The sequence below is a fragment of the Impatiens glandulifera genome, chromosome 1 (assembly GCF_907164915.1).
Source record: "Impatiens glandulifera chromosome 1, dImpGla2.1, whole genome shotgun sequence".
Classification (NCBI taxonomy): Eukaryota; Viridiplantae; Streptophyta; class Magnoliopsida; order Ericales; family Balsaminaceae; genus Impatiens; species Impatiens glandulifera.
In genome coordinates this window covers 19807479-19879567 of record NC_061862.1, presented here as the reverse complement: position 1 = coordinate 19879567, position 72089 = coordinate 19807479, and the positions used below count along the sequence as shown (strand labels likewise).

Below are 72089 nucleotides of genomic sequence, written 5' to 3'. Positions count from 1 at the left end.
TTGATTGGGATTAGATTAATTGGGACATCTCTTTCACCATCACTTTATCATTCACAAATTTGAGAGTGAGATGATTATCTGATTATGCGCCAAAATCATGTTTAAAGATGATATATTTTTAAACTAATTATTTATCCTTTCTCTTTCTCCAGGACTGTGTCTCGTTTTCCTTGCCCATGCCCGCTTTTTATTTTTTTTTCATTCATCGTGTTTGAAGTAAGTTTAGCTTCATAGAACTCTAAAAGTTTGTCATTTGCAACTTATGCCAATTTTTAAGGAATTAATGCAGAAATGGCGCCTATGGAAACTTTCCAGATTACTTTTCAAGATGCAGCAATAGGTGGTAATTAGTATGATTTTGAAGGAGGAAAGACTGGTGAACTAGAGGAGAAGAAACAGTATCAACATCAACAACAATATCATGGAGGTAATTCTTTCTTTTTTTTCATTTAGGAAGAAGAGATAACACATTTAAAAACTACTATACTTTCAAATTAAAAAACACAACTACTTTACTTTTATTAAATTTTAAATATAAAAATAAGAGATTTAAATAATTTATTTAACAAAATTTCAAATAATTTATATTTTTTTTATTCTAACAATTGTTTTCAAAAAAACATATAAATTCTTAAAAACACTAGTTTGGTTTGTGGTGTTTTAAAATTTGTATGGGATTTTGTGCAAAAAGAATGTTGTTTGATATAAAAATTAGGTTATTTGTGTTAAGATAAATTACTAAGCTCAAAATGCTTTCTATGCTAGCTATTAGTTTCTATTTTATTTGGAATATGGGGATTTATTCACATGACAAAGTTAGTTGATGCTGAACTGTTATTGACTTGTCATTCCAATGATAATAATAAATAATGCTCAAGTCTTTACTTATATCTACTCTTCTGAAACTATTAACTACCAAGTACTATATAAACAAATGATATAGAAGCAATGCTTAAGTCTTTAAGTATATTCAAACTTATGAAAAAAGAACTTTAATTCTCCTTAAGTTGTGAAATGATAAAATATTAGAATATTCAGTATATATGTGGTTCATAATTTAAATCCTTACAAAAATTTATGCATTATTCTATACATGAACTAGCAGTCTATTTTTTTTTTTTAAGATAAATCATATTTTTGGACACAAACAAATTAATGCTTAAATAACTAATATTTAATTTATGCATTACTATGTCAATTCCGCTTCAAATCGTCATTTTAGACCAAAAAAAAGTGGAGAATTATTTTGAGATAGGCATACTAAAACGATGTTAAATCAAATATAATATTCTCTATTTTTCTTTCTTTATTTTTTCTTAATTTATTGTTTATACAAACTAGAGTCCTATAAACAGTAATAAAAGTTAAAAAAGTAATAAATTGACATCAAATACAAAAAGATCAGATGAATTGAGTTTTGATCAGTTACAGATGGTGTGCATTTATTGGTTGTGAATGGTACAAGAATCAACAATCCATGTTTGGAAGGCTTATAAATTTGCCAAACAAGGGTTATTTATTTTGGTATAGTTTCATTGTCACTAAATGCACACCATTTGTCACTAGATATATCAGTTAGTGACCATCTAACCTAATCGGACACATTCATTTGATCAAAGCTTCATTCATCGGATCTTTTTATTCGATGTTGATTTCTTCCCCTTTTGGCTTTTATTGCTGCTCATAGTGGTCTGCTCAATGTAAACTATAAATTAAGAAAAATTATAACAAGAAATTGAGATATATATATTTTCTTTAGCTTACATTTTCTGTAGTGTCCGAAGCTGGTCGTTTTAGCATTCCTGTCTCAAGTCGATGTAGTAATGCAGAAAACCACATATTAGTTATTTATGCAACAAATTGTTTGTTTCCAAAAATCTGTTTTAGCTTTCAAAATTATAGGCTGATGTTCATGGATAAGATAATGAGACAACTTTGTTAAGGATTTGAATCGTGAACCTATTTGGCTTAGATTAAATTCAAATCTATTTTGTTCGTAGCAAATTAATAATAAGCAATTCAAACTTAGGTTCTTAATTCTAATACACTTCATTTAAATATGCAATTAGTGTGTATCATTTAGTCACAACCAGTTTTTGAATAATGTTAAAAATTTAACAGTATTTTTTTCATACAAAATTATTTTATAATTTATGAAAATTTTAAAATATTGTTATCAATGACTAAATAAGTTCACGGTGTTTGACAAATGAGTTCAACTATTATGAACTGATTCTAAATCTCAATTATTTAAATAAATAATAATATTATTATTTTAAATATAAATATAAATATAATAAAATATACATATAAACATTATTTTTAAAATAAAAGATAAAGTACAATTTACAGAAAAACAACAAATTCTAAATGATTATTAAGGATCAAAGTTACACTAATACTCGTTTTGGTTAAATTTAATCGTTACACTAATATTTTTATATATAATTAATAAAACCCTGTAAGAGAACCCTCCAAGAAGAGAGATATCTAGGTTAAGGTGAAAAAAAAAGAGAGGTTAAATTATTTTTAATTTCTTAATTTTTTCAAATCTAATTCACTGTTTGATGAAAGTTTTATTTACTTTCTTTTTCTTTCTATTTTTCATCTCACTTCAAATTTTGTTTAAACAAGCTTAACTCCAAATTATGATTCTTTCTATATTTCGTCCTCATCTCAACACATTCTCCCCATGTCCACATTACAATTAAACTCTCATTGAAACATAATTCTCTAATAACCTAATATTCAATCATATCAACCATAATAATTAAGATAAATCATGATCAAATAAAAAATAAAATCAATTATTTCTTTTTAAATATTTATTTTGATAATATATTTTTAACTATAAACTCCAATAATCCATAAACAAACAAGAGGAAATGTTTTCAAAGTTTTGTTTATCACTAATTATTTTGAGTCTTAGTGTGAGTTCGTTACTTTTGTAAAAAAAATTATGTTTAATGTTATTGACATTTTTTATTTATTAATATGTACGTCAAATATATTTCTGAATAGAGACCGTCTTAGAACAAACTATTAGGATGCACGGGTAAACAAACTAAGTAGTTGAACTTCTTCCCTCATTCTAATTAGATACTTATTTAAAAAAAAAAATTGTACGATTAAAAGTCGCTCATTTCTTAAAATGTAAACATAATAAATTAGGAACCTCATTTCGAATGGTAGAAGTTTCATTTCTTATCATCCTCTCGAATCTCATAATACAAAATTAGGAACCAAAATAATAAGCTTGACTCGAGTTAGTTTGTAAACATATTTGTCGAAAGATATACTTGGCTCTTTAAAAGTCGCCAACTAATTTAAATTTTAAAAATTAGGAAAATAAATAGTTTTCAAAAATTCATTTATGGGTTCGTTGCTTGGTTATGTGTGGAAAATGCATCAGCACTACCAACACGGCCCTCCATAATGACGTATTCATTTCGAAACATAACATATTCATTAAGGAATTAACATGTAAATCAAAATTAATTAACATTAACATGATTCCACAGATCATCCTTAATTTATAATTTATGTATGGATGATAAAGTAGTCCCCTACTTCAAACTGCTCGTGAGATGTAATCAAACCTTCTTCATTCGATTAATAACACACGGTTGATGGAGGGAAGTGAATTGTCCATAATCCCACAATTCGCGGAAGACTTGACCATAAACTCTTAAGAGGATGACGCTTCGGTCACAAGCGCTAAGAAATCATTACTTTAGCTTTGGTTAAGAAATGCAAATGACCTCTACGAACAACGCATGATTCAACATTCAACTATTGATCAAACTAATCTTACTTGTCACTTACTAGAGTCCTCGTGACATATCAAAGAATAATTTACAGCCAAAAAAGACATCCAGACAATTAGAGAATTTTCGATTTCATTACATACAACTGTCATCTCAATTTAACTATCCCTAATTCTTTAACAATACCATAAGAATTACGATAACGCAGAAAAAGAGTGATCAAAGTAGCACAACGCCTAGAACAAATCAAAGTCTGATCGATTAACATTTTTATCGGAATTTTCATAACTCCGCGTAAATGATGAATCATTGATCTTAATCATTTCTAATCGATTGAGAAATTGTGTTATGCTATAATTAAGTCATAATTCTTGAGCCGAAGTTCAAGAAACGACGAATAAACATTGATAAAATTCTAGGCCAAAATTAAAAGTTTGATTGAAGGAGCAATCAATCAAACATGATCACACACTCAAACAACCACGAGAGAACAATAATACAAACAACAATCAATCAATTGAAGAGTAATAGAGAAATAATCAATTCGAATTACAAATGATTTGAACACTTACTAGGATTTAGAGGATCTCCTAATTGACATTGGACGAACTTCTAAGAATCATTGTTAATCATAGACCTAGGAATTAAGCCTAGGTTATATAGTAAAGCATGTCTGCTATTATTTTCCCACCCTTTATAGTTAAGCAGAAACTGCTCTCGGCCTGGCTCAATGGCGTTGAATGATAAAAAAAATTTACTAACAATTAACAAATGAAAGTCTCGGTTCGTAGCTTCAATTTGATAGGTCATTCATCCCTTTGGTGCAGCATAATATTTGCTCTTAGAATTTGAAGTTTTAGTTGTTTCAACAATGACAACTAGCATTCGGGTTGGCTCTTAGATGAATCCTTAAAAAAATTCTTTTTAGAAATTCTAAAACAATACTCAAAAAAATATGAGAACCATGAATAATATTAGAGCAATATAAGTTATAAATATTTGCATGATTTTTTACTAACTAAGGTAACTAAGGTAACAAAGAAAACATGAGCTTATATTATAGAAGAAAAAAAATAATGATAATCTCGTGAAATATGTCAATTCAAGTCCCATAATGAAATTTAATCAAACATATGAAATTGACAATCTATTAATATTTTGCAATCTTCATACTTGACAATAATGAAAAATCAATAGAAATGAATGATCATAAATTTTATCTATAGTGAAGATTCACATATGTGAATCGAAAAGGAATTCATTGCAAAAAAATCTCTTCATCGTTGCGATTTAGTGGAACACCTTAGATGGTAGGAACAACAATATCTTTATATTATGTAATTTTAGACGCATAGACCAAATAAAGATTTGAACCCATGGTCTCATATATGAAATTGTGAACGCATTTACCGTTAGACCACTTGTGATTATTGATTTCAGTTTATAATTTTGTGTATGGATATATATTTTAGGTAAGTTTTTTACCATTTATTTTAAATAGGTTGTTATATAAATAATATAATTATATAAATTATAAAATAATTAATATAAATATAATTATTATGTATATATATAATTATTTATTAATGTATTATTATACAGATTATAAAATAATTAATATATATATAATTATTTAGTAATATATAATTATATAGATAATAAAATAATTAATAAAAATATAAAATAAATAATAATAATAATAAACAATTTAATTAATTTAAAAAAATAAAACTAAATGGAGTTAAACAATTTAATTATTTAGGAGTTAATATATATATATATATATATATATATATATAAATAAATAAATAAATAAATAGAGAGTCAAAATTTTGTATTCAAATATATAATATCCGCCACCTTTATAGCAATTCATGAATTAATTATTATTATTATTATATATATATATATATATATATATATATATATTAATTAAATTTTTATCACTATAATTTACTCTTTAAAGATTTTATAATTTATAATTTATTTAATTTTATAAATACAAATTGAATTTGTATTAAAATTTTAAAAATAAATAAATAATTATTAAAAAAGAATAGAGATAAGGTGAAAGGTTAGAGTTGAAACCAACTTTTCTATTTTATTTTATTTTATTTTATATTTTTTACACAAAACTTTATTATTTATTAATTTTATGACAAAATTATATATACTTTGGTGTCATCAATTATTAAAAAGGAAAATTTTAAAAACGAAGAAGCCTATAATAACAGAGAAATTTGACGAAATGGCCTTAAAGATTGAGGTAAATGAGTTTTTGACCAGAGCGCATAATTTAAAATGCGTTGTTAACCACTTTATATTTTTTTTGAAATTTCTTCTGTCGCGAGACGCAACCGGATGCTATGTAAAAAGTTCACAATGCCCTGTGAAAAGTCTATAATCGCGAGACGCAACGGGCAATCGCGAGACATAACCGACAATCGCGAGACACAATTTTTTTTTTAAAAAATTGCAAAAAAAAATTGCGTCTAGCCATTACCGGTTGCGGGGTTGCGTCTCGCTATTATAGACTTTTCGCAACGGAGCATTTTGGTCAAAAAAAAAAAGTGTCACAGCTAATTTAATTTTATGCGTGTGTGAACGGTTTCCCAAAGTCACCTTGTTTGACGTTCACTTTCCCAAACTAACATAGTTTGTTCATTCATTTCTAAACTAACCTAGTTTACTATTCAAACTTAAGTTATTTTTATTATTTCTTTTTTTTTATATTTAAATTTATTATATATAAATTAAATTATTTATATTTTGATATATATTTTAAATTATTATCTATAAAATCTAAATTATTTATATTTTTATATATATATTAAATTATTATTTTATAAATTTAATTATTTATATTTTGATATATAATTTAAATTTAATTTTTTTTATAAATTTAATTATTTATATTTTAATATATATATATATATATATTTAACTTTCAACTATTATTTATAAAGTATAATAAATATTACTTTAACATTCTAATAAAAAATTAATAAATATTAATAAATTTAAAATATATATATCTAGTCAAATCTATATATATATAATGATGCTTAATTTTTAAAGTGTCCGGATTGCCGGGTCGAGAGCTGTGGTTAATTTTGATACTTGGGTCGGATTGTGGGTTGACCCGTTTTTAAATTTAAAACGGTTAAAAATAAAATAAAAAATGCTAGAGGTATGTTTCGAACTTGCAACCTAACAAAACAAGTACAACTCTTTAACCAAATAGGCTACAAAGACTTTATATTTTAAATTCAACACCAAATTTGATAAACGCGGGACGTTTTAATATTAATATAAGTTCAACTTTTTAACTAACTAATCTATATATATATAATGATGCTTAATTTTTAAAGTGTCCGGATTGCCGGGTCGAGAGTTGTGGTTAATTTGGATACTTGGGTCGGATTGTGGGTTGACCCGTTTTTAAATTTAAAACGGTTAAAAATAAAATAAAAAATGCTAGAGGTATGTTTCGAACTTGCAACCTAACAAAACAAGTACAACTCTTTAACCAACTAGGCTACAAAGACTTTATATTTTAAATTCAACACCAAATTTGATAAACGCGGGACGTTTTAATATTAATATAAATTCAACTTTTTAACTAACTAATCTATATATATATATAATGATGCTTAATTTTTAAAGTGTCCGGATTGCCGGGTCGAGAGCTGTGGTTAATTTGGATACTTGGGTCGGATTGTGGGTTGACCCGTTTTTAAATTTAAAACGGTTCAAAATAAAATTAAAAATGCTAACGGTATGTTTCGAACTTGCAACCTAACAAAAACAAGTACAACTCTTTAACCAACTAGGCTACAAAGACTTTATATTTTAAATTCAACACAAAATTTGATAAACGCGGGACGTTTTAATATTAATATAAGTTCAACTTTTTAACTAACTAATCTATATATATATAATGATGCTTAATTTTTAAAGTGTCCGGATTGCCGGGTCGAGAGCTGTGGTTAATTTGGATACTTGCGTCGGATTGTGGGTTGACCCATTTTTAAATTTAAAACGGTTAAAAATAAAATTAAAAATGCTAGAGATATGTTTCGAACTTGCAACCTAACAAAACAAGTACAACTCTTTAACCAACTAGGCTACAAAGACTTTATATTTTAAATTCAACACCAAATTTGATAAACGCGGGACGTTTTAATATTAATATAAGTTCAACTTTTTAACTAACTAATCTATATATATATAATGATGCTTAATTTTTAAAGTGTCCGGATTGCCGGGTCGAGAGCTGTGGTTAATTTGGATATTTGGGTCGGATTGTGGGTTGACCCGTTTTTAAATTTAAAACGGTTAAAAATAAAATTAAAAATGCTAGAGGTATGTTTCGAACATTCAACCTAACAAAACAAGTACAACTATTTAACCAACAAGGCTACAAAGACTTTATATTTTAAATTCAACACCAAATTTGATAAACGTGGGACGTTTTAATATTAATATAAGTTCAACTTTTTAACTAACTAATCTATATATATATAATGATGCTTAATTTTTAAAGTGTCCGGATTGCCGGGTCGAGAGCTGTGGTTAATTTGGATACTTGGGTCGGATTGTGGGTTGACCCGTTTTTAAATTTAAAAGGGTTAAAAATAAAATAAAAAATGCTAGAGGTATGTTTCGAACTTGCAACCTAACAAAACAAGTATAACTAGGCTACAAAGACTTTATATTTTAAATTCAACACCAAATTTGATAAACGCGGGACGTGTTAATATTAATATAAGTTCAACTTTTTAACTAACTAATCTATATATATATAATGATGCTTAATTTTTAAAGTGTCCGGATTGCCGGGTCGAGAGCTGTGGTTAATTTGGATACTTGGGTCGGATTGTGGGTTGATCCGTTTTTAAATTTAAAACGGTTAAAAATAAAATTAAAAATGCTAGAGGTATGTTTCTAACTTGCAACCTAACAAAACAAGTACAACTCTTTAACCAACTAGGCTACAAAGACTTTATATTTTAAATTTAACACCAAATTTGATAAACGCGGGACGTTTTAATATTAATATAAGTTCAACTTTTTAACTAACTAATCTATATATATATATAATGATGCTTAATTTTTAAAATGTCCGGATTGCCGGGTCGAAAGCTGTGGTTAATTTGGATACTTGGGTCGGATTGTGGGTTGACCCGTTTTTAAATTTAAAACGGTTAAAAATAAAATAAAAAATGCTAGAGGTATGTTTCGAACTTGCAACCTAACAAAACAAGTACAACTCTTTAACCAAATAGGCTACAAAGACTTTATATTTTAAATTCAACACCAAATTTGATAAACGCGGGACGTTTTAATATTAATATAAGTTCAACTTTTTAACTAACTAATCTATATATATATAATGATGCTTAATTTTTAAAGTGTCCGGATTGCCGGGTCGAGAGTTGTGGTTAATTTGGATACTTGGGTCGGATTGTGGGTTGACCCGTTTTTAAATTTAAAACGGTTAAAAATAAAATAAAAAATGCTAGAGGTATGTTTCGAACTTGCAACCTAACAAAACAAGTACAACTCTTTAACCAACTAGGCTACAAAGACTTTATATTTTAAATTCAACACCAAATTTGATAAACGCGGGACGTTTTAATATTAATATAAATTCAACTTTTTAACTAACTAATTTATATATATATAATGATGCTTAATTTTTAAAGTGTCCGGATTGCCGGGTCGAGAGCTGTGGTTAATTTGGATACTTGGGTCGGATTGTGGGTTGACCCGTTTTTAAATTTAAAACGGTTAAAAATAAAATTAAAAATGCTAGAGGTATGTTTCGAACTTGCAACCTAACAAAACAAGTACAACTCTTTAACCAACTAAGCTATAAAGTCTTTATATTTTAAATTCAACACCAAATTTGATAAACGCGGGACGTTTTAATATTAATATAAGTTAAACTTTTTAACTAACTAATATATAATGATGTTGAGTAAATGAATAATTGGGTCGGATTATGGGTTGACTCACCCATAAACTTAAAACGGTTAAAAAATGTCAATAAATGTTATTTTAATTTTTTTTCGATTTTTATATTATTAGGCTAAATGCTAGTTTCCCTAATAAGGATTAAGGACCAGACTTGCTCTGAGCTCTCTACTTTATTTCACATATCCCCAATTCTCAATTAGAATCGCCATGTCGGATCCAATCCTTCCTTCGAACTCTCCGAACCAGCCTATGTCCGACAATCCAGCTTCCGACGGCGGCGACCCTATTCAGGAGGACCCTCTTCTAAAATCTGGCAGTTTCATTGAGCCAACTTTCAAAGATGACCACCCAGCGCGAAACGGCGATGTGCAAAGCCCTAATCCCCTGCATGAAGCTGAACCATCCTCCGCACAATCGAAGCGCCCTTTCAAACCTGTCTCTGCGCCGGAGAGGCCGGATTGGCTGCCGGAAGGTTGGGGATTTGATTTCAGGATCCGAAACTCCGGTGTCTCTGCAGGGACGTATGATAGGGTAACTCACTTTCTTGCTCGCTTCAGATTTTGATTTCATTTGCTCCGTCAATTTTATCAAACATTCTTGCATGTTGTCTGTTTTGGAGTTTTTGCTAGTGTTAGGTTTTGAGATTGAAAAGTATTTAGATTTTAGAGTTATTAGATTTTGATTAACAATAACTGAGTTGAGAATCACACTACACTGTTCTTGGTTTCACAGTGTATTAAGTTTTCATTCATTAATGCTTGAAACGTAGCTGGAGATGTTTGATAGACCAAAAGGCATGACCTTAGATTCGTGGAGTCTTGAATGTGTGCAAAATGCGGTTTTATAAACATCTTCTTCCTTAGCTCTGATTTGGTGATAACCAGATCTTAAATCCAGTTTAGAAAATACTGAGGCTCCATATAATTCATCTAACATTTCATCTACAGCTCTAATATGATATTCATCCTTTATTGTTAATTCATTAAACTTACGGTAATCCAAACAGAAACACCAAGAACCATCCTTCTTTTTTACTAAAATTACTGGTGACGCAAACGAGCTAGTGCTTTCTTGTATGAACCCTGACTTTTGCATTTCCGCCACCAGATTTTCAATTTTGCTCTTCTGAATGAATGGATACCTATATGGTCGTTGATTTGGAGGTTGAGCTCCCGGTATCAATTCGATGGCACGGTCCATCTTCCGTTTTGGTGGTAAGTCAACAGGAGGATCAAAGACTTTGCTGAATTGAGTTATTAGTTTCTGTATAGCTGGTTCTGGACTATATATTTTCTCCTTGTCGCATACATCTTTCTGTCTCTTTAGTCTCAGTTGTTATTATGTAATAAAATTGACCCACTAAACAACCAAAACCCTTTTATGGTCATCCAATCGACTCTCAGCACCATGTCACATCCTCCCAACTTAATCTTTCGGACGTCCATATTGAAATCATAGTCTTACATTTTCCATGCTAAACCAGAACATATAAACCTACTGCAAATTCTCAATCTGTATGCAATGGTAACCTGTAGGGGAATCGTTTCTTTCAACACACAGCCCAATTGAGTACTTGTTCCTTCATCAATGAAAGAATAAGTGCTACCGCTGTCGATGAGTATTGAGACACTCTTCTTCTTGATTTGACCCATAATTTTGAGTGTAGAATTATTCGTCCTTCCATTTAATAGCATGTATAGAAATTTCTCCATCGTTGTTTATTACTTCTACGTTGGTCTCCTCCTCTAATGTTAGCTTGTCTTCCAATTGTCATCTGGTCTTTTGATATTGAACAACTGTCGATTCAGACAAACATGGTCGCCTGTACATTTACCCTCGCACTTGAATCAAATCCCTTTAACTATACATTGTGCTCTTCTTTCCCTCTTCTGTGCATAGATCAAATCCTCAGGAGGAAGTTCAAAAACATTTTTATGTGCGATCAGTTTGACTATACTGCTTAAATTTCCCTTCCATGGTAGTTTCAGTTTGACTATACTGCTTAAATTTCCCTTCCATGGTAGTTTTGGCTGAGTCAAATTTGGAGTGCCCTACACTAACTTTGTTATCTTCTTCGTTTTACCAATCAGGTAGGAATTCGTGTTTGGATTTTGCTAGTTTAATATTTTGTGTAACGAGTTAGGTTCCATAATTTTTAGTCATTTCTTTAGCTCATCACTCAATCCTCCCATAAAACATTGAATATTTGAATGTAATAATCTTCATTCGGTGGTAAGCGTTTAGCTGCAACGAGCGCTCACAATCCACGCCATTCATATATGTAATCTTTCAATGTATCTGTTTGTTTCTATTGATGAAATTCAGCGATAACGTTTTGGTGTCCTGCTTCTTGGATGCCATTAAAATTTTGTCAGTAAATTTCTCCCAACTAGGTGTATCAAGGTCAATCAGATAATCAACAAACCACGAATCAGCTTCTCCCGCCAAGAAATACGTAGCATAATTCATTATATCGCTATCGTGTATAGTAAAGTTCGAAAAAACTTGTTAGCCCTACGAATCCAACCTCTCGGATTAGACCCATCAAAACAATCCAAATCTATCGTTGGTTGCTTAGTTGCCAATCCTTCAACATAATTTAACGAAATTGTTTCTGTATTATGAACCCGAGGCATTGGCGAATTAAACATCGGACTAGCGTTATGTATTTCTGGTTGCTTATCTGGTCTCCTAAACATACCATCTCTTTCTACCTTAATCACAGGTGATACTCTTATCGGTATAGATTGTGAATTCAAAAACTCACCTTTGTCATTTGCATTGTGGTTCGTATTCAAATTTTTTGACTCAAACATCGTAGCTAAATTTGTCTCCATCTTTTCAATCCTATCTCCTATAACCTTCAAAGAATCGTTGATCTGTTTCGCTGTTTCTCGTTGTATTTCTTCCGACTTGGAATTGAATCTAGCTTCTACCTCGTTTAAACGATCGGACATACTTTTCACTGTTTTTTCCGTACTTTTGGAACGAGTGGTAATTGTCATGGCAGCGGTTTCATTCCGAGAATCATGAGCTCTGATATCACTTGTCGTGTTCCTGATCAATCAGGATGCTATCAATGAATCAGAAATTGAACAAGAGTAGAAAGAGATTAAAAATGCAGAAGAAAGAATTGGTAGAGAGGAACTTAAAAGAGAGAAAAGATTCCAAGAGCTAACCCTTATGAATCTTTTTAGACAAGAGAGAAAGTGGTTTACGTCTATTTCAACTGCCCTCATTTTCAATGTTTACTAAGTTTTTATTTTATTACAAACTAATTAAAAGTGAAGCAGTTAAAACCTCCAATCATCTGTCGCCATTAGTATACTGTACTCGTGCACATTAGGTTCACGACAGTTAACTATCAAATACTAAATCAACAAATTAGTAGCCTCTAGTCTATTGATATAAATTGTTGAAGAAGCTCTCACAATCTTAAGAAGAAGAACGGAAAAGAAGATTTTTGTTGGGTGAGTAATTATGCGATATTGTTTGAAGGAGGTACAACCATTTTATGTACTTTAGATGACATATAATGAGGTCTCCATAAGTTATTGTGATAGAATTTTGTAAGTAGGGTATATTTTTTTTATAATTATCAAAGAATTAACGACTTTGTATTAATCGACTGGTTGGGTTGAATCTTTATCAAGAAGATGCTTCCATTAATATAGGGATTAAGAACTATGTGTGGTGGTAGGATTGTTGACTCAAAAAAGTTATGTTAGAGAAGTTAGTCAATGATTTGGAAACAATGATCAAATTGTTATAATTTGTATTGTTCATCTATATGCTAGGTCATTCTTCTTTTTAATGTACAAATTTTCTTTTTTAAATATACCATACCACTTATATAGAGATGGATATACCAAGAATCATCTTGTCATTGTTAGAGTGGTCTTGTAATTTTCTACAGGTGTTAGTATCCTATTTGCATCTAAATGGTCAAACTATATTCGATAAAATCATAAAGAAGACTATTTTAGTATCAACTCTATTTTCAAAATTGTATTTCACCTTACTCTTTATTAAAAGGAAAGTTCAAACTTCTAAAGAAGGATTTAGAAGGAACATTAATTCTCCTCAAATTGTGAAATAATAAAATATTGAAATGAAAATACAATTTGGTATATAGGGTTCATGATTCAAATCCTTAGCAAAGTTGTTGCATTATCCTATTCATGATTCATCTTGTCATAACCATTTGTCTATTAATTTTGTAAGCCAAACCAGATTTTTTGAAACAAACTAATTTGTTACTTAAATAACTAATATGTGATTTTTGCAGTACTACATCGATCCTGTTTCAAATCGACGATTTAGGTCAAAAAAGGAAGTGGAGCATTACCTCGAGACAGGAATGCTCAAACGACCAACTTTAGACACAGCAGGAAATGTAAGCCTAAAACAAATATAAATTTCTCAACTTTTGTTTCGGTTTTTCTTAATTTATAATTTACACACTGTAGACCCCTACGAGCAACCGTAAAAGCCAAAAAGGGAAGAATATAAAAAGATCTGATGAAGGGAGCTTTGATAAAATGAATGTGCCTGATCAAATTAGATGGTCACTAACTGATGCATCCAATGACAAGTGGTGTGCATTTAGTGAGAATGAAACTATAGTACCGGAATCCACAACCAATGTTTGGCAAGCTTATTATTTATTTGCTGCTAACAAATAGTTGTGAGTGAGTTTAAACTCTTCAAAAATCTTGTATCAATGTTTTATGGATTGACTTAGTTGAACAACACTATTATATTAGACTTTATTCACAAACTAATAATGAATCTGTAGATTTTCTAAGAAAAGTAAGTTGATTTTCTTATGATTGATAAAGTGGGTGTTTATTTATTATTTGTTTAATTTGGATAGTAATATATTGTTGCACCTATAATATCTTTTAACATGATTATTTCTTCTTATTATTAATATGAAATTTGATTGTATTAGTTAAGGATACAATTTGAAACTTTCTCGCGATAACCAAACCGAATTACTTTGTTAATGGTCAATTTTCCCAAATTTAATCGGGATGGGCCTCTGTTGGTATTTGTGTTTATCTCTCGATCTCACTCTGATTTTATCTCGAACATTATAAAACACAATTAAATATATAAAATCATTAATATATTTATTTATTAATTATATTTAATAAGAGTTTAGATTTATATATTTTTTTTGTCTTTACTCCATTGGACCACCATCATATTAGACTTTCTTCCTATAATCTTTCTTAGTTCAATAATGAATCTTTACAAGACTTAATGTCTCAATTTCTCTTGTAATTTGATTTTCTTAAGATTGACAAAGTTGGGTGTTTATTTATTATTTGTTTGATTTGGATAGTAATATATTGCATCTGAATTGTTTTTAACATGGTTTTTTCTTATTATTATTAAAATGAATTTGATTGTTTAAGCCTCTTGTCAAACCCTCTATACTTACATATATGTCTATTGTATATATAGTCAAACCAGATCTCTCATTTTGTTTGTGCTCATACATAAGTCACAAAAATGAAAGCCAATTTTGGGATTATCCTTATTTAGAAATAATTTATAAGCTTTTGAATTTTTATTTTTTATTTTTTACAAGATTAGCACTAAATGATATTTTGAATGAGAATTGAATAAGTTAAAAGACATATTTTTTAAGATATTTTATGTAAGACTCTTGCCCTTGAATAATTAATAAATGTTTGGACATAATCTAATAAGTCAGGTTGTGATTTTAAAACTTTTCTATGTATGTTTTTCTAAATTAGACAGTACGTAGCATGCAAATGAAGGAGCAATTTTATCATTGTGGAATAGGAAATTAGGATTTGAGTTGAAAAAATGACTATTTAGGTTAATAATGAAAAAAATACTTATATAGTATATGTTATATTTTCTAATCTTGTTGTGTGGATGATTTGAATTATATGATTGATGAGAATAAATTAAAAAAAAAATTGTATATTAATAAGTCTTGTGCTGATTGGATTATTTAAATAATCTTTCAATGAATTGCCGTTTTATGCTTATTTTAATATATGAATTAAGTTGTATGAATGTCCTATTTTTTAAAGAAAATAACATTTGTTTATTATATACTAATATTTTTTTAATGTATTTTCACCTAAAATAATTTTATTTTCAAAACTTTAACTGGAATATGATTATTAAATAATTCTAATAGTAAGAAGGCTTTAAAGAAACGTAACAACAAATAATAATATTGACAACAATTATATCCACTATAACTAATTCAATATGTCAATAATATTAATATCAACTTATAACTAAAAATTAGGTTTAATCTTTAATTTTTCAAGTTTAAAATATTATAAATGTGTTTTTAAGTGAATATATATATATAACAGATTTATGGTTTAGATCAAAGTTGTTCTTCAAAATATGCTAGGTTATATAGAGAAGCTATTGTAAGGTTATATATTCTTTAAAAATGATGTAAAAAATCAAATATTTTTTTATACAAAATTATTATATAATTAAAATATAAATTTATGAAAATTTTAAATTATAGTTATGCCAGATAAGAACCGTTAAAGATTCAATGTGCTTTGACAAATTGGTTTATTAGCTTTATTTGTTATGAACTTATTCTAAATCTCAACTATTTAAACAAATTATATTAAATATTAATTTAAATTTAAATAAACTATTCATATGACCATTAAAATAAAATAAGACAATCATTTTATTTATTAAACAAAATTCAAAGTACAATATACTGAAAACACTACTCATTTGGTTAAGTGCTATCAATTTATTTTATACAAAGTCTTGGACTATTTAACTCAAACTAATATTTTCATATAAAACTATATAATTTAATAAAACCCCTTCAAGCATTCCCTAAAAACTTGGAATAAAAATTGAAAACAAAGAATTTTATAATATTTCTTCTTCTTTCTCATTACTGTTATAATTTTTATTTTTATTTTTTTGATTATTTAATAAAAAAAACTTAACTCATAATATTTTCTGTTTTTTTTTTATATTCTATATATTACAATAAATTAAATTACTTAAAGTTAAAAACAATAAAAACATAAATATGAAATAACATTTATTCATTATAATTATTAATAAATTAGTCAAATAATAAAAGAAGATTCAGCCAGTTTTTATTTTATTTTTATTTGTTCGCAATTATTGGTTACCTACCTTTAAAAAAATCTATTAAATAATTTATCAAAAAAAAGTTAAATCAATCAAATAATAAATATCATTGGAGAAATGTGTCAAAGTATTTTATTTATCATTATTTTATCAAAATATCGTGTTATGTAGTTTTAATTTGGAATTAAGTGTAAAAAATATTGAAAATAAAGATGAAACAAAGTGTAGGGTCAAAATTGAACAAAAATAAGTTTCTGGACTGTTTAGTTAGAACATTGGTTAATTTGTCCCGTGGTAGAAGAGAATGGCTAAACATAATTTTATTATATTAGTGTTTACCTACACCTCTTAGGGCCTCGTCGGTCTAAGAACCCGGGCGCTGCTATCTCGAACCGGGTTCCAATCGAATAGAGCGCAGAGACAACAAGTTTAGCCGACAACTTCCGTCGAGGAAAGAACGTTCTGTTTTGTAAGATGGTCGCCTTTGTATTCAATATTACAAAATACTAGGAAAAATTGAATGAAAATAAGGTTTATTTGTTTGGAGCAGAGACCAATAGGAAAGGCAAGGGCTTAAATATGCTTCAGCTGCACTATAATTAAAAGAATAAAAGAACTAAAGTTGTTCTAATTTTTTTTGGGTAGTTTTTTCCTTGTCCAAATCAAGCGTTTTAGAGTTTGATAATTTGTCTAGATCTTGTTGGGTTTTGGGCTCATATTTTATTAGGGTTTATATATTGTAATGGACTTTAAACTTTATTGGGCTTAGGAGTAGTAGTTTAGTTTTTTTGGCTTTTGATGTATTCTTATTTCATATAGAGACATTGTAACATAGGGTTACTTAAACCATTATTTCATATAAAATCAATAGAATGGATGACTCCCCGAGGATGTAGACATTGTTGGTCGAACCTCGTTATATCTTGTGTTCTTTACTATTTTTACCACTTTATTTATATATCTTCTTTTATCGTGTGTTTAGATTAGATTTTTTCTCAACAAGTGGTATCAGAGCATGTTTTGAGAATATTTATCATAATCTATTTATGAAGATATGATAGAAACTCTAACCTCCATTGAAGAAGTTGTTGGATATTTGTGATTTTGTTGAAAATTGTTGGTTATTCGAGAAAACGACATTAGGTGCAGAAGAATTAATTGTTGTGAAGATTTGAGTCGAAATATTCAGTTTCTAAGGAGATGTAAACGGTCGTTAAAATATTTCTTAGTTTTGGGTGACACTATCTTGAGAAGAAGAGAGAAGAAGACAGTGGATCTTTTGTTATTCTCGAAGGCGCTAATGAGTGCAGATGATGAAAACTCGTCATGCAGATAGTAACACCGGAATGAAGAAGATGAGTTATATGTTTTTGACTTATTTTAATTTGGGACATGTGGTCTATTAAAATATAATATATATATATATATTATAGTTTGATATAATATATATAGGGAGAGAAAAAATCCAACAAGAATCTTTGAAGCGGTCAACAACTAAGACTTTTTCTTTTAGTCTCGTTTAATTTCACAAACTAGGTTTTAAAAGTCTATTTGATTTCAATTTTCACAAGTAAAGTCTTGTTAGATTTTAATCAAGTTCTTAAAGCATTGTTTTCTTTGATCTTGGATTTGTATTGAGACTTATTTAACTTAAATTTATCAAAGATGGAGATTTGTGATTTATCTCATAAGAGATTTGATATTCGTCAATATGGAGATTGAAAATTGAAGTTGAAAAAAAAGGTGGAGTACTTATTCGATATTACAGATTGTGGAAGACAGTTGATGTAACATGTAAAAGATTTTCTAATTAAAGCAGGTGACTTTAATGTTTGTTTGTAAGAGTGTGGTTTTGATATGTGTGTATAAGGGCCGGATTTGGATTTGCATCAAACATTGTGAGTAGGTTTTGATTGGCAATCCCTGGTAAGTGTTGGTGCGAATTTGTCAAGTGGGTGTTAATGCCTCAAGGGTTCTACAAAGAATGATAATTTCTAAGGTATGAGTTGATGGTGCACTAATTATATACATGGTTTGTTATATTCTTTATATGTAGGATTTGGCTAGAAGAATGTGGAAAACAATCGATACATCTTCATGCTTGTAGAAAATTAGTTGGAGGTTTTATAACCGATTGTTGTCTTGACACATGACTTGAAGAAATTTTCGGGTAAAATGAGTTTGGAGAAATTTTTCTTTGGAAAAGGTTATTAAAAGAGTCAAAAAAAGATGTAGAGAGAAAATCTAGCAGCAGATTTTCGCCTATATTCGTACATGGTTTATCAAACTGATGATCGGAGATTCAAACGGAGTCCGATTGAGATTAGATTTTTGTCGAGAGGTTGGTAACTCGTTCCTCTACATTTTCAACGGTCGGTTCAAGGTTTGAACGTCTCGAAGTTTGATTTTATGGGGCTTAAAATTTTTGTCTAGTTTAAGTTTTATTGGACTTGTTTGAGACCAAAAAGTTTGTATCTTTGTAGTTATGACCTTTTATCTTATTGGAAGAGCTAATCAAGATGAAAACGGTGGTGAAATTATGTGTTTTATACTTGACAAAAACATGATCGAGTGTTGAAAGTTGTTATCAAAATGGTGTTTACCGATGACAACATTGTCGACATGTTGATAGAGCAATCATTTAGGCCAAATTGCAAGATTACATTGAGTTGCCAGGTGATTAATGATTGACACAATTCAAGTTAACACAAAATATAAATGAAAGACTATGAAGAGGAGAAGACTAGTGAAAAACACTTATAAGTTGAGGTGGAGACATCTTGAGAGTAACTCTCAAACGAACCAAGAAGAAATCATTACATTATCTTTTAATGTGAGAAGATAAATAAAACCTTGAGTGAGATTCCTAGTCATGAAAAAGGAGCTAAATGGGAGACTCAGTTAATTCGAAGGTGATGATTTTGTTACTTCTTTTGTTCTATCTTAATAGTCTATACATTGTGGATAATAATTTAGATGAATGAGATGATTGATTTGTCATCTTATTGAGGAGATGATTGAGACCTTGAATGAGATTCCTAGTCATGAAAAAGGGGATAGATGAGAGGTTCGATCAATTCAAATGAAAGAATATTCAATTTCTTTTAGAGAAACTATAGATGATCATTTGAAACATTGGTGAAGACAATTGAAGAGAGATAGTGAATCTTGAAAGGCTATTCTTAAATTTCTCGTCGTTTTTGGATTAAAAAAAACTAGTAGATTGCAAATTAATTTGTTCAAGGAGAAGTGTGAGGCTCAAGTTTGTTGAGTATGCAACGTTCAATGCAAGATGAGTGACACATGTTTTGTCAAATCTTGAGATTGAGAAAAGAGATGTCAAGATAACCTAATTTATTTTTTATGAAGTAGATGATAAAAGTTCATCTTGGGTCTTTTCTCTTTCGATCAATATCTTATTTTGAGGAAGTAGACGATGGAAGTTTGTTTTGAGTGTCTTTAGTTTTCGATAGATATCTGATTTTTGAAAAAGTAGACGATGAAAGTTCTTCTTTGGTTTAATCGGTATTTTGGTTTTAGTCATTTGATGGACTTGAAAAATAAGTCACTCCGTTTGTGGCAAGCAAATGTAAAGATTATTTTGACATAATAAAGAATTGTTAATTCTAGTTTCCGCATATGTCAATGGGTATGAACAAAGATTCGAAAGAGTTGTTGAATGTCTTTCGTCGTTGAAATAATGTGGTTACCCAAATTTACTTTGTGTTATAAACTCTATGATTCTATCTTATAAAGACTTTTGAGCAGAAGTGAAGGTATAATGATTTATCTCGTGAATGGCTCGAGCAATGAAGATTGATGTGTGACTCATAACCTTTTGATGGCGCGATATACTTGATGGTGGAGATTGTCATTCTTCTAAGGGCTCTTAAATGGAAGTAAATGTACGAAAAGTTATCTCATGAATGGCTCGAGATAATGTGAAGATTAAAATGTTGAACCCACTTATTTCTTGATGGCTTGACTTTTGTCAATGTGGAAATTGATGGGTACGACTCATGTATTTTTTAAGGGACGTGAAATTCGTCAATGTGGAGATTGTTGAATTTGTTATTTATTCATCACATCTCAATAAGTGCGGTATTCGCCAAAGGTGGAGATTTTTGGCTCATATTTTATTAGAGTTTATATATTGTAATGGGCTTTAAGTCTTTATTGAGTTTAGGAGTAGTAGTTTAATCTTTTTAGTTTTTGATGTACTACTATAAATAGAGACATTGTAACATAGGGTTACTTGAACCATTATTTCATGGAAAATCAATAGAATTGACGACTTTCCAAGGATGTAAGCATTGTTGGTCGAACCTCGTTATATCTTGTATTTTTTATTATTTTTTACCACTTTATTTCTATATTTTTTTTATCGTATGTTTAGATTAGATCTTTTTTAATAGATCTGGAATAAAAGTTGCACCCTGGATTTGAAGGATCCTAATTATTCAATAAATGAATTGATTGGTTGAGTAATGAGCGAGTTATCTCTTTATGATATTTTTGGATCTTAGGATTTCTGACAATGAATCCTAAGATTCAAACTTTATTTTTCAAATAATTGTCGAATTTTTAAAAACTTTACTTTTTAAAAATTCGACAATTATTTAAAAAGTAAAGTTTTGACATGAATGGTAGATATTTCGTGCCTTATTTTCCTCTTGAATCGAGAAAAGAAGACGAGGAGCCAAAATAAAAGGCTTGACTCGAGTTCGCTTGAAAACAGTTTTGTCGAAAGACATACTTAGATTTTTTAAATTTCCCACCTAATTTACTTTTTTAAAAATTAGGAAACAAGACAATTTTCAAAAATTCGTTTCAATACTCCTATGATGATGGATAAGGAAGATTTATTAGGTTTAAACTTCACTTTAAGTTTCACATGATTCTCTAATTTCCTTCAATCTCATACCTCCTATGCCTTTCGCTGTCACTTCTTCTACTTCGGCCAACTACAATCCTCAAATATCCTCATGGATGGAGACATTCTCTTCGTCAATCGATATTCTCTATTCTAGATCTTTAAGCTCTACATGTTCTTATCCAAATCATAGATCAGTTGTGGGCGGCGACGATGATCAGGACGGCGAAGATGAAGAAGGCGACGTCGACGGTTCTAGTCGATGAACCAGATCCAACAGATACAAATGAAAACTCTACCACTTCCAGCTCCCGGGATCCGTAATAGCCTCCCCTCCTTTCGCCTTATCCTCCTACTTCTATAGCCTTTGCAAGAAATCAAGTATTCTTCTTCATCATCTTTACCATCGCACACTTCATATCTGTGCATATAGTAATACAAATTAGAGATCTATATACAAATTAGAAAATAAATACAATACATAAATTAAGAAGAGAAAAGATTTGAGAGAATAACAGAGAAGACAGAATGAAGAGGAAGAAAGAGATCAAGTTGGGCGGCTGTAATTTGGGCAAAATTTACGTTTTTATCGAGAGCAAACCTCTGCTCTTGGTTATACTCATAATTTTTACCGAGAATAACTCTTTGCTCTCTCTGATATTAATATCGCCGAGAGCATTCTTTCGCACTCGGCGATCATTCTCGATAATTGTGCATTTTTTTATTAGTGTTCATATAATGCATTTAAAATTTTAAGAATTTTTCAAATACTTTAAAAATATATTCGACTTTTTTAGTGTCATAAGAAGGCTCCAATGCTTTGAAATTCTCAACGAGAATTTTCTTACACTCGTGGATTCCTTTTCTACTTTGATCTATAGTCTCGTTTTCAATAAATAAACATGTACATATTTTACTTCACGTTTGTGTTCTTTTCGTGCTTAGAACGCATTTGTATCTCTTTTATCTCAAGTTTGTCTAAACCTAATGAACATGTAAAGTCGTCTCTAAACAATGAATATGGTTAACCCATTATTTAGATGTAGATTAATTAGGATAATCATAGGAGCGAAAGAGTCTTGAACTCAGAACACACGTGTTAAAATCCTTTCAAACATCAAACGACCAACTATTTTTTAGTAGAGACGGATTAGATTTAGACTTGTTTAGACTTAATAAATTTTTTTGTCTTATTTAAAATTAAAATAAGAGAAAAAACATAGAGATAATTATATTGTCGTTGGGTGCGAAAAAAATGTTACAAGCTCGATGATTTAAGTCGATGGGAAAAAGTTGTTTTGTGAGAAACGTGTTATGAATTTTGAAGAGATAATTTCATTGCATAATTTTTATCATATAGAGTTTAGAGACATTATGAATGACGATTTTATTTGGGTATATTTCTATGTCGGGAGAAATTTGTTGCCGAATAAAAAAACCGATATTGAAAACCTTGAGAAGTTGTTCTCAATTTAATATATCTCAAATATCTATTTTATGGGTATGTTGAATATTTTTTATAATTGAAAATAAATTAGTTAAAAAATAATTATCTAAACCAACTTTGAAAAATGTTATTATATTTTCAATTTTACACTTTATTTTTTGATTGGTAGATTAATGTGCATCTTCTCATCTACCTCCTCTACAAATCATTTGTTTATGGAATTTTCTTTGTAATTATTTTTAAAATGATCAATTAGTTAGCCTAGTTATGATCAATATATATTTAATGATATAAATACATTTTTTTTGAATCAAAGTGTTATCAAGGGATCATATTTAAAGATATTGAATATCAAATTCTCAAAATACAGTTAACATCTTATTAGATTTAAGTTATTTAAAATTAATATCAAAATTTTATAATCCTTTCATCAATCACAACATTTAATTAAATAATATAATAAAACAGTAAAATATATATTCTTTTAACTATATAATTACCTCAAATAACCCACAAACAAACAAGTCCTGAAGTGGTTTCAATATTATTTTGTTTTTTTTTTTGCTTAATTTGTATATATACATAATAAAATAAAATGGGTATATATAATAGTAGTAGTCGGAAAGCAACAAATCGAACCGACTGGATGCATGGGGGTTTGGGGTTTGGAAGTAAGCGGAAACCCTTAAAGAAGAGGGAGGGAGGGAGGGAGGTTTTAGTTTAACGTTTGATAACTGCTAATATGAGATTTAGATTAAGGAAATCCGGTCAGTTTACGCCGAGATTAGTCTGCCGCCCTCTGCATGACAACTGTTATGCCTCGACTGCATATTCCTCTAATGCATAGACACGTAATCACTCCACTATCAGGGCGGCGATACCACAAGATGCTTGTCATCGTAGGTATGTGTCCTTTTTTACCCTTATAACATTATATATATACACACATATTCTAGGGTTTATCATCTATTCTCAGTTTCTTTCATTTCTCTCTCTGTTGTTAGTTGTTACCATGGCTGCGCAAACGCCTATACAGAAGCTTAAATGGTTGGTACCCTTACCATCTATTTTCCCAGGTTTTAGATTCTCGCCGACTGACGGGGAACTGGTTCATTACTATCTCAACAAGAAGATCCAGGGCTTGGAGAGGAGCGTTTATGTCATTCCTGAGATTGACTTTAACAAATTCGAACCCTGGGATTTGCCAGGTGAAGTTCAAGATCTAAACTTTTTCTTTCTCTCTCTCTTTCATATAGATATGAATAAATAAATCATATATATATACATGGAAGAAGAACAGTACCTTCTCATATGGCTATATTTCCTTTTCAATTTTATTCAACTCATCCATAAGTCCGTACTGCTTTTTGAACAAGATATTCATATTTATTCAACTTATTCTTCTTTCCCTCTCTCTAAAAATTTGACCTTATTGTGTGCCTAGGGCTTACATATGTACCGGGTACATATATGTGTGTAATTTCTCCTTCCAATCCATGTAACCCTTCTCTTTTCCCTTCTATAACCTATTAAAACTTGTAGTTTTCTTTAATTAGCAAATTAATTTCTCTATTTAGGTTTTGTTATCTCAGGATCTATATGTTTTACTTATGTTTAAGGCTAGTCTTCGCGTTTTCAGGTCAGATCTATATAGATCGAGGCTTACAAATTAATTTGTCTCCTTAATTAGTAAGATCCTCTCCAAACCGACTGACTAATAACCTGATTGATTTTCTTGAAGCCTTTAAGTAAGTATCTTTGAAAGGCTAGGGTTCTTTAGTACTATTCAAGACAAGGGTTCAGATTGAGCACCTTCAAAAGGTTTACCTATTCTCAGTGAGGATTATCATACTTTAGAGGAAGTCTCTTCTAATTCCTCTCTTTTAATTTGGGTCAAGATGTATGGACTCGATCCCTGCGGGAAGGTTGATCATGTTGAAGAAGAAAGGATGGGAAGATATTATGGAGAGAAAATTTCACTAAAAACTTGTGTTTTGGTGAAAGATATCAAACAAATTGATTCATATTTGAGCTATCACAATATGCTCTCTAATGAAATGAAAGGATACTTTATATTTATGTTTAATTTGCTTCTATCATGCATACATGGAGCAGTACTGGAGACTTGAGCAGATTTGATTTCAACAAAAATCTGTGTAGCTTCATTTGTGGTAAATGAAGCTCCTCTAATAGTCTCCTTATTTAGTCACATGCCATGGCACGTAGATAAGTTGCACCCACATATTCTATTTCATACTTTGGTTTAAAGTGTGACAATGGCTTGTTTTTTCAAGTCCATTAAATATTATTATTTTCTAAGAATCCAAAATCTGAAAATTTGTATATCAACAATGTCTTCACAAAAATATCACAATCACTAGACCCATTCACCTTGAGTTTTAAGTGACTAGTGGACAAAGTAATACATTCCATAATCAATTGTACCTTCTTATACTTTTCAAAATTTTCAAACTTACAAAACACTTTAAAAGAATTGAACACATTGTTTCTCTATACATCTTCAAACTTTTACAATTCAATGTCATATTCTATGAGTGTGCTCATGAGAATACAACCGATCATGTGAAATTGAAAATGTTATTCACATACCTTTCTTGAGATATGATAATACCTACTTTAATTTGTTTTACTTCTAAGCCTAAATAGTATAACTTGAGTCCCATGTTGGTCCATTCAAACATATTCCCTTTGAATTAGTCAAAACAGATTTAGTTTTTACCTATGAAAAATATAAGATCCTTCACATAAAGACAAATAATCAAAATGTCATTATTATCATTTGACTTTACATAAAGAGTATACTCACTTAGGGAAAAAACTAATAGATTGGTACTTTCTTCTATCCATATAAGGTATTCTTCAATCTTAGAACTTTATTTTCGTGCCCTTTTGTTATGAAGTCTAAAGTTGTTCGATATAAACATCTAAAATATGTCTATTCAAGACTACGTAGCTACTTCACATCAAAGTTATAAATTTCCCACTTCCTTCAAGGCATAATGAGATTAGTAATTAGTCTCCATCTGAGTTAAATGTGCATAGACTTCATCATAGTCTACTCCATATTCTTGATTGTAACATTTTACAATAAGCCTTTTTTTATTAGTTTTGTATTGTGCACTTTAACTCTAATGGTTTTATGTTCATTTAGAAGTAGAATTAGTTCTCAATATAGTTCTTAAATTTCAAATACATTTATCTCATGTTTTTTGAGCTGTCTCTATCTCCTATCTTTATGCATATTCAATATATAGTTATGATTTGCATATACAAGAAAGGTACAATTCAATTGTATCAAAATAACTTCGTGTAAACTCTTCATTTTTTTTGTCTTTCCATTGATTTATCTCAATTACTGGGATGATTTGTGTAGTTATATCTTGAGTTAATATCACAATCTCTTCATTTTTTCTATTAAAATAAGGAAGAAATAACTCATAATCTTTTTCTTGTTTTATATTATATCCCAATTCCATGCACTTGACCTACATAATTTAATTGGGTTGTCGGTTGCTTAAAATTAGTAGGAAATAACTCACATCAAGCAAGACCCATGTCAAGCCTTTAGGATAAAGTCATCATTAAATAGTGAGGATGGTACTAATCCAAGATAATGGTTGCTCTTGATGTAGCTTATTTGGGAAAACTTTGTCTTATATGTTTTCTAAGGAGTCATATTTCACATTATTGATTGGGATGGATTAATTGGGACATCTCTTTCAATGTCACTTTCTCATTCATAAGTTTGAGAGTATCAAAGCTCAAATAGTCATCTAATTACGTGCCAAAACCATGTTAAAGATAGGTTTTTTACCTAATTATTTCTTCTTTCTCTTTGTTAGGGTTTCCTTGCCCATGCCTGTTTTCTGTTTTTATTCTTCATCATGCCCTCCAATTATTTTGTGTTCTAAAACCAAGATATTGTGATTCATCAATTACACATAACATATAATTGAATTTTGGGTGTTAAAATCAAACAATCTTTTTCATGACACATACATCTTCTATTTTATCTTCATATATTTTCATTTGGTTAAACCACCTTAATTACCCAAACAATATTTCGATATCAAACAAAATTCTTCGTTTTCAAGGATTTGAAAACACTACATAGGGATTGGGGTATCAGATTATTCACTTTGTCAATACATCCAAAAGATTTTGCTAAAATCTTCCAAAACTTCTTTTGAGGTGGTACTGTAGGCTTCTCAAACATGGAATCATCCAAACAAGGATGATGGTAAGGGCTTGTTACTCCTTTTTTTTGTCTTTTGAAACGTTTTATTCTCATTGAAAACAAATCGAGACCTTTAAGTAGAGTAAGTTAGTGGGTTAATGAGTTAGTAGCTTGTAAATAGGAGATTATATATGTAATATTTGTAGTAATTAATAAATGAAATAGTTATTGTATATGGATTATCTCTCTCGAAGACTTAGGCCATTCTTGTCTTATCTAAAATTCTTCTAAAACCCCTAGATATCTAAGTTGGTATGTGTTGCATCATTTTGAAACTGCATGCAAAAGACATTCTAAAATTGTAAATACAAATTAATTTATTTCAACAAATCAATTGTAAGTAATTTCAAGAATTTCCTTCTGTCAGAATTAGTTCTTAATATTAATCAACATTTATCTAGAAGTTTATGGTTAATTACTAAGGTCGAAAAGACAAATGTATTGATCAAATTCAAGTATATGGAAGATTTTTTTTTCTGTTTTGGTTGATTAGGTCATATGGTTATATGAATTGTGATAATGGCTCTCTTAATCTAGGAAAGCTAGATTATGGAAAGTTAGTTGAGGATATCTCAAAGGAGGGGAAGACATATATTCTAAGATTCTAAGAGTACATGAAGAGATTTACACTAATCAACCCACCCTTTGAAACAAATATTTTTTATGAACTGTTAGGGTTTGGGACTTTCCATAACAAATCAAGCTCTAAACTAAGGGCCCTCTAGTAGATTTGGTATGATTGTCAGACATTTGTAGTTTTATAGATAGATGGTTGGAATAGAATCCAATTGATATTTGTTTTAATTTGATATGAAATAGGGAAAGGTTATTAATCCCTAGCAGATCGATGAGAAGGGTTGATTGTTTAGAAGTCATGTACATGCAAAAATATATATGGTTTAGAATATAGTATTAGCCTATAAATTTAGGGTCAATATAAATTCCCTAATCTTCTCATAGGTTCTTAATTATGAAAGTACTCCTTAGAAGTCACAATCCATTGTCATCTAATTCTTAGCCAAATTTGATTGGATCTTCAAGTTTTATCTTGTATTATATGTTTAATTAGTTGTTTTTGTTTCATGGATGAAATTTGACTAGTTCTAGTTTACATGTTGTTCACAGATATGACTGTCATGCAATCGAACCTTGAGTGGTTCTTCTTCACTACCCGTGGTAATAGCTATCTGAAAGGATCTCAAAGTGCGAGAACAACGCAATGTGGCTACTGGAAAACATTAGGAAAGGAAAGCAATGTGAAATATGCCTCCAAAATTATTGGTAAAAAGAGTACTTTGTTTTTCTATATCGGCCATCCACCAAGAGGGCAGAAAACTGGGTGGTTCATGCATGAATTCTCTTCCGTTGACAAACAGGTCAGGTTTATTTTGATAATTTTGAGTACTGTGATCCAATGTTTTGTCAAATTTGTGTTTAATAATTTGTAAATTAACCTCAAACCAATTACAGAAGCACTCGGTTATTTGTCGTGTGCGAAGGACCAATGGAGAGATGTTAGATACAAGGCTGCCACACTTTGGGGAAAAATGGAGAATTAATGAGCACCCAAAACTACCTTTAGCTCTTGTGCAAAAACTTGCTCTTAGTAATAATAATAATATTACTAATAAAGGTAAAGGATTTATGATGATACATAATTCTGAATCAGAGCCAAAAGAAGCAGTTCATAAGATAGTTGCTGCAGAGAATCCCATGTCTAAATCCAAGCAAGTTGCTTACTATGATGATGATGATGAATTCTGTTTTGACAATGTAATGACAGATGATTTCATGAATCTTTTTAATGATGAGTCTTCACTGATGCCTAACACAAACAGCTTGCCATTTGCATCTTATGCAAATGAGTTTGAAGGAATTATTAATGGAAAAATGGAGTCCATGGGAACTTTCCAAATTCCTTCACAGGATGCAGCAGCCATAGTTGATAATTGGTATGACCTTGAAGGATGGCCGAGTGTTGAACCAGAGCAGCAGAAACAGTATCAGAAAAAGACAGGAGGTGGAGGAGGGGATAATATGTTCCTAGACAACATGAACATCAACACCAATATCGATTATGGCTTTGGATCTATGATGGTGGTAATTCTTTTTGTTTTTGTTTTAGCTAGGAAGAAGTCTATAACATCACTATATACAACTTAACTAAAATAATAAAACATAAAAATTGATTTGGGGGGGTGTTTTAGAATCTTTATGGGTTTCTTCCAAAAATAATATTTTTGATAAAAAAAAATTATGTAACTTGTGATTTGTGTTGAGATAAATTAGTAAAGTAAAAATTGCTAGGTAATAGTTTGTATTTAATTTGGAATATGGGGTTTGTTCCCATTGCAAAGTTTGGTGAGTTTTGTGTTTATTTGGATTGGTCTTTGATAATTTTATCAAAGTCAAAACAAGGCCTTATTAATAATATTAATATTAATCAGGAGGAGGAGAAGGATCTGATGATGATGAATTCAGAAATTACAAATAATCAACTTTTCTCAGACCTGTCTCCGATCATCACAAGCACTTCCGTCCTTCCCGATCAACTCTGCGAGCCACTGGATTTCACCTTTGAAGACCTCCTCTGATCGCCTGGTAGGTGTTATATACTCTTCTATTTTCCCCCTTCCCTAGAATAGAATCATTGATCCGATTCATTCTGCTACTTCAAAATTTGAGTTTGTTTTAGGGTTTTCCTTCCTAAGATTCCATTTTGTTGTTAGGGTTTATGATGAATTGGTCCAATTTTGAGATCTATTTTGTTACAGGTGCGGTGAGGGGAGAGACTTTGATGATGTCAAGACCTATGCTACTTGTGTTTCTTTTAATTATTATGATAGTAACTTCACAGTTTGAATGGAAGCAACCACTTGTCAATGATATTGAGGCAACACCTAGTTTGTCTCAGAAACAATTGCAAATCACTAAGAGGGAAGAAGCTGTTAAGGAGAAGGTGGGAAAAATATAACGTTTTGTATAATAATCTACTGTTTGTGTTTGCTGTGATTTGCTTTGCTTTGCTTTGCTGCAGTACTTTGAATTGTGTTGTAGATATATGTGTTATGTTGTTGGTTTGAGTGTGATGAAAAAGTTTTTGTGCTTGAAACTACAAACTGATAAGCACCATGATGTTTAATGTATGTTTATTTTTGTGTGAGTAATCATGCTTGTTTTACAGTATCCATTTGACAAGTGATTCGTGCAGAACAACTCTAGGAAGTTTGATACATTCTTGAATTTCCTTTTAGGACTATGATTTCCATGATATGATTGCTTTCTTATGGTGTTTATGTGCTTTTCACTCATCTTTTCGGACATGAAATTGATAGCCAGAAAGTATGAAAATTTATTGATCTATTTAAATTATGAAACATCTATTTCATAATACTCAATTCACTTTGTTGGCTGAATTTCATCAAACTGGTATGTTAAGAAATTTGAATGCTGTTATTTGAAATTAATACTGTCTTTTTGGTCTATCATCTTGTCCTTATGGTTCAGACTATGTTAATTGTGACTACCCATATAATTCAACACAATTTGATGAAACTGGTGTAAAAATGGTTTTGATTGAATGTTATTTGAATTGATTATGAACAGAATCAGGCAAAGTTAAATCTCATGTATGTAATTTGTTCATAAAATTTTTGGACTAAATTGAGAGCAGCAATATTATTGTTGCAGATCATCTTATCTGAAAAAAAGAATATTCAAAGACTGAATGAGCTTGTGAGGAATCTTAGGGAACAACTACTACAATGTAGAAGCAATAACAACAACGAGACCACAAACACTTTGACTGGATTATCTCTCTCAAAGGCTTAGGTCATTCTTGTCTTATCTAAAATTCTTCTAAAAACCTTAGATATTTAAGTTGGTATGTGACATCATTTTGAACTGAAAAAGACATTCTAAAATTTTAAATACATATTAATTAATTTATTTCAACAAATCAATGATAGGTGTGCTTTTAATTAAGATGGTCTCTTTTGCAGGTGATTTATTATCAATTTCACCTATATATAAGGAAGACATTTAAAGAATTTCCTTCTGTCAGAATTAATCTTAATGTTAATCAACTTTTGGCTAGAAGTTTATGGTTGATTACTAAGTTTGAAAAGGCAAATATATTGATCAAATTCAAGTATTTGGCAGGTTTTGTTTCTGATTTGGTCGTTTAGGTCATGATTATATGAATTGTGATAATGAATCTATTAATCTAGGAAAGCTAGATTATGGAAAGTTAGTTGAAGAGATTATAAAGGAGGGAAGACATGTATTCCAAGGGTAGAAGAGATTGACACTAATCAACACACTATTTTAAACACAAGTATTCTTCTATGAACCCTTAGGGTTTAAGGGACTTTCCATGACAAATTAACCATAGAGTTGGTATGATTGTCAGACCTTTGTAGTTTGATAGATAGATGGTTGGAATAGTATCCAGTTGATATTAATTTTAATTTTATATGAAATAGTTAAAGGTTATTAAACCCTAGATCGATAAGAGGGGTTGACTGTTTAGAAGTCATGCACATGCAAAAAAGATATATATAGTATTAGCCCTATTAATTTAGGGTCAATATCTATTCCATTGTCATCTGATTTCTTAGCCAAATTTGATTGGATCTTCAAGTTTTATCTCATATTATATGGTCAATTAGTTGTTTTTATTTACTGGATGAAATTTGACTTGTTCTAGTTTACATGTTTACAGGTATATCCGTCATACAATCGAACCTTGAGCAGTTCTACTTCTCTATCCTTGACAAGAAGTATCCGGAAGAATCTCCAAGTGCGACAACTACTCAATCTGGTTATTGGAAAGCTTCGGGAAAAGAATGCAATATAACGTATGCCTCAGAAATTATTGGTAAAAAGAGGACTTTGTTTTTCTACATCGGTCATGGGGAAGAATGGCAAATTATTCGCCGCTAAAAGTAAACTGGCTGCTTCTTCATGTATGAACTTTCTTCCATTGACATACAGGTCAGGCTTACATTGATAATTTTGAGTACTGGGATCATTGTCAAAATTCTTTTTTTCTTAATTTGTAAATTAATCTCAAACCAATTACAGAAGCTCTTTGTTATTTGTCGCCTGCGAAGGAGCAACGGGGAGATGATAGATACAAGACTGTCACAGTTTGGGGAAGAATGGCAAATTATTGAGTAGAGTGGTGAACCGGAGGAGCAGAATCAGTATGAGAAAGAGACGGGAGGGGATCATTTATTCTTAGACAACATTAACATCGATCATACTTCAAATGGACCAGCTTCAGACACGACAGAAAATGTAAGCTAAAGCAAAAATATAAATATATCAGTTTCTTGTTTCAACATTTTTTAATTTATAGTTTTTCACAAAGCAGAGCCATGCGAGCAGTAGCAAAAGCCAAAAAAGGAAAAAATCCGCATCACATTCAAAATGATCGGATGGTTGGAACATTTATTTGACGAATGAGCCCGATCAGGTTGGATGGTCACTAACTGATGCACACAATGACAAGTGGTTTGCATCTATTGACGATGAAATTGTACCAAAATCAACAACTCTTGCTTGTCAAGCTTATTATTTCTATGCCGCTAACCAATAGAGGTGAGTTCAAACTCGTCTAAAATCTTCTATCAATGTTTTTTGTCTTTACTCCATTGGACCACCATCATATTAGACTTTCTTCCTATAATCTTTCTTAGTTCAATAATAATGAATCTTTACAAGACTTAATGTGTTTCTCTTGTAGTTTGATTTTCTTAAGATTGACAAAGTTGGGTGTTTATTTATTATTTGTTTGATTTGGAAAGTAATATATTGCATCTGAATTGTTTTTAACATGTTTTTTTTCTTATTAATATGAATTTGATTGTTTAAGCTTCTTGTCAATCTCTCTTTTCTTACATATATGTCTATTATATATATAGTCAAACAAGATCTCTCACTTTGTTTGTGAGCATACATAAGTTACAAAAATGAAAGCCAATTTTGGGATTATCTTTATTTAGAAATAATTTATAAGCTTTTGATTTTTTTTTTTTATTTTTTTTTTAAGATTAGCACTAATTAAATGATATTTTGAATGAGAATCGAATAAGTTAAAGACATTTTAAGTAAGACTCTTGTACTTGAATAATTAATAAATGTTTGGACATAATCTAATAGGTCAGGTTGTGATTTTAAAACTTTTCTCTATATGTGTTTCTAAATTAGACAGTAGCATGCAAATGAAGGAGCAATTTTATCATTGTGAAATAGGAAATTAGGGTTTGAGTTCAAAGTTAACAATTTAGGTTAATAATGAAAAAAATACATATATAGTATGTTATATTTTTTACATTTTTTTGTGTGGATGATTTGAATTATATGATTGATTAGAAAATAAATTAGAAAAAATTTGTATTATATTAATAAGTCTTGTGCTGATTGGATTATTTAAATAATCTTTCAATAAATGCAGTTGTTTTATGCTTATTTCAATATATGAATTAAGTTGTATGAATATGTCTTATTTTTTAAAGAAAATAATATTTGTTTTATTATATACTAATATTTTTTAACGTATTTTCACCTAAAATAATTTTATTTTCAAAACTTTAACTAGAAACATGATTATTAAATAATTCTAATCCAAAAAAGCTTTAAAGAAATGTAACAAATAATAATATGTCATCAATATTAATTAATATAACTTATAACTAAAAATTAAGTTTAATCTTTAATTTTTCAAATTTAAAATATTTTAAATGTGTTTTTAAGTGAACATATTTTTTTTGGAAAAACGACTTAGGTGTCATTTCATTAAAAATTCCCAAAAATGGGAAAAAAAACCCAAGTTTAAGAGATCATTCTAGACAAGCCTAGAATGATTTTGAAGTCGTAACATTATGAATAAAAACTAAAAATCTAAAAACGTAAATGAATTATCTGATTACACTTTCAATTCTAGTGAGTTTAAAAAACGGTAAATTCCAGTTCCTAACGATATTCCAATTCTGCTTCGTGCTTGGAATTCTTGTTCATGTGCCCGCGAGGGCGCTGCAATCCGATACAATATCTTTCCATAACTCTTCAACGCTCCTGCGGGTTCTACCATATACTCTTGTATTCCGTTCTTGCCAAATGTTATACACCACTACTACAAACCCGCACTTGAACACGCTTGTTGGAAATCTATTTTCCTTGGTTTTGAGTAGTGCTGCATCTTTGATTTAATTCCATTCTCTCGGGAAACTGATTAGCTCCAAGCTTTTAAAGAATATGTCCCAAAGCTCTGAAATAATACAGCAGCTCCCGAATAGGTGATCTATTGTTTCTTCATTTCCTCTACATAGAAGATAACTCGTATCAGAGATGCTCATATACTTGCTGATACGATCGCGAGTGCTGAGTCTTTCCTATAAGGCGAGCCATAGAATGAACTGGTGTCTAGGGATAATCTCCGTTGTCCATACAAGAGGATCCCATTCTACTTTCTGTGTTTTTTCCCGAGTTACCTCCCATATTTTCTTCGATACCAACTTCTCATTGTCCTCAGCTTTCCATTCATGAATATCCGATCTGTCGTGTAGTTGTATGTTACTTATATGATCAAGTATCCTCTGTCCTTCTAGATTTTTTCTCAAGAGTGAGTCTCAATCCCTTTCTTTAATGTCTCTGATTTTCGCTTCTTTGCAGTCCCTTCTGATGCGGGTACTTTGAAACTCCTCATTGTGGATGATAGGCTGGTTTTCGAACTAGGGGTCGTGCCAGAATAGAGTGTATTTCCCGTCTCCTATCCGGATGTCATAAAGATTTGCAATATTGCTTCTTAGTTTAAGAATCTTTTTTAGAAACCAGCTCATACCTTCATGAATTTTGCAGGTCCAGATGCTGGTTTCGAATTTCATAAACCTCGTATGCACCCATTTGATCCATAGTGACTCCTAATTGCGCTCTAAAGCCCACAGATGCTTGAAGGTGAGAGTCTTATTCCACTCGATACAGTTCTTCAACTCGATGCCACCCTCATCCTTCGGTTTCAGAGAGCGGTCCATTTAACTTTTTTTCCTCCTCTTCCTCTACTGCTCCAAATAAAGTTATTCATTAGTGTATCGAGCTCCTTCATTACCTTCTTCGGAATGACCATTTGCTGCGCCCAGTAGCCAACTATGCCCATGACCGCGGTTTTTATAAGTTCGATCCTCCCTGCATAAGAATGTTTTTTCGCTGCCCAACCAGATATCGTGTTTTTTACCTTTTCAATCAGCGGCTTGCAGTGTGAGATCTCCATCTTCTTCGCGGTTAACGGAATTCCTAAGTACCTTACGGGAAAACTGCCTTACTTGATGCCAATGATGTTGAAGATGTCATACTTCATTTCGTCATTCACGCCTCCATAAAATTCATCATTTTTGATTTCATTAATAGTTAAACTTGTAACCTCAGAAACTATTATAAGGTTATATATTCTTTTAAAATGACGCAACAAAATTAACAGTATTTTTTATAAAAAATTATTATATAATTAAAATATAAATTTATGAAAATTTTAAATTGCAGTTATACCAAATAAGAACCATTTAAGATTAATGTGCTTTGACAAATTAGCTTACTAATTGCTTTATTTGTTATGAGAACTTATTCTAAATCTCAACTATGTATTTAAACAAATTGTATTAAATATTAATTTAAATTTAAATAAACTATACATATGAGTATGACAATTATTATTAAAATAAAATAAGGCAATCATTTTATTTATTAAACAAAAGACAAAGTACAATATAATGAAAACACACCAATTTTTTAAATGATCTTTAAGAATCATAGTTACTCTATACACTGCTCGTTTGGTTAAGTGTTATCAATTTATTTTATACAAAGTATGGGACAATTAATATTTTCATATAAAATTATATAATTTAATAAAGCTCGGATTCCCTGAAAACTTGAAATAAAAATTGAAAACAAAGAATTTTATAATTATCCTTCTTCTTTCTCATTTAAGGTTATAAATTTTATTTTTATAATTTTGATTATTTAATAAATAAATAACTTAACTCATACTATTTTCTATTTTTTTAGTATATTCTATTACAATAAATTATATTACTTACAATGAAAACGATAGAAACATAAATAACATTTATTCATTGTAGTCAAATAATAAAAGAAGATTCAGCCAGTTTTTATTTTAATTTTTGATTTGTTTGCAATTATTGGTTACCTGCCCTCATAAAAATGTATTCAATAATTTATCCAAAAAAAAATTAAATCAATCAAATAATAAATATCTTTCGAGAAATGTGTCAAATTATTTTATTTATAATTATTTTATCAAAATATCGTGGAGTTTTAATTTGAATTAAGTGTAAAAAATATTGAAAATAAGGATAAAACAAATTATAGGGTCAAAATTGAACAAAAATAAGTTGTTGGACTGTTTAGTTAAAACTAGGGTTAATTTTTTATTTTATTTTTTGAAAAAAACGACTAAGCGTCGTCTCATAAAAAATTCCAAAAAACAGAAAAAAAACCAACGACTTTAAGAGATTATTTTAGACAGGCCTAGAATGATTTAGAATTCGTAACATTATGAATAAAAACTAAAAAACTAAAAACGTAAATAAATTATCTGATTACAATGTTTTCAATTCTAGTGAGTTAAAAAAACGGTAAATTCCAGTTTTACAGATATTTCAGTTATGCTCCGTGCTTGGAATTCTTCTCCACGTTCCCGCGAGGGCACTGCAATAGAAGACAACTCGCGTACGTGATGCTCATATACTTGCTAATACGATCACGAGTGCTGAGTCATTCCCAGAAGACGAGCCATAGGATGAACTGGTGTCGAGGGATAATATTCGTTGACCATACAAGAGAAGCCCATTCTACTTTCTACGCTTTTTCCCGGGTTACCTCCCATATTTTTTTCGATATCAGCTTCCCATTGTCCTCAGTTTTCTATTCATGAATATCCGGTCAGTTTTATATGAATATTTTGAAACTCCTCCTTGTGGATGATAAGCTGGTTTTTGAACCAGTGGTCGTGCCATATCCAAACAATCAAAAGTAATTTACAAAAGAAAAACAGATAGTATCAAACAAAATGAAGAACATATATGAATCCAATAACATTTACAGAAAATAAACCTCAAATTTCAGATTGATATTGTATTACAGATAATAATAACACTTACAGAAAAGGCAGATAGTCTTTAATTGTTATAGTAGAATCAGTATTCAACCAGCTAAATAAAACACTCAACAAATCTCACTATCATTCAAGAATGGAAAAAGGATTTTCAGAAAAATAGCTTTTTGAATACCAGGGATGATGACTTCGTAGTGCTTCTCTCCCTTTTCTTCTAAAAGCTCTCATTTATAATTATAGTTGTTTGGGGCCATCTAGAAATTTCTTCGACGCGATCTTCTCAGCGGACATAGGGGAGAATAGATCTAGTCGACAAATAGGTGTCGATGTGGTCTTCTCGGCGGGAATTGGGAGACTAGATCTAGTCGACGAACAGGGAAGATCGTGTCATCTTGGATTTGAGGAGGATCACGGAAGGATCAGACATACCACGTTCTTCTCAGCATCTACAACTTCACCGGGGAAATCGACGAGTTGTGGTTGATCTTTGAGTGTCTTACTTTTCTTCCCCCATAAGACGGAAAGAATAATGTGATTTTGGAGAAAATGTGAAATGAACAAGGAAGAGGAAATGACACTTCGTCTTCTGGTTTGTTAAAGAACCGTTCAAATGAGCAAATAAAATGACTCTTCATCATTTTGTTGTTTTTAGAGTTTGGTTAATTGTAAATGGGCCCCCTCGGATTGCAGCACTCTCGCGGGAAATGTTGATAAGAATTCCAAGCACGGAGCAGAACTGAAATATCTGTAGGAACTAGAATTTATCGTTTTTTAAACTCACTAGAATTGAAAACATTGTAATCCGATAATTCATTTACGTTTTTAGCTTTTTATCTTTTATTGAGAATGTTACGACTTCAAAATCATTCTAAGCCTGTCTAGAATGAACTCTTAAACTCGTAGTTTTTTTTTTCCATTTTTGGGAATTTTTAATGAAATGACGCTAAATCGTTTTTCAACAAAAAAAAATGGGCTCTTTTTTTTCTTCTTATTTTCCATAAATGGGCATTGGACTACTACGCTCCTTTGGGCTCCTTTGGGCCTGAATTCACAAAATAAAATGAAATTAAAAAATAATATATATACATTATTCCTTATTTGATTTTATTATTTTTAAAAATAAACGATAATATTAATAATTATGGATATATTAAAATATCCTAATATTAACTAACCATTTATTATTTATTTTATTTTTCTAATACTAAGATATTTACAAAATAAAGAATATCGATAATAATTAATCAATTTTTGTCAAACTCAATTATTATTTTATTTATTATTTTGATATAATTTGGCCAACTAATTTTATATTTCCCAAAATACCTCTAAATAAATAAATAAAATAATAAATTTCTAAATAAATAAATAAAATAATAAATTTGGGAAGTAAAAAATGAGTGTTTACAATATTATTCTATCCATTAACTATGAGTCTATTTTTGTAAGGTAAACCATATTTTTGGAATCAAACAAATAAGTTAATGTTTAAATAACTAATATTTGACTTTTATGTACTACTACGTCAAGTCTGCTTTAAATCGTCATTTTGGATCTATAAAGAAAATAGAGAATTACTTTGAGATAGACATGTTAAAACAACCCGTTTCGGACACTACAAAAAAATGTAAGTTAAAAAAATATAAATATCTCAATTTTTCTTTCTTCAATTTCTCTTAATTTTTAGTTTATACAAAGTAGAGCCCTATGAACAGTAGCAAAAGTCAAAAGGGGAAGAAATCGACATCAAATGCAAAAAGATCAACTGGATTGAATTTTGATCAAATAAATGTTACGATCAGGTTAGATGGTCACTAAATGATGTATTCAGTGACAGTTTATGTGCATTTATCGGTCGTGAAATTATACAAGAATCAACAATCCATGTTTGGAATGCTTATAATTTGCCAAACAAGGGTTGTCGATTATGGTATAATTTCATTGCCACTAAATGCACACCACTTGTAACTAGATGTATCAGTTAATGACCATCTAACTTGATTGGGCACATTCATTTGATGAAAGCTCTATTTATCTGATCTTTTTGTATTCGATGTTGATTTCTTCCCTTTTGGCTTTTGTTGTTGCTCGGGTCTTCTTTGTGTAAACTATAATTTAAGAAAAATCGAAACAAGAAATTTGGATATTTATATTTTTCTTTAATTTTAGCTTAAATTTTTTGTAGTGTCCGAAGCTGGTCGTTTTAGCATTCTTATCTCAAGATAATGTTCCATTTCCATTTTGAACCTGAAATGATGGTTTGAACCGATGTCAATTTAGTAATGTAGAAAAACCACATATTAGTTAGTTATTTAAGCAACAACTTGTTTGTTTCCAAAAAATTGGTTTATCTTACAAAATTAATAGACTGGTGTTTATGGATAAGATAATGCAATAACTTTGTTAAGGATTTGAATCATAAATTCTATTTGGTTTAGTTTAAACTCATGTCTATATCTATTTGTTACTAACAAAGAAATAATAAGCAATCCAAACGTGGGTTAATTGTTGATTCTAGTACAATGCATTTAAATATGCACATCATTTTACACTGAATGCATCGAATTAGGGACCACGACTTTTTGAATAATATTAAAAAATTAACAGTATTTTTTTCATACAAAATTATTTTATAATTAAAATATAAATTTAGAAAAAAATTAAATTATAGTTATCAATAACTAAATAAGAACAGTTTCAGATTCATTGTGTTTGACAAATGAGTTCAATTATTATGTACTTATTCTAAATCTTAATTATTTAAATAAATAATAATAATGTTATTTTAAATATAAATATAAATTTAATAAAATATACATATAACCATTATTATTAAAATAAAATAAGGTAATCGTTTTATTTAATAAATAAAAGACAAAATACTATGTAAAAATAACAAATTTTAAATGATTGGCTGTTTTTGGTTAAATCTAACCATTACACTAATATTTTTATATACAAATATATAATTTAATAAAATCCTGCAAGAGAACCCTCCAAGTAGAGAGACATGTAAGAGAGACATGTAGGTTAGGATGTGGTGGGTTAAGCCACAAACAAAGAGAAAGTTTAAATTATTTCTATTTTTTTTACTTTCAATCTAATTCACTGTTTGATAAAATATAAAAAAAAAATTGTTTAAATTTTTGTTTAAAAAATATTAATATTAATTCCCTTATATATTAATACTTATTTTTTATTAACTATTTTTATTCAAAATTATAGTTTTTTTAACTGACCAACCATTTAATTTCACATTCATCCATAAATTTAATCAACTTCTCATCTAGTCCTCTTATTTCACATAAATCAAATCAACCCATCAAATTTACCTATTTTAACCATCAATATAATTTTTCTCACGTAGCACTTCTAACATTTTTTTAATAAAGTTGAATTTGTGTGTAAAAATGAACAAACTGTTTAACTGAAATCAATAATGAATAAATAATTATAAATTAAAATAATCATAATTTTTACACAATATAGTAAAAAATATATTCTCATAAATAAAGTAAGCAAACAACAATGAAAAGTTTTTTTTTGAAAAAACGACTTAGCGTCATTTCATTAAAAATCCCTAAAAATGGGAAAAAAACCACGAGTTTAAGAGATCATTCTAGACAGGCCTAAAATGATTTTGAAGTCGTAACATTCTAAATAAAATCTAAAAAACTAAAAACGTAAATAAATTATCTGATTATAATGCTTTCAATTCTACTGAGTTTAAAAAACAGTAAATTCCAGTTTCTACAGATATTCTAGTTCTGCTCCGTGCTTGGAATTCTTTTCCATGTTCCCGCAAGGGCGCTGCAATCCGATACAATATTTTTCCATAACTCTTCAACTCTCCTGCGGATTCTGCCATATACCCTTGCATTCCGTTCTTGCCAAATGTTATACACCACTACTCCAAAGCCGCACTTGAACACGCTTGTTACAAATATATTTCCCTTGGCTTTGAGTAGTGCTGCGTCTTTGATTTCATTACATTCGCTCGGGAAACTGATCAGGTCCAGGCTTTTATAGAATCTGTCCTAAAGTTATGAAGCAATACATCAGCTCCCGAATAGGTGATCTATGGTTTCTTCATTTCCTCTACATAGAAGACAGTTCGTGTCCGGGATGCTCATATACTTGCTGATACGATCACAAGTGCTGAGTCTTTCCCAGAAGGCGGGCCATAGGAAGAACTGGTGTCTAGGGATAATCTTCGTTGACCATACAAGAGGAGCCCATTCTACTTTCTGTGCTTTTTCCCGTGTTACCTCCCATATTTTCTTCGATACCAGCTTCCCATTGTCCTCAGCTTTCCCCAGAAGGCGGGCCATAGGAAGAACTGGTGTCTAGGGATAATCTTCGTTGACCATACAAGAGGAGCCCATTCTACTTTCTGTGCTTTTTCCCGTGTTACCTCCCATATTTTCTTCGATACCAGCTTCCCATTGTCCTCAGCTTTCCATTCATAAATATCCGGTCTGTCGTGTAGTTGTATGTTACTTATATGATAAGTATCCTTTGTCCTTCTGGATTTCTTCTCAAGAGTGAGTCCCAATTCCCGTCTTTAATGTCTCTGATTTTTGCTTATGTGCAGTCCCTTCTGATATGGGTATTTTGAAACTCCTCCTTGTGGACGATAAGCTGGTTTTAGAACCAGGGGTCGTACCAGAATAAAGTGCATTTCCCATTACCTAGTCAGATGTCATAAAGATCTGCAATATCGCTTCTTAGTTTATGAATCTTTTTTATAGACCATCTCATACCTTCATGAATTTTGTAGGTCCAGATGTTGGTTTCATATTTCATAAACCTCGTATGCACCCATTTGATCAATAGTGACTCCTGATTGCGCTCCAAAGCCCACAAATACTTGAAGGTGAGAGCATTGTTCCACTCGATACAGTTATTCAAGCCGAAGCCTCCCTCGTTCTTCGGTTTGTAGAGAGCGGTTTATTTGACTTTTTTTCTTCCTCTTCTGCTACTGCCCCAGATAAAGTTCCTCATCAGTGTATCGAGCTCCTTCATTACCTTCTTCGGAATGATCATTTGATGTGCCCAATAGCCAACTAAGCCCATGACCACAGTTTTGATAAGTTCGATCTTTCCTGCATAAGAAAATTTTTTCGCTGCCTAGCCAGATATCGTATTTTTTACCTTTTCAATCAGCGGCTTGCAGTGTGAGATCCTGATATGCTTCGCGGTTAACGGAATTCCTAAGTACCTTACGGGAAAACTGCATTCCTTGATGCCCATGATGTTGAAGATGTCCTGCTTCGTTTCGTCATTCACGCCTCCATAAAATGCCACACTTTTACTTTCATTAATAGTTAAACATGTAACCTTAGAAAAGAACGTTAGTGAAGCCCTAATAGTTTTAATTGAATCAGTGTCTGCGTGTGCTAGAATGAACAAATCGTCAGCAAAGCATAAATGGGTTACCTCCTCTACCTCACAGAATGGGTGAAAGATGTATGGACGATTCTTTCGGAACATCGCGAAGATGCTCTCAAAGATCGTCATGATAGCTACGAAAAGGTAAGAAGAGAGGGGGTCCCCTTGCCTTATCCCGTTTTCACCCTTGAAATAGCCTCCGTGGACTCCATTGACGATAACAACAAAGCAGGATGATGAAACGCACAGCATAATCCAATCAATAAAAATCATAGGAAAAGCAGATACAACCAGAAAGTTTCGAATGGCTTCCCATCTAACAGAGTCGAAAGTTTTCTTAATATTTATTTTGAAAGCCATGCTCGGGGATATTTTCTTATTCCTATAGCCTTTTAAGATTTATAATTTTTCCTATGACATTTTTAAATCGTTTAGAAATGATTTTTGAAATTATTTTATAAATCACATTGCAGCAGGAAATTGGTCTGAAATCTTGTACTTTCTCGGGTACCACAGTTTTGGGGATCAAGGTTAGGACTGCTGTATTCCATTGCTTTAACATCTTCCTGTTCTTGAAAAACTCCAAAACTCCATCAGTAATGTCTTTACCCACAACCGACCAATTGTCTTTGAAGAACTGTGCATTAAACCCATTAGGACCCGGACTTTCATTCCCATCAATACTAAATAGAGCTTCTTTAATCTCAACCCTCGTGACCACCCTTATCAACTCGCGACTATCTTCTGATGAAATTTTCCTATCAATAATCTGATACAACGTATTCAGGTGACTTTGATGCTTCTTTCTTGTACCCATAAGCTGCTTATAGAAATTGATAGCCAAATCTTGTACACCCTTTTGACCATGAACATATTCACCATCATCATTCTTTAGCCTGTATACATTGTTTATCATGTTTCTAGCCTTGTATTTTCTGTAGAAGAAAGTTGTAGACCACACGCTTTCGAGAATACCCTTGAATTTATCGTTTTCCATCCAGAAATTGAAAATTTTAAAGGGCCTTTTGAACATTTCTTTCTTTTTCAAAACAATTTAATCGGTCAGTGATCAGATATACCCGAATTTAGAACATGAAGTTGACTTCTCGGAAATTGGTTAATCTAGTTCTCATTCACCAGACATTTGTCAATTCTACTTCTTCTAATTTGCTCATTCCCTTTCAAAATAGACCAAGTGAAGAAATTCCCAGAATTGGTAGGCTCGATACAACCCATATCTCTGATAAAGTAATTAAAGTCAATCATATCCCGAGTTATTTCAGATTCTTGGCTACGATCAGATTCGTTTCTAGTTACATTGTAATCATCAAAGACAACCCAAGATTTAATTCTGTTGACATTGCTTTTTTGGTTCCTACTTGCATTCCTAAAATTGTGAAGAGTGGACTCACGACCTATTGGAGTGCCATTAGACCCAATTTTGCTTGTTTCATATGGGCCAAGTATTCCCCGTCCCAGATCTTTGAATTCCATAAACTTTAGAACTAGAACATTTTTCATCAGGACCGGTAGTAGCAAGTTTGGTAGCTTGAGTAGTATCCGGATTAGCAAGTCCAGGACCAGGCTTAACATGGTTAATATGGATAGATACGGTAGCATTATGAGAAGCTCTAGGACTGGTGTGGTTATGTCCAGCTTTATCAGGACCGATATCCTGACCAGGATCGACGTTTTGAATAGGACATATTCTTGAGAAAACAGAATCCCTAGGACCGGTGCCCTGAACATGACCGATAGATTAACGTTAGCAGGGCCAACTTGTACCCTTATGCTTGAAATATAGGCCAGGCCCATTGGGTTGCACAGGTATGGTGGAATATTCTTGACATTCACCTAGATTTGTTCAAGTTCAGGTGGTCTATGATTAGTATTAAGTTCCTCGCTCCACTTGTACAACTTGAATCTTTTTCCTTTGATAAAGGTATAATCGCTCTCTATGATCGACTTTATTTCGCTTCCATTCCTGAAAGATAGAAAGTAGAATCCGTGATTATTAATTGTGATCCTCTCCAGACCAGAGGATTCCCACTGACCCATCAACGTTCTTTTAACCTCAACAAATGGTGCCTTCATGTTTCCCATAAAGTGACCAACTATGACAAACTCGCATGCCTTTACGCATTTTTCTTCAATTTCTGGTGGGAGCTCAAACCGGTGCAGATGATCAAGTGTAATTACCTTTGGGTATAAGGTGTCTATCTAGAATTTTCCCTTTTCTGGATCGTTCATGGCATTTATATTCCACACCTTTCCTTCTTGCCAGGTTTTTGATTGGGTTGCTCATGATTGTATACACCTTTGTTTTATTACATTTAGAAATTTCCTTCATGGCGTCAACCGTCCACTTGATCACTTCATCATATTTAGACTTTGTTGAAGAGATTCCAATTCTTTAGATAGTGACTGTTGAACTGAGCATTCAATTGATCATTTCTTTCTTGGAGAATTGTAATATCTTGTGTATTAACTTGGAAAAATAGCTTTTTCATCTGGTTTCTCAGTCCTTCCAAATTTGCTATTTCCTTTTTCCTCATTGACCACGTTGGACCAGTAGTAGGATCCTTGTTATCAGCCTGAGTATTTTCTTTGTCAGGAATTGCGGCAGTGGAGGAGCTGAGGAGATGACTGTTTCAGGGTTGCTATCTTTCCTGACTTGTTTGTTCTTTTCGACCCATCTAACCCTTGTATTTCCCACAAAATCGTTGCATTCAATTGTTCCAATCTTCTTTAGAATATCCCCTTCAGTACTCTTCTCTTGTGTGCCAGTTTTCCTCTTTTGAATTCTATCAATTGGAATTTCAGGATCTAGATTAACGAGTGGAGAAAACGCACCTATGTTCAATATCTTAGTGTTAGCCTCAGGTGTCATAGTTTCCTTGGGATTTAATTTAGCATATTTCTTGGAACTTGAGTTATTTGTCTTCATGTTTTCATTTCTTTAATTTTTGATCCATTCTTACCCTTCTTAGCTGTTTTAGAATTATTCGATCCTGTTACTTAACCGATCCTTTCAATTTCAGCACTTGTCTTGGAAGAACTATGCCCCTTTGCTTTTGGTTTGATCTTTGTTGCTGACCTCTTCTTCATGGACTTATGATATTCAAGGTCACATATTATTGTCTCATCAAAGTCGGTGCTATCTTCTAATTCCAAATCAACATCCATACTTTGGTTCTTTTGATTCGACTGGTGGCTTATAGCTTTGATTGTAGAGTTATCATCTTGTCGATTAGGACCGGAAGATGCAGCAATTGTATGACCAGAAATGTAAGTAGCACCAGGGCTTATGTGAGCAGCCAAATTATCTTTTTCAAACCCAGCCAAGAGAAAACCGTTGGCTAACCCGTTATCATACTCAGCCAAGCGAAAACCGTTGGCTAGCCCCTTATCAGACTTAGCCAAGCGAAAACCGTTGGCTAACCCCTTATCAGACTCAGCCAAGCAAAAACCGTTGGCTAACCCCTTATCAGACTCAACCAAGCGAAAATCGTTGGCTAATTCTTCCAATTTCATACACTCTTCACCTCTTATACCCTGACTTATATTCTGACCCAACTTATTTGTAGCTTTCATGAGATCCATACCCAGACCCAGATTTTCAAACAGATTGTCATTCATGGTGCCATCAACCAACGAATCAATATAATTCCTAGCCAATGTTTCACCATTGACTATACCAATCAAGTTCAGTTCATCATCCTTTAGATATATTTTATTAAGCTTTTCTGATTTAGCTGAATTTATTTCCATGACCAGCTCCAACTCAGATCCAATTTCTTTAGTGTTTCTAGATTCTGTTAGACTATGTCCTTTAACAGTTTCAGCTAGATGTGTAGGTTGTTTAGAAAATCATGTAATATTAGCCTCAGTTTTAGAATCTTGGGCGCATTTAGTGTCTTCTGTCCAACCTTTTTCTACCATAGTCTGGTTGTCTGACTTTTCATCTGATCCTTAGTAGGGCAAGTAGACTTAGCATTCTGATTATCAATGGAACCCAAGACTTTCAGTTTTGTAAGATTTTCTATTACAGAACAAGATTATGAAATTATGTCATTCTTTGAACCCAATGGACTCTAAGCAACTGATATCTCCAACTCTGTAGAGGCAATTTCAATATGACCCATTTTGCCCAGTTCAACATCCTCTCTAGTAGGACCGGTAAACTCTGTTTTCTGATCTTTCTCTGCAACTAAATAACCCAAACTGTCATGTTTTCTTGTTTCTTAAACTAATCCCAACCTTGTAATATTCTTTGAACCTACTGATTCTCGACAAGCAATCTTATTTAGCCCTGTCATATTTACCTCAATAGAAACCCAATATCAACTTCAATAGGATCATTCAAAATAGACATAGATCTCAGCTTAATGTTTTCACCCGATGTAGAAACAGACCCCAACATTGAGCTTTCAATAGGATCCGATAAACCTATACAATTTATGTCATTTTCCTGCATTACCTTAGAACCCTTTTGACAGATTATTTCCAACTTTGGGACCGAATTTTCAGCACAAACAACCCGATTATCATCAGTTTCATCCAGGAAAGATTTCAAATCCAATTTCCCAACAGAATGACCGGCCAGATCTAGGGTACCAACTAGAGACCCTAACTTTCCATTATGTGCAACAATTCCAATAACAACAGATATTTCTGGAATTAAAGTCCTATCATTTCTATATGCAGTACTATCTTTTCCTATCAATTCAGTCCTATCATTTCTATTATGAACATGCATATCATTACAGTATGAATCCCCAATAGAACTATTCTCATATAATTCATCAGCATGTGGAAAAGAACTCATACCCGATGATGTATTTGGCATAGAATCAATAGGTGCATCTTTTCCATTTTTTAGAACTTCATCCATGATTTATGGCTTCTACTTCTTGGGATTGTTAAGAGACATACGAGTTTGTCTATCAGACCTAGCCTTGTTGCTTGTCGACGACTCCTTCAGCACCTTCTTAGGATCATCAGGGAGGACTTGAAGGACGCCCCTTGCCCGAGTAACAACACTGGACGGGCGCGTACCAGTCATTGGAAAGATCAAGCGCAAACTACTTAATCTTCAAATGAGCCACAGAGGTTGGAATTCTGCAGCAAAGGGTGAGCGCAAATAGCACGATTGGAAACCAATCGCACCGGAACAGGGGCTTGAAGATAATTGCTCAAACAAGAAAGGGTTTAAGCAATTTTGGAACGATCTGTAACTACGAAAGCTTCCTCCAGACCGAACACTTGATTCAAACAGCGAGAAAGAAGTTCAATGGAGACCTACTCGCACCTCGCGGTGTGGTTTGATGTCCCAACCGAGGTCCGAACTAACCTGTTAGCGAAAAGTGAGGAGAGGAGGGTGACTGACGCCGATTCGACGACGGGTCCCTACAGAAGGGGGTTTTGACGAAATGCTTCGATCGACGGTAGGAGAAGATGACCGCGACTGTTCCTTGCACAACATAACAAGTTCCAGAGGGCACACAACAACCGATCGAAGGTGCTGGAGGATGGCGGCCGACTTCCAATGTGGAAGTGCGGTCGCGGCGAGAATCTGTGTCGTTTGTGTCGTTCGTGCCGATCGTGACGTTCGTGCCGATCGTGCTAACAATGACAAGTTGATAAAAACAATTAGGTAATAATGAGTATTATGATCATTATGAGATAATAAATATTATAATCAATTTTAGATAAAAAACATTAAAAAAATTATTTTTGACCTAAAGATATTATAATTTAGCATATTAAAAAAAATGCATAATGTCAACCAAATTTTAAAACGAATAAAGAATAATTTAATATATAAGTTAAAATGAAATATTTTATTATATGATAACTTTTAGTTTGAACAATTTATCTCCACAATTACACTTTAGGGTAATTCATCATAAAGCCATAAAATATGTAAATATTTGCATGGTTCTTCATTAATCGATGTATGAAGATATAAAGAATGTGCATAAATTATTTAAAAATAATAGGATTATAATTAGGGGATAATGAGTATTATGATCAATTTTAGATATAAGAGGTAAAAAAATTTATTTGTTGATCAAAAAGATATTATATTTTAGCATATTAAAAACAATTAAGTGGATAATGTTAAATAAATTTTAAAACAATAATTTAATATATAAGTTAAAATCACAATATTTTATTAAATGACTCAACTTTTAGTTTGAGCAATTCATCTTTACAATTACTTCTTAGGATAATTCGTCGTGTAGCCATAAAATGTGTAAATATTTACATGGTTCTTTACTAACTAATGTACTAAGATTTAAAGAATGTGTATAAATTATTTTAAAAATAATAATGGAAAAAAGTGTATATGTTGCCCTTTATTTGATTTCTGAGTGTTTAGACATGAAAGTAGATAAACTTTTGTGTTAACTTTTGTGATATTAGTAATGAAAATCTTAGAATTTTTTTAAGAGTAAAAAATTATATAAAATTCATTAACTATCAACATTTTTTAGATGCATAATGTTATAATAGTCAAAACAGTTGTATATATATATATATTCTTCTTGCATTAACTAGTGTTTTCATGAAAGTCTATCATTTATGAGAAGTCAATAATGATGGGTCGTCCAAATAAGTCATCATAAGAAAAAGTTTATGATTATAATAATAAAAAAATAATATTGTATATATAAAGTCAATGATAATTATCAAGCATCCACCGAAATTATTTAGTACATTTATTACATGTTCTTCCACGCTTGTACATATATACTGCGAACTTGCATTATATATATATATATATATATATTATACATTGATATCTAAAAAACTGCAATTAAGAAAAATAATCGACAAAATTTTTACCATGTGGTATGCAAGATTATCACAAATATTGAAGCTTTTTAATCTTGTTAAATTTACTCAGCTCCTCAAAAAAGTCTTTTTAGAAATTCTAAAACAAAAACACAAAAAAAAATATGAGAACCGTGAGTAATATTAGAGCAATATAAAATGTGTAAATATTTGCATGATTCTTCACTAACTAAGGTAACGAAGATTGAAGACGTTAGCTTATATTATAGAAGAAAACAAATAATAGTAATCTCGTGAAATATGTCAAATCAAGTCACAAAATGAAATATAATCAAACCTAAGAAACTGACAATCTATTAATATTTTGCAATCTTCATACTTGATAATAATGATAAATCAATAGAAAACGGATGATCATAAATTTTATCATTTCATTAATATAGTCAAGATTCACGGATGTGAATCGAAAAGGAGTTCATTGCAAAAAATCTCTTCATCATCATATATTTCTCACTCCATTACAAATTGCAATTTAGTGCAACACCTTAGATGGTAGGAAAAATAATATCTTTATATTATGTAATTTTAGACCCCGCGAGCCAATAATAATATTATCTAGTTTGAACTACTTTATAAACAAAATGAAGTGGAAAATCAAATAAAGATAATTTGATTAAAAAAATGGTTTAATGATTTTTCTAAGCAATAACAAATTTTTTAAATTCTCACCCACATATACAACCACTATTATCATTTTAGTCTGATATTAATATATTTTCTCATTCAATTGTTTCATCCCCATATATATACCACTACGAATTATCATTGTCATTATTAGGAGAGATTCGAACACATGATCGATGAATACATCGATCGTTAGACCACTTGTGATTATTAATTTTAATTTATAATTTTGTATATATATACTTATATTGGGTAATTCTTTTACCAATTATTTTAAATATGTGGTTATATAAATAATATAATTATATAAATTATAAAATAATTAATATAAATATAATTATTATGTATATATAATTATTTATTAATATATAATTATTTATTAATATATATAATTATATAGAAGATAAATAATTAATAAAAATATAAAATAAAATAAATAATAATAATAATAAACTATTTAATTAATTTAAAAATTATAAAAATAAAAATATAGTGTTAATATATATATATATATATATATATATATATATATATATATATATATATATATATATATATATATATATTAATGTAAAAGAAAATCAAAAGTCAAAGCATTCCATTTTATATTCAAATCCGCAAACAAACAAACAAACAATACCTCATTTATTCTCACATCAAGATCAAAAATCAACCACAACGTTTGACCGATATATATATATATATATAATATGATCCGGCCCATGTCTGAAATACTCGGTCCTCAGTCCTCGGTCCTCGGTCTGATGCATCCGCAAGGCTGACCTTCCCTCGGTCTGATATATATATATATATATATATATATATATATATATATATATATATATATATATATATATATATATATATATATATATAAACTAATTAAATTTTTATTATTATAATTTACTCTTTAAAAATTTTATAATTTATAAAGTTAAAATATAAGATAATATATAGGTAAGATATTATCATTGTGATTAATATATTATATTATATTATATTCAATTTCTCTCTATTCTAATCTAGTATTATAGTCAAAGTTTTATTTTCGAACTACAAAATCTAGTCTTCTGTTGTCACTATTAATGGTGACTTTAGTTATTGATGAACGGTTTTAATAATTATTATTATATTTTTAATATTAGTTTTTTCTTTCAAATAATTATGTTGTTGATATTCATATTTTTTTTAACATTAATATTATCTGAGTTTTATTTTCACTTGTGTGTTTTATCTTATTAGTCAATGTTCATATTTGTATTGGTCTTAATTTAATCATATATGTTTTTTACTGATTATTAAGTAACACACTTTCATTCTTTCGTTATGATAAGTTTTTATTAGGTGTTGTTACACCCCAATATTCTATTCTCATGTGACTCTACATCTTCACTAGTTTTCTTTTATGCGATACACTACAATCTCGTCGTTGGATGGATCTCGAGACTCACGAGTAACTTCGGAGTTCATTCGGTTGTTGTTTCACTCTAGCATTCAATGCTCATGGGATTCTACATCTTCCTTGGTTTATCAGTCAACACACTGCCATCTTATAAATTGATGGAGCTCACAAGTTTTTGAATATTGAAGAATACATTATCAACATTTTAACATCTCGTCTTCAATCTCAAATTGTTCAAGAAATTTGCATATTAAGTTTGAGGAGGAATGTTAGAATATAAGATAATATATATTATAAGATATTATCACACTATTATAAATTGTGATAGTATCATTAGTATATTATATTATATTATATTAGTTTCTTTATATGCTTAATATAATGTATATGTAATAGACATAACATATGTAATTCAATATATCATTTAATACAACTTCTCTATTCTAACATATAAATTATTTAATTTTATAAATATAAAATAAATTTATATTTATAAATATAAAAATAAATAAATAATTATTCAAAAAGAACAATGGAGACAGAGGGGTGAAATGTTAGATTTGAAACCAACTTTTCTATTATATGATTTAATTTCATTTTTTTTGCGAGACCAAACTTTATTATTTATTAATCTTTTGACAATTATATAAATACTTTGGTGGCATAAATTATTAAAAAGAAAAACCTTAAAAACGAAGTAGCCTATAATAAAGGGAAATTTGATGAAAGGCCCTACTAAAGGGCCTAAATACAATAATGGACCCCGCTTGATATAGTTTGCAAAAAGGTCCTTTTTGCCCTACGAAAAGTCTGTATTGCCCCTCGCGCGACTAATTTATCGCTCGAAGACGAGAAATATCACTCACGCGTTTTCATTTAAAACGCGTGAGTTCATAAACGCGTTTTAGATGAAACGCGTGATTGACATTTCCCGTAAATTGAAAGTCGAGAAATGTCACTCACGCGTTTCATCTAAAATGCGTTTATGAACTCGCGCGTTTTAGATGAAAACGAGTGAGTGACATTTCTTGTCTTTCACCGTATATATAATTTTTTTGTCCTAATTAAAAAAACCATTCACGAATATCAATTCTATCACTTTATACTCCGACTTTCAACTTCATCTTTACAACTCTCGACTTTCCATTCCAACTTCCATTCCAACCTCGTTCAACATCATCGATCAACCTCGTTCAACATCATCGTTCGTCGTTCTTCCGTCTCTTCGATCATATATTTAGGTGAGTTTAGGGTTTAGGATTTAGGTTTAGGTTTAATCTGTAATGTTCTCATTATTCTGCTGTTTATATTGATGGATATTGATGCATAATCCTTAGCTTTTAAGGTTCATGTATCTTTTATGTTTTATGTGTGTATATGATGTTGTTGTTTATCCAGTGTTTCACTCACGAGTATTATATCAGTGTTCTTATTCTACATGCATGCATTTCTCGTTTATTCTTTCACGAGCATTGTACCTATATGTTGATTTCACGAGCATTGTACCTATATGTTGCTTTCACGAGCATTGTACCTATATGTTGCTTTCACGAGCATTGTACTTTGACGGACGATTTGTTAATGAGATTTGCAAATGAAATCATGAATGTGACAAAGATTGTAACAAATGCTAGTTTCCAAATAAGCTCAATTTCTGTGATCAAATATGCTCATGATCTAATATCCATATTATGAAAGGAAAACATATTATACCATCACACACATGCCTGATTAAGGCGAAACAAAGAATGCAAACATATAGAATTTTCGTGTATTCTTTGATTTTACTTACTAAAGTTGTTATGTTCTAGTTTAGGTAATTATAATGGTCTGAAGTTGCTTACTCTAATGTTGTTCCTTGTTTTGTAGATGGAGTCTACCATAATTCTTGAGTTTGCTAGTATGGTATCATGGAAAACTAATATCTCAAACATTGCCACCAAGTTTGCTGCAATAGATCTAATGGAAAGGGTAAAGCAAACCCAATTCTGATTCTTATTCAAAGGATCCACGTTACTGCGGTTCTCGAGAACGATAATACACCAAATGCTCCTCAGGAAGAGCAGCTCAAATTCTATGGAGATGAAGTTCCTCGTGAATGGAGAGGAGTTTTGCTTTGGGATGAAGGAGTTTGCATTGGTCACATGCCTCAATTTTGGAAGATTCCCTACGGTGAAACCATTTTCAATGAAGCTGAAGAATGTCCATCTTTGGTTGTTTAATATTTTAAAAGTAATCAACTTGTTAGAACAACATACCTTCATTCAAAATTTGTGTCCTACTATGATAAGAAATATGCATGGAAATTGGGGCTGGTATACCTGGTTTTTCAATATCTCTTCACCCTTGACCCAAAGAGGATAATAAATATCAAACTTCTCAGCATGGTCGAGGACATCGACACTTTCCTCAAATTCCATTGGGAAAGTTATCCTTTAGAGCAACCATAAAGGGTTTAAATAGGGTCCTTGATCACTACAGGTTGCTATATCTAGATAAGAAGAAATCCATGGGGAAGAAGAACAAAGACAAGAATGTCGATATTTCTTATACCGTATATGGGTTCGCACTAACCTTACAAGTGTGGACCTATGAGGTTATCCAAAATGTTTGTCTTCAAACTTGCAAGGAATACGATGCTTCAAGCGCAAGAGCATGTCTGCCCAAGGATAATACAATACAAATCCAGTAGGAAGAGCACTGCCTCTGATCTTCACACAGCCCTGCAAGGCAAGATTCTCAAGAAGATGAAATTGTTTGAAGACGATAAGATCTTATATGCTGGGGAGGACTTTCAAGATATTGGAGGTAATGTTTATGATGTCTTTTTTGAACTTGATTGCAGAAAGAGGAAATTTGGAGATATTGAAGATGTAGTTCCTCTTAAACTTGACATGAGGAAGAGAAGACAAATTTCTCCTACCAAACCTTCCACGTGTAGAAGAACCCGCAACCCTACCCCCAGCATCAGCAACTCTTATTCTGTTGAGAGCGCCACGAGTAGAAAAAATGATGATTCCTCTCAAATGACTCCAACAACAACTCCCCAAGATAGATGTAGATTGGAATAACTTACGAATGAGCTAAATGAACCAAAAACTGAAATGAGAACTGAAATAAATCTCATAAAAGAGATGTTAAACCAACTACAAGAACAGTTTGGCATATTATCAGCCACACTAGGGAAGGAATAGAGAAGGAGAAGATTTAATGAGAAATATGTGGATGTGGATGTGCTTGTGGTGAAAAAGAAGGTGAATGAGGAAGACAAGGATGAGGAAGATTCGGAGGATAATGAGGAAGATTTGGAGGTAAATGAGGAAGATTTGGAGGTGAATGTGTTGATTGCGGATTTGGTGAATGGTGATAATATTGAGGTATGTCTAATTTAAGCATTTGGTGTAATTCGAGTATTTGGTCTAATTCAAGCATTTGGTGTAAGTCGAGTATTTGGTGTAATTCGAGTATTTTGTTTAATTCAAGCATTTTGTTTTTTTAGAATGGGCTTGTGGAGGAGAAGAAGAATGAGGATGTGGTGGAGGATAATGTGGTGAATGGTGATAATATTGAGGTATGTGTAATTCAAGCATTTGGTGTAATTCGAGTATTTGGTATAATTCGAGTATTTGGTGTAATTCAAGCATATGTTCTATTTCGAGCATATGTTCTAATCTCGCTAATTTTGTTTTTTTAGGATGGGCTTGTGGAGAAGAAAGACAATGATGTTCTTGTGGAGGAGACGAAGAATGAGTATATTGAGGAATGGTCTATTTCGAGCATATGGTCTATTTCAAGCATATGGTCTATTTCGAGCATATGGTTTATTTCGAGCTTATGGTCTAATCTCACTAATTTTGATTTTTTAGGATGGACTTGTAGAGAAGAAGACAATGATGTGCTTGTGGAGAAGAAAGACAATAATGTGCTTGTGGAGGAGACGAAGAATGAGGATATTGTGATATGGTCTAATCTTACTGATTTTGTGTATTTTAGGATGGGCTTGTGGAGAAGAAAGACAATGATGTTATTGTGGAGGAGAAAGACAATTATGTGCTTGTGGAGGAGACGGAGAATGAGGATTTCGAGCATATGGTTTAATCTTACTGATTTTGTCTAATTCAAGGATGTGAATGAGAAGGTGGAGGATGTGGTCAATGATAAGAAGGTGGAAGATGATGTGTTTGTGGAGAATATTGAGAAGAAGGAAGACAATGTGCAGAATAAGAAGGTGGTCCAGAAGAAGAAGGCGATGCAGAAGAAGGTGGACGATGATGTGTTTGTGGAGAAGATTGAGAAAAAGGAAGACAATGTGCAGAAGAAGAAGGTGGTCCAGAAGAAGAAGGTGGTGCAGAAGAAGGTGAACGATGATGTGTTTGTGGAGAAGATTGAGAAGAAGGAAGACAATGTGCAGAATTAGAAGGTGGTCCATAAGAGAAGGTGGACGATGATGTGTTTGTGGAGAAGATTGAGAAGAAGGTGGATGTGGTGGTGCAGAAGAAGGACAAGCAGAAGGTGGAGGAGAATGTGGTGGAATTGGACGATGCATCCCACGTCCAATTTAAAAGAAATAGGTTGAGTTTGAAAGTACTACTTAGTCCCTACATCGTCCATGGTTAAAAAATATATGGGTGAAAGATCCAATCATTGTCGATCCTATGGCGAAATTTGATCTGAAACTAATGACAAACACTAGTAAAAAATGCACTATTACATAGAATTATTGACGAGAGCAGAAAAACGCTTTCGGTGATATTAATATCTCCGAGGGAAAAAAGTTATTTTCGGTAATAATTATAATTATAACCGAAAGCAAATGGTTTCCCTCGGCAAAAGATTATGTTTTGTCCTAATCAATAGGACCGCTCAACTTCCCACCCCTCATTATTCTCTCTCTTCCCTTTCTCTCTCTTTCTCTTCCTCTCTCTTAGCCGCGCGCCCTCTTCCTTCCCTTCATCGTTCTTCCAACTCTTTATTCTCTTATTCTCTCTTCTTCCTTTCTCTCTCCAGTCTCCACACAATATATTGTAGACCTACTCATTCCACAATATTGTCACAACTTGCTTCGTCTTCATCGTCCATGTTTAGAATATTCTCCATTAATGCCGGTAAGTCATTCTCCATTAATGCCTTAAATCTCCCATCTCTCTTCCTTTAGTCAGATCTAGTAACTTCAAATCCTTCTGTCGCTTTGATCTCACCAGATCTGAAAAAGAAAAAGAAAAACTTATTGGACGCCATTACAGATTTGAAGAAGTATAATTTATTGTGAAACTTCGATCTCGCTAGAGCCATCCGCATAGATCTGAAGAAGAAACGAGGAAACGAACTACAGATCTAAAGCTTCTTATACCGGAAAATTCTCATTCTATTTATTATTTTGTACCGGAAATTTTGAACTGTTCTTATTCATCCTATTCTAATTTGTTGCTGTAATAAATATACACATTGGTTGTATTTCATATTTGGTTGTATTTCATATTTGGTTGTATTTCATATTTAATCAAATATTTATTTGAGTTTCGATCTAATTTGTTGGAAGTATTTGTTTAAAGGATTTTTGTTTGAGGTGATTGAGACTGAGCGATCAGATTCAGATTATAATTTTTTTTTAGAAAAGTTAATTATCATGGAGAGCATTGATGCTCTCGATAAAAGAATTACATTATCTCCGAGAGCTACAAATGCTCTCGCAGATACTCTATTTCCTTTCACCGACAGTCATATTACCGAGACACTACGAGGGCATTTATCTCCCTCGGTGAATAATATCACCGAAGGCATTTTCTCTTTCTCCGAGGGTTTTTGCTCTCCTTAAAAATGATTTTTTTACTAGTGAAAGTTGATGAAAGAGTTGCAGAAAAAAAGTAAATTCAAAAAGCTGGACCTCTATACTGGCAGGCTTTAAATTCTTTGATACAATTCTGAGGACAACTAGGTGACTAACTGATGTGGAGATCAATGTCGGATGTGCTCAAGCACTGGTATGTGTGTTCTGTGTATGAAAGAATTGAGAATTGATGTTTATGATTGCGATCAGTCAATTTTCAATGACGACAATTTTGCAGAATTCATGATACCCATGTGTCAAATGTTGCCGCCCTTCCTTCATAAAGCAATGTCTCCAGTTTAAATTTTCAGGTATCCTAACATGACATTGGAGACTTTAATATTTCGTAGAATCCCACATCTAGAAGTACTAAAAGCATCAATAAGTGGGACTGTGAAGTTTTTGTATTAATGTATATAGAGTACCTGACTGCTAAATTTGGTCTAGAAAATTGCATATCAGATAAGATGAAATTTTATAGAGAAAAGTGGGCAGTCAGGTTGTTCCACAAAAATTTAGAGCCAAGAAGTTGTAATATGTTGAAACAATTCACATTATTGTTGTAACATGTTGTGTAATACTAAATATTTTTTATCATTATTAGTTATGTAATATTGTTATTTATTTCAGATTGTTGAACAAACAGTGACTCACGCATAACAAACAGTGACTCACGCATATTACAATATGCGTGAGTTATGTTGTAATATGCATGAGTCATATATGACTCACACATATTGTAATATGCATGAGTTATAATACACCATACTACAACTTATCTCACGCATATTACAATATGACTCACACATATTGTAATATGCATGAGTTATAACTCATGCATATTACAACATGACTCACGCATATTGTAATATGCGTGAGTATGATACACCATACTACAACTTCGGTTTACTTGTCCCCCTTCGATTTTAAAATTATTATTATTATTTTATTAGGGTTTAATCTCGAAATGATTAGCAAGAGTCATAATATATATGACTCACGTATATTGTAATATGCGTGAGTTATGATACAACATACTACAACTTAACTCACGCATATTACAATATGACTCGCGCATTTTGTAATATGCGTGAGTATGATACACCATACTACAAATTAACTCACGCATATTATAATATGACAACCAAACTAAGAGCACTTTCGAAGTAAACTTAGAATATTATGTTTCACCTTGTTCATCATGCTGAAATAAATAACATTATGAGCCAATACAAAATTATTCATACAATACAACATTATCTAGGTTGAATTAAACTTAGAACATTATTCATACAACAGTAAACTTAGAACATTGAAGTAAACTTAGAACAACTGTCGAGATGATGGTTGATGTTGTTGCTGAGATGATGGTTGATGTTACTACTGAGATGATGGTTGATGTTGCTGCTGAGATGATGGTTGATATTGTTGCTGAGATGCTACTCTTACAGTAGATGGTGCAGGCATCACTGATTTGCATGTTGCCCTGTTATGACCTTGACCACCACATGAGTTGCATCGTCTTCGGACCTTACGAGTCTCACCTTGGGATAACCTACGATTTGTTGTTGGTCGCCATTTCTTCACCTTAACAGGCAGACACGTTGTTTGATAATTTCTGGAATATCCCATTCTTTTTCATCACCAACAGGATAACATGTCTCCGAATATGCATTCAACCACATTTCAATTGAGTAACACCTGAAAAAGATAACGATTAAACATGTGAGCAATTGCTTAGATAGATAGATTAAAGATAACGATTAAAAATGCAATTGTTACCTTGAGCAGAAATCATAGGGATCCAATTTTCGTGTACGAACAATAACTAAGGCATGAGTACAAGGAAGACCAGATACATCAAATACCCTACAACTACAATTCATTTCGTGTAAGTTAACTTTAAAATGAGATTCACCGTCATGCGCATAAAACTCGAATCAGTTAAGTGAATTGACGTTATACAGTCTGACTTTCTCAGCTTGCTCACGTAAGAACTTTTCATAATATTGAGATAAACGTTCTTTGTGATTATCCGCTTTTTCTCTTCTATTATGACACCATTCTTGTATTGTGAATCTTAAATATTCAGCTAAGGTTGATATGTGATACTTTTTAGCTTTCTTACTATGACTATTAAAACTCTCGGCGTAATTGTTTTTCATTTGATTGTATCGTTTACTGGGAGAAAAGGCACAACTCCATCTCTCCATCCCAATATATTCCAAATAGACAACTATACGAGGGTGCTTAATCCTGATCTTGTCAAAAAACCAATTAAACATTGGGACGGAGTATGCACGAGAAGTCAATTCAAATTCTGCGTGGCAATGATCATTTTTAAATTTGGCCATTATATTCATCTTGATGTGGTATGTGCATGCACCGTGATATTCTTCTGAAAAAACTGAGCACAATGCATTCGCAATACTTGGGTGTTTATCGGATACGAAGTTGAGATCCTGGACTGATCCAATTTCCACTCTTTGTTGTTGCATGAAGTATGTCCAGGAGTTATTATTCTCTTAATCAACGACGCCAAAAACAATAGGATATAGTTTCTCATTTGCATCCAATGCTATAGCCACCAATAGTTGACCTCCAATCTTATGCTTAAGAAAACTGGCATCGACGCACAATATAGGACGACAACTGGTTCTGAAACCCCTAATTGAGAGGCCTAGGGACATGAACATATATACCTAAAATGGCCGTGCTCATCCGTCTGGGTGTCTGTTATGGTACCCGAATTATTCATCTCTAACATGTAGGGGTATGATGGCAATTTACAATAGGAATCCTCTACAGTTCCTCGCACCTCCATTAGGGCATGTTCCCTGGACCACAAAACCTTATTATAACTCATCTTTATTCCATAACTTTTATGCATGTCTTCCATTATTTTCTTAGGCATGTGGTCATGGTGATGGTCCATGTACTTGCTCTTCATGCATTCCCCAATAACCCATGATGGTGTTTTCCTTTCATTCTCTCGCCTTGTCACAATTGAACATGTATGATCTTTTACAAATTTCCAAATCTCAAACATTTCTGAAGATTTTCCTTTCACAGCACGCAATCTCCACTTGAATTCTGATCCAAATATTTCACCACCCAAATATCTTTTTTTGACTTCGCCACTTTGAATTCAAAATGATTAGTCATCGCATATTTATGTAACCTCGGTTGAAGTTCTCTTTTATTCTCAAACAACGAACTGACTTCAATTTCTAAAGTTAATGCCTCAGATATTGGATTTTCAATGTTAGGTATGTTACTAGTAACCCAATCACCGCAGCTTGGTTTGAACCCAATCCTAGGAACCCAAGCACTACTTGGATTGGTACTAGCAACCCAAACAACACTACCAGGTTGGGTAATAGAACCCAATCATCATCCCCCTCATTCAGACGCAAACATGGTTCATCTTAAATGTCATTTTCAGTTTCAAAGACAACCTCCTGTTGCTTCAGGAATACGTCAGGATCATCAATTTCTGAAACCACTACACTTTCTTGAGTTGGGTTTGTTGGATTTGTAGGTAGTGACTTCTCTATTAAGGATATACACAATGGAGTGCGGTTGTGGACTGAAACTGCTTCATTTAAAAAGAACTCCACATCCACATCTACATTTTTTTTTATATCAGTTATATAAGAAAATTTGACATTCATGTCCGGAGTATTATACTTGTCTTTAATAATAAATCATATCTAGATTTGTCAACATCAGTAGCATAATAGATTAAATCAACTAGTTGGGCATAAGTAGAATTTCGAGGAACATTTAAACCGCTGTTTGACTTTGCAGAAAAATGAGTAACATCATCCGTAGTTTTTTACTCTCCATTAAAGTAAAGAATTACTTGAGATGCAATTGAAAACAATTCAACAATATTACAAGAATTATGCGTATTGTAATGTTTTGTTGTTGCCTCACTCACGATTTTTACTTATTTCGGTTGTTTCTTTTTGAAGATGGCGTGAACCATAACCGAGGAGGAGTTTGTTGGTAGAGTTTCAAGAAATCCAATGCAGCAACCTTTCCAAAAATTTGCTGCAATGAATCTAATGGGATAGGATCTCCCTATCCAATAGGTCCATTGAAGCAAACTTGTGGATAATTCTTGGCACATTGTATTCCATGAAACATACCAGAAAACTCCTCCTTAGTGAGTATTTCGAGTTAGTGAGAAACAATACGCATGAGTGAGCAAAATACGCGTAACATTTATCTTTGTTCATATAACATAGTTTGATTCACATTCATTTAGGAGTTATCGAATACAACCTAGTTATACTATAATATAACCAACCTAGTGTTCATAATCACTAAAGAACATAAAATAAACATACCCATTTTGAGAACGAAGAGTAGTGGGTCACGACTTCAATCGGAGAGGTCATGGTCATAGTCGTCGTCGTCGTCAGCTGTTGCTCGTGGTCGTGGTCTTCAGGGGAGTAGGGTTTGAGAGTAGAGTCGGAGTAGAAAGTGAGAGAGTTGATATTCGTGAATGGATTTATTTTTAATTAGGACAAAAACAATATATATACGATGTAAGACGAGAAATGCCACTCACGCGTTTTCATCTAAAACGCGTGAGTTCATAAACGCGTTTTAGATGAAACGCGTGAGTGACATTTCTCGACTTTCCATTTACGGGAAATGTCACTCACGCATTTCTTCTAAACCGCGTTTATGAACTCACGCTTTTAGATGATAACGCGTGAGTGACATTTCTCGTCTTCGAGCGGTAAATTAATCGTGCGATTGGCAATATTGACTTTTCGTAGGGCAAAATGGTCTTTCTGCAAACGGGTCCATTTTGTATTTAGGCCTTTAGGCCATTTCATCAAATTTCCCATAATAAGGACCAGACTGCTCTGCTCTGAGCTATCTACTTCATTTCACATATCCACAATTCTCAATCCAGAATCCCCATGTCGGATCCAACCCTTCCTTTGATCTCTCCGAACCGGCCTATGTCCGAAAATCCAGTTTCCGACGGCGGCGACCTTATTCAGGAGGACCCTTTTCTCAAATCTGGCAGTTTCATTGAGCCAACTTTCAAAGATGAGCACCCAGCGCGAAACGGCGATGTGCAAAGTCCAAATCCCCTGCATGAAACGCCGGCTGTGCATGAAGCAGAACCATCCTCCGCACAATCGAAGCGCCCTTTCAAACCTGTCTCTGCGCCGGAGAGGCCGGATTGGCTGCCGGAAGGATGGAGATTTTATTTCAGGATCCGAAACTCCGGTGTCTCTGTAGGCACGTATGATAGGGTAACTCATTTTCTTGCTCACATCAGATTCTGATTTCATTTGCTCTGTCAATTTTATCAAACATCCTTGCATGTTGTCTGTTTTGCTAGTGTTAAGTTTTGAGATTGAAAAGTATTTAGATTTTAGGGTTATTAGATTTAGATTAACAATAACTGAGGAGAGGCACACTACACATCACACTACACTGTTCTTGCTTTCAAAGTGTATCAAGTTTTCATTGACCAATGCTTGAAACGTAGCTGGAGTGTTTGATAGTCCAAAAGGCATGACATTAAATTCGTAGAGTCCTGAATGTGTGCAAAATGCAGTTGTATAAACATCTTCTTCCTTGGCTCTGATTTGGTGATAACCAGATCTTAAATCAAGTTTGGAAAATATTGAGGCTCCATATAATTCATCTTTCATCTACAGCTGGAATATGATATTCATCCTTTATTGTTAATTCATTAAACTTACGGTAATCCAAACAGAAACACCAAGAACCATCCTTCTTTTTTACTAAAATCCTCCCATAAAACATTGAATGTAATAATCTTCTTTCTGAGGTAAGCTTTTAGCTGCAACGAGCGCTCACAATCTACGCCATTCATATATGTAATCTTTCAATGTATCTGTTTGTTTCTATTGATGAAATTCAGCAACAACGTTTTGGTGTCCCGCCTCTTGGAATGCCATTAAAATTTTATCAGTAAATTTCTCCCAACTAGGTGTATCATGGTCAATCAGATAATCAACAAACCACGAATCAGCTTCTCCCGCCAAGAAATACGTAGCATAATTCATTTTATCGCTATCTTGTATTGTAAATTTCGAAAAAACTTGTTAGCCCTATGAATCCAACCTCTCAGATTAGACCCATCAAAACTATCCAAATCTATCATTGGTTGCTTTGTTGCCAATCCTTCAACATAATTTAACGAAACTGATTCCTTATTATGAACCCGAGGCATCGACGAATGAAACATCGGACTAGCGTTATGTATTTCTGGTTGCTTATTTGGTCTCCTAAACATACCATCTCTTTCTACCTTAATCACAGGTGATACTCTTATAGGTATAGATTGTGAATTCGAAAACTCACATTTGTCATTTGCATTGCGGTTTGTATTCAAAAATTTTGACTCAAACATCGTAGCTAAATTTGTCTCCATCTTTTCAATCCTATCTCCTATAACCTCCATAGAATCGTTGATCTGTTTCGCTGTTTCGTTGTTTCTCGTTGTATTTCGTCCGACTTGGAATTGAATATGGCTTCTACCTCGTTTAATCGATCGGACATACTTTACACTGTTTTTTCCGTACTTTTGGAACGAGTGGTAATTGTCATGGAAGCGGTTTCATTCCGAGAATCATGAGCTCTGATTTCACTTGTCGTGTTCCCGATGAATCAGGATGCTATCAATGAATCAGAAATTGAACAAAAGTAGAAAGAGATTAGAAATGCAGAAGAAAGAATTGGTAGAGAGGAACTTAAAAGAGAGAAAAGATGCCAAGAGTTCACCCTTGATGAATCTTTTTAGACAAGAGAGAAAGTGGTTTCAGTCAATTTCAACTGCCCTCCTTTTCAATGTTTACAAAGTTTTTATTCTATTACAAACTAATTAAAAGTAAAACAGTTAAAACCACCAATCATCTTTCGCAATCTGTCCACCAGTCCTCAATCGCTTAAGGCATTTATTAGTATACTGTAGTCGTGCACATTAGGTTCACGACAGTTAACTATTAAATACTAAATCAACAAAATAGTCGTCAACAAATTAGTCGCCTCTACTCTATTGATATAAACTGTTGAAGAAGCTCTCACAATCTTAAGAAGAAGAATGGGAAAGAAGATTATTGTTGGGTGAGTAATTATGCGGAGGTACAACCATTTTATGTACTTTAAATGACATATAATGAGGTCTCCATAAGTTATTGTGATAAAATTTTGTAAGTCAGGTACATTTCTATTATAATTATCAAAGAATTAACGACTATGTATTAATCGACTGGTTGTGTTGAATCTTTATCAATAAGATGCTTCCATTAATATAGGGATTAAGAACTATGTGTGGTGGTAGGATTGTTGACTCAAAAAAGTTATGTTAAAGAAGTTAGTCAATGATTTGGAAACAATGATCAAATTGTTATAATTTTTATTGTTCATCTATATGCTAGGTCATTCTTCTTTTGAATGTACAAATTTTTTTTTATAAATATACCATACCACTTATATAGAGATGGATATACCAAAAATCATCTTGTCATTGTTAGAGTGGTCATGTAATTTTCTACAGGTATTATTATCCTATTTGCATCTAAATGGTCAAACCATATTTGGTAAAATCATAGAGAATACTATTTTAGAATCAACACTATTTTAAAATTTGTACTTCACCTTACTCTTTATTAAAAGGAAAGTTCAAACTTCTAAAGAAGGAACTTTAATTCTTCTCAAATTGTGAAATAATAAAATATTTAAATGAAAATACAATTCAGTATATATAGGGTTCATGATTCAAATCCTTAGCAAAGTTGTTGCATTATCCTATCCATGAACCATCTTGTCATAACCATTTGTCTATTAATTTTGTAAGCCAAATCAGATTTTGGAAACAAACTAAGTTGTTACTTAAATAACTAATATGTGATTTTCTTCCGTACTACATTAATCATGTTTCAAACCAACGTTTTAGATCAAAAATGGAAGTGGAGCATTAACTTGAGACAGGAATGCTCAAACGACCAACTTCAGACACATCAGGAAATGTAAGCTTAAACAAATATAAATTTCTCAATTTTTGTTTCGGTTTTTCTTAATTTATAATTTACACAAAGCAGACCTCTGTGAGCAGGAAGAAATCAGCGTCGAATATTAAAAGATCCGATGAAGAAGGGAGCTTTGATCAAATGAATGTGCCTGATCAAATTAGATGGTCACTAACTGATGCATCAAGTGGTGTGCATTTAATGACAATGAAATTATACCAGAATCCACAACCAATGTTTGGCAAGCTTATTGTTTATTTGCAGCTAACAAATAGATGTGAGTTTAAACCGTCAAAAATTTGTATGAATGTTTTATGGATTGACTTCATTGAACCACTGTGATATTACACTTTATTTCCAAACTAATAATGAATATGTAGATTGATTTAATGAGTTTTTATTCTAAGAACAAGTAGATTGATTTTCTTATGATTGACAAAGTGGGTGTGTATTTATTATTTGTTTAATTTGGATGGTAATATATTGTTGCACCCATAATATCTTTTAACATAGATTATTTCTTATTATTATGAAATTATTATTAGTAAATTTGATTGTATTAGTTAAAGATACAATTTAAAATCTTCCTCGCGATAACCAAACATAATTACCTGTTTTGGGTGGGTGATTTCTCCCAATTTAATCGGGTTGGGGTTGTGTTGATATTTGTATTCTCATACCCTGATTTTACTTCGAACATTATAAAACAAAATTAAATATATAAAATCATTAATATATTTATTTAATAATTATATTTTTATAAGATTTTAAATTTATTTTTTTATAATAATATAAATTTTTAATGTATTAAAAATATTAAAAATTTTGTTTATAATTTTTTTTTTATTATTATTATATATATTTTTTAAAACATAAAAAATCTAAGTATTTTGGTCCTCTCTAATGAGTTAATCCAAAAATCAATTGATTAGCAAAAATTCTGGTGACTCATTGATTCGTCTAGTAATTTACTATATGATTCATTTAGAAAATTTACTAGATCGAAAATTTATGACATTCAAAAATGGATAGAACCAATGTCACATTCAGTAAAAATTTATGATACATGTATAGGGTGTACTCAATGTGTTCGAGCTTGCCCCACAGATGTATTAGAAATATAATCTGGACGGATGCAAAACAAAGCAAATTGTTTCAACCCTAAGAAGAAAAGAAGATTGTGTCGGTTGTAAGAGATGTGAACGTGTATGTCCAACGGATTTCTTAAGCAAATATGTATTTCTTAATATTATTTTTTATAAAAAAATATTTTATAATTAAAATTTTAATTTATGAAAAATTTAAATGATAGTTATTATTTACCAAATAACAGCAGTTTTAGATTCACTGTTATTTGTCCAATAAGTTCATGAACTTATTCTAAATCTCAATTATTTAAATAAATAATAATATTATTATTACTTTTAATTTAAATTTAAATACACTATACATATAACCATTATTATTAAAAAAAATAAGACAATTATTTTATTTATTAAACAAAAGACAAAGTACAATGTGGAAAAACAATAATTTTAAATGATAACTAATAAGTTTTGTAACCTTGGAAAGTTTCTCATTGAGAATTTTTCGGTAGCTCAAAACCTTAGTTTTTTTTGGGAAAAAACTACTTCACGTCATTTCATTAAAAATTCTCAAAATTGGGAAAATAAACCACTAGTTTAAGAGATCAATCTAGACAGGCCTAGAATAATTTTGAAATCGTAACATTCTGAATAAAAGCTAAAAATTAAAAACGTAAATGAATTATCTGATTAAAATGCTTTCAATTCTAGTGAGTTTAAAAAACGTTAAATTCCAGTTCCTACAGATATTTCAATTCTGCTCTGTGCTTGGAATTCTTGTCCACGTTCCCGGGAGGACATTGCAATCCGATACAATATCTTTCCATAACTCTTCAACGCTCCTGCGGGTTCTGTCATATACCCTTGCATTCAGTTCTTGTCAAATGTTATACACCACTGCTCCAAAGCCGCACTTGAACACGCTTGTTGCAAATCTATTTCCCTTGGCTTTGAGTAGTGTTGCATCTTTGATTTCATTCCATTCGCTCAGGAAACTGATCAGCTCCAGGTTTCTATAGAATCTGTCCTAAAGCTCTCTGAAGCAATACAGGAGCTCCCGAATAGGTGATCTATGGTTTCTTCATTTCCTCTACATAGAAGACAGTTCGTGTCCGGGATGCTCATATACTTGCTGATACGATCACGAGTGCTGAGTCTTTCCCAAAAGGCGAGCCATATGATGAATTGGTGTCTAGGAATAATCTTCGTTGACCATACAAGAGGAGCCCATTCTACTTTCTGTGCTTTTTCCCGGGTTACCTCCCATATTTTATTCGATACCAGCTTCCCATTGTCCTCAGCTTTCCATTCATGAATATCCGGTTTGTCATGTAGTTGTACGTTACTTATATGATCAAGTATCCTCTGTCCTTCTAGATTTCTTCTCAGGAGTGAGTCCCAATTCCCGTCTTTAATGTCTCTGATTTTCGCTTCTATGCAGTCCCTTCTAATGCGGGTATTTTGAAACTCCTCCTTGTGGATGATAGACTAGTTTTCGAACCAGGGGTCATGCCAGAATAGAGTGTCTTTCCCATCCCCTAGCCGGATGTCATAAAGATCTACAATATCGCTTCTTAGTTTAATAATCTTTTTTAGAGACCAGCTCATACCTTCATGAATTTTGCAAGTCCAGATGCTGATTTCGTATTTCATAAACCTCGTATGCACTCATTTGATCCATAGTGACTCCTAATTGCGCTCTAAAGCCCACAGATGCTTGAAGGTGAGAGCCTTATTCCACTCGATACAGTTCTTTAAGACGATGCCTCCATCGTCCTTCGGTTTGCATAGAGCGGTTCATTTGACTCATTTTCCTCCTCTTCCTCTACTACCCTAGATAAAGTTCCTCATCAGTGTATCGAGATCCTTCATTACCTTCTTTGGAATGACCATTTAATGCGCCCAATAGCCAACTATGCCCATGACCACGATTTTGATAAGTTCGATCCTCCCTGCATAAGAAAGTTTTTTCGCTACCCAACCAGATATCGTGTTTTTTACCTTTTCAATCAACGACTTGCAGTGTGAGATCTCGATCTTCTTCGCGGTTAACGAAATTCCTAAGTTCCTTATGGGAAAACTACCTTCCTTGATGCCCATGATGTTGAAGATGTCCTGCTTCGTTTCTTCATTCATGCCTCCATAAAATGTCACACTTTTGCTTTCATTAATAGTTAAACCTGTAACCTAAGAAAAGAATGTTAGTGCAGCCCTAATAGTTTTAATGGAATCAATGTCTGCGTGCGCTAGAATGAACAAATCGTCAGCAAAGCATAAATGGGTTACCTCTTCTACCTCACAGAATGGGTGAAAGATGTATGGACGATTCTTTCGGAACATCGTGAAGATTCTCTCAAAGATCGCCATGACATCTACGAAAAGGTAAGAAGAGAGGGGGTCTCCTTGCTTTACCCTGTTTTCACCCTTGAAATAGCCTCCATGGACTCCATTGAAACTAACAACAAAGCAGGATGATGAAACGCACTGCATAATCCAATCAATACAAATCATATGAAAAACAGATACAACCAGAAAGTCTCGAATAACTTCCCATCTAACATAGTCGAAATCTTTCGTGATATCTATTTTGAAAGCCACTCTCGGGGATATTTTCTTATTCCCGTAGCCTTTTAAAAGGCTCTGCATAGATTGTCCTACCGGGTATGAATGCAGATCGGTTAAGATTTATAATTTTTCCTATGACATTTTTAAATCGTTTAGAAATGATTTTAGAAATTATTTTATAAATCACATTGCAGCAGGAAATTGGTCTGAAATCTTGTACTTTCTCGGGTACCGCAGTTTTGGAGATCAAGGTTAGGACCGCTATATTCCATTGCTTTAACATCTTCTTGTTCTTGAAATACTCCAGAACCCCATCAGTAACGTCTTTACCCACAACCGACCAATTGTCTTTGAAGAACTGTGCATTAAACCCATCAGGACCCGGTCTTTTATTCCCATCAATACTAAACAAAGTTTCTTTAACCTCAACCCTCGTGACCACCCTTATCAACTCGCGACTATCTTCTGCAGAAATTTTCCTATCAATAATCTGATACAAGGTATTCAGGTGACTTTGATGCTGCTTTCTTGTACCCATAAGATGCTTATAGAAATCGATAGTCAAATCTTGTACACCCTTTTGACCATGAACATATTCACCATCATCATTCTTCAGCCTGTATACATTGTTTCTCATGTTTCTAGCCTTGCATTTTCTATAGAAGAAAGCTATATTTATGTCACCCAACGAATGTCAACTCTGTCTAATAAAATTCTCTTCAAGAAGACTCAACTGCTCAAAACCTTAGTTAGTGTAAGTATTTAGGAGTTTTTGAAATTAACATGTAAAAATAATTAATTTTATTTAAATTTTAATAATTTAGGAATTTGTTATAATCAAATGATAACTTAATTTGAAATCCGGTTTAAATTAATTAAACATACTTAATCTAATAAAAGATTATTTATTTGAAAACAGAGTCGCCAAAAGATTTTAATAAAATGAATAAAAGATAAGTATATAAACGTGCTTTATACCAGAGTTTCGAAAAGGGGTTCGTTATTTGGTTACGCTCGGGAAAGGACTTTCGCGTTATGTTTTACGCGTCCATCGAAGACGGTTTTATTTATAAAGCAAAAAATCTGGCTATCATAAGTTTAATTTATAACATTTATTTCATTTAACTAGTAGTTTGGGTCTCCTAAACAATGATATGTTTACATTGTGTAAATAATTGTACAAAATTATTTAGAAGAGCGTACCTCCGATTGCGTTGATATAAGATTAAGTATAATACCTTAAAAATATTATAAAAGTGTTAGAATTCAAAAATAAATTCCAAATAGGACCTTAGCCAAAATATTTGTTTAGGAAATATCCCAAAAATATTTTTAAATGATTTTCTGACCTTTCAGAATTATTTGAAAATGGATTGGGGTTCAAAATTACAAAAATAATTTTGTATTTTGAAAAGTGGAATGAAACAGGCCTTAAGACATGAGTCTTAGGGCTTGGGTATTTTTTACCGACCTAGGCTCAGACAAACTCAGTCTAGACCGAGAGTAGTCTGGATCGGGGCTCATAATACTCGGTCAAGGGACCGGAGGGTTCGATCCTAGGGTTCAGGAGGCTCGGTCTCAAACTCAGATTGTTCGGTCCTAGGTCTGAGAGGATCGGTCCCAAATCTAGCTTCCTTGGTCGTGGGACCTGGGAGTCTCGGTCCTAGGTCAGACCTCTCGATCCTAGATATGAATCATCGATTAGATTTCTTGGTCCTTTCTCAAGAACACCGGTCCTCGGGCTCGATCCTAATTGGATAAAACCGATCCATGGTCTCGGTCCTAGGTCAATTTTCTCGGTCCTTGGTCTTGGTCAGGACCGAGGATTCTCGATCCTCGAGAACCGAGTGTTCTTCATTTGATATGAAGATTGCATGTTTGTATCTTTTGATACAGATCATGAAAACATGATATGTAGGTTGTAAACAACTCATATGGATATAAGGATCATAATCCCTAACTCTAAACACTATCAATCGAGCTCTAGGTCGATCAGTTTCTTAACCCGATTTCTAGGGCAAGAATTGGAAACTTTTAATTTAGGTCATTTAATGGCCTAATTCTTGTTCCAATAACTTTCAAATGATGTTTATAGTTGAACACAACCAAAACAAGAACATCAATCAAGCTCTATAACAACTTTTAAAACTGAAATTCAAACTTATTTTTAAAAAATTCAGTTGGGTCAAACATTATCTGGATGTTGATTTTATAATTTGGAAAACATCCTAACATGTTTACAAATATGTTAGGAAACTAATTGAATCAAAATTAAATATTAAAAGCTTAAGAACACCAAATTCAAAAATTTCAGATTTTCAAATTAAATTTGGGTTTTTTTGATTAAGGTGAATTGATGAATTCTCTTTCGACAGAAAGTTTAGAAATCATCTAGGGATTGATTTTGACTATAAAATAACAAAATTGAGCCCTAAAAATGATTAACACGATCAAACTTGAAAAAATCTAATTTTGAATCACAATTTAAATTACAGATGATCTGGAAGCTTACTAGTGATTGGAGAACACTCCAATGATGTGTAGGAAGCTTTTCCAAGTCTTGGATCGAAGATTACATCGCCAGAGCAGTTTTACAAAAAACTAGTAGCTGGAGTTCTTTGTAGATCTTCAACTAGACTGTAATTTGTGATGATTTTTTATGGATTGAAAAAATAACTTAGAGACTATTTATACCCGAGCTAAGTTGGTTC

The 72089-nt window shown here is 31.8% G+C and overlaps 3 protein-coding genes and 1 long non-coding RNA gene across 5 annotated transcripts; all 4 read left to right on the top strand.

Moving 5' to 3' along the window:
• Positions 1 to 9954: 9954 nt before the first annotated feature.
• Positions 9955 to 14493, top strand: LOC124922176 (methyl-CpG-binding domain-containing protein 5-like). 2 transcript variants are annotated; one of them, XM_047462912.1, is made up of 3 exons: positions 9955 to 10280; positions 14038 to 14145; positions 14219 to 14493. In XM_047462912.1, the coding sequence occupies exons 1-3, from the start codon at positions 9957 to 9959 to the stop codon at positions 14432 to 14434; spliced, it is 648 nt and encodes a 215-aa protein (XP_047318868.1). In that variant the 5' UTR covers positions 9955 to 9956; the 3' UTR covers positions 14435 to 14493. The 2 variants fall into 2 exon arrangements, with proteins under 2 accessions (XP_047318868.1, XP_047318869.1); XM_047462913.1 differs by lacking the exon at positions 14219 to 14493 and adding an exon at positions 10857 to 10963 and having other exon boundaries at positions 14038 to 14142.
• Positions 14494 to 24212: 9719 nt separating this feature from the next.
• LOC124920153 (NAC domain-containing protein 89-like) lies at positions 24213 to 29621 on the top strand. Its single transcript, XM_047460575.1, has 3 exons — positions 24213 to 24408; positions 28584 to 28834; positions 28929 to 29621. Exons 1-3 carry the CDS (start codon positions 24213 to 24215, stop codon positions 29619 to 29621), a joined length of 1140 nt encoding a protein of 379 aa, XP_047316531.1.
• A 268-nt stretch (positions 29622 to 29889) lies between these two features.
• Positions 29890 to 31160, top strand: LOC124922151. Its single transcript, XR_007097765.1, has 3 exons — positions 29890 to 30059; positions 30233 to 30417; positions 31149 to 31160. It is a non-coding gene; the product is annotated as an uncharacterized LOC124922151 (long non-coding RNA).
• A 31478-nt stretch (positions 31161 to 62638) lies between these two features.
• On the top strand, positions 62639 to 63013 carry LOC124920144. The gene has a single exon (XM_047460564.1). It carries the CDS (start codon positions 62639 to 62641, stop codon positions 63011 to 63013), a length of 375 nt encoding a protein of 124 aa, XP_047316520.1.
• Positions 63014 to 72089: the final 9076 nt, after the last annotated feature.

Excerpts from the sequence above, each read along its gene's own strand:
- LOC124922176 (XM_047462912.1), top strand. The coding sequence starts at position 9,957 with ATGTCGGATCCAATCCTTCCTTCGAACTCTCCGAACCAGCCTATGTCC. Across the intron at positions 10,281-14,037 it reads CTGCAGGGACGTATGATAGG|TACTACATCGATCCTGTTTC; the intron begins GTAACTCACTTT and ends TGATTTTTGCAG. Across the intron at positions 14,146-14,218 it reads CTTTAGACACAGCAGGAAAT|ACCCCTACGAGCAACCGTAA; the intron begins GTAAGCCTAAAA and ends TACACACTGTAG.
- LOC124920153 (XM_047460575.1), top strand. The coding sequence starts at position 24,213 with ATGGCTGCGCAAACGCCTATACAGAAGCTTAAATGGTTGGTACCCTTA. Across the intron at positions 24,409-28,583 it reads CGAACCCTGGGATTTGCCAG|ATATGACTGTCATGCAATCG; the intron begins GTGAAGTTCAAG and ends TGTTGTTCACAG. Across the intron at positions 28,835-28,928 it reads TCTCTTCCGTTGACAAACAG|AAGCACTCGGTTATTTGTCG; the intron begins GTCAGGTTTATT and ends AACCAATTACAG.
- LOC124920144 (XM_047460564.1), top strand. The coding sequence starts at position 62,639 with ATGTCGGATCCAACCCTTCCTTTGATCTCTCCGAACCGGCCTATGTCC.